The sequence below is a fragment of the Macaca nemestrina genome, chromosome 12 (genome assembly GCF_043159975.1).
Source record: "Macaca nemestrina isolate mMacNem1 chromosome 12, mMacNem.hap1, whole genome shotgun sequence".
In the NCBI taxonomy this organism is placed as follows: domain Eukaryota; kingdom Metazoa; phylum Chordata; class Mammalia; order Primates; family Cercopithecidae; genus Macaca; species Macaca nemestrina.
The window spans coordinates 50,774,273-50,846,361 of record NC_092136.1 but is presented as its reverse complement, the minus strand read 5'-3'; the positions used below and the strand labels follow the sequence as shown (position 1 = coordinate 50,846,361).

At 40.0% G+C, this 72,089-nt stretch overlaps 1 protein-coding gene and 2 pseudogenes across 2 annotated transcripts; all 3 read right to left on the bottom strand.

Moving 5' to 3' along the window:
* Nucleotides 1-19,080: 19,080 nt before the first annotated feature.
* LOC105486932 (calcitonin) lies at nt 19,081-24,179 on the bottom strand. Of its 2 annotated transcripts, XM_011750076.3 has the most exons (5): nt 22,825-24,179; nt 22,530-22,608; nt 21,704-21,798; nt 20,532-20,669; nt 19,081-19,579 (listed from the first exon to the last, which is right to left on the bottom strand). In XM_011750076.3, exons 3-5 carry the CDS (start codon nt 21,787-21,789, stop codon nt 19,381-19,383), a joined length of 423 nt encoding a protein of 140 aa, XP_011748378.2. In that variant the 5' UTR covers nt 21,790-21,798; nt 22,530-22,608; nt 22,825-24,179; the 3' UTR covers nt 19,081-19,380. The 2 variants fall into 2 exon arrangements, with proteins under 2 accessions (XP_011748378.2, XP_011748377.2); XM_011750075.3 differs by lacking the exon at nt 22,530-22,608 and having other exon boundaries at nt 22,825-23,960.
* Nucleotides 24,180-42,702: 18,523 nt separating this feature from the next.
* Nucleotides 42,703-43,687, bottom strand: LOC105486931 (olfactory receptor 7E24-like; annotated as a pseudogene).
* A 5,357-nt stretch (nt 43,688-49,044) lies between these two features.
* Nucleotides 49,045-53,245, bottom strand: LOC105487035 (olfactory receptor 7E24-like; annotated as a pseudogene).
* Between the last annotated feature and the right edge of the window lie 18,844 nt (nt 53,246-72,089).

The window sequence follows — 72,089 nt, the reverse complement described above, 5'->3', positions numbered from 1 at the left end:
TAGAGGCTGGGAAGTTCAAGGCCAAGATGGCAGCTGTTTTCGTTCTTGATGAGGGCTCTCTTCCTGACTTGCAGGTGGCTGCCTTCTCACTGTGTCCTCATATGGAGGAGAGAAAGAGCTCTTGTGTCTTTTCCTCTTCTTATGAGGGCATTAGGCCTCTTAGATTAGGGCCCTGCCCTATGACTTCGTTTAACTTTTATCATCTCCTCACAGACCTTATATCCAAATACAATTACATTGAGAGCTTAGAGCTTCAACATGTGAATTTTGGGGGACATAAACATTTACTTTATAACACAAGTATAACTAAAAATAAAGTGTCTATAAAAATTCTTAGATTGATTTGAAAAACAAACCAAATAAAATTTTTAGAAGCCAAATAAAAACTAAAAATTTAAAAATCAACAGGTAGGTTAAATAGAATATTAAAGCTAAGGACAGAATTAGTAATTTGGAAGACAGATTTAAAGAAATTCCTTTGATCCAGTTGTGAAACAAGAAAATAGAGACCAGGTGCAGTGGCTTACGTCTGTAATCCCAGTACTCTGAGAAGCCAAGGCAGGCGGATCACCTGAGGTCAGGAGTTCGAGGCCAGCTTGGCCAACATGGTGCAACCCCATCTCTACTAAAAATACAAAAAATTAGCATGGCATGATGGCATGTATCTGTAATCTCAGCTACTCAGGAGGCCGAGTCATGAAAGTCGCTTGAACCCAGGAGGTGGAATTGCAGTGAGCTGAGATCACACCACTGCACTCCAGCCTGGGTGACAGAGTGAGACTCTGTCTCAAAAAAAAAAAAAAAAAAAAAAAAAGAGAGAGAGTAGAAAATATGATATTAAAGTTTAAAACCTTGGTGGATGGTATGAAGTCTAATGTCAACAAATCAAGTACCAGAAGGAGACGACAGAGAGAACGGATGAGAGGAAATATTGGAAAGGTAATGGATGTGAGTTTTCCAGAAATAACAGAAGTTGACGATTTTTTAAATTCAACAAGCTCTACAAATCTCAAAGATAATTAATACAAAGAGATTCATAGTTAGACACAAGTATATGAAATGACAGCAATGTCTAAATGACAAAGAAAAGACCTTAAAAGTAACTAGGACAAAAAGACGGATCATCTGCAATAAATATCAATTAAACTGACAACTGATTTCTCAACAGCAACAGTGAAAGCCAGAAGATTGTAGAATAACATCTTTAAAGTACGGAAAGAAAATAAAATATCAACCCACCTATATGTGTGTGTGTTCAGATAAAAGGGGCAAAATAAAAATATTTCAAAGAAACAGAAATTAAGAGTATTTGCCATAAACAGAACCACTATAAAGAATATTCTAAATCAGAGTTTTTCTGTCTTTTCCTTTTTACTGACAGTATTGAAATGATCCTATATGCTTGCATATTCAATATGACACTGTTCTAGAAGTGGTAATTATTAGATCAACAGATATGCCTCTGCATTTTAAATTTTGGTGGATACTACTAAGCTTTTCTTAAAAACAACAGCACTAGAGCTCATCAATCTTTTAACTTCTTTTCAGACTCAGGCTACACCAAGTGCTGGACTCAGTCAGGACCATATGTGTATGTATTCCACGTCCCCGCTCAGATGTGAGGAAACTCTTTTGCGACTGCTTGTCCTGATGCTTTTGTCTTTTGCATTGACTTTAGGTAATGGAGACCCGTAAGTCCCCTACTCCCACCCTTCTGTCCACTGCTCCTCAGTGGGAATCTTCATTACAGCCGCCCCTGTCACCACTCAAGTTCATAGCCATGAGCAAAACTTCCATAACTTGTGATGATAATGGAGGTAATTAGTCACAAACCAAGCCACATAGGGATTCTAAGTTATTCTGTTCCTCAGATATACATTTCTGTCTTATGTAAGAACCCTCCTCAGGCAGCTTTTTCTGATTCTTCTTCTGAGAAGCTCTGAGATCAGCCCAATATCTTACTTACATTGGTCAGGTCAAGAAGGGAGACAGTGTGGCCCTGTGTTCACAGTCAATCAATCAATAAAACATGAAAAGCTTCTGTTGTATAACACACTAGAAAGAGACACACAAATGCAAAATTAAAAGAAAATGTAGTAACTCTTAACATGAATTCAAACAAAATACTGCATCTGATTCTGCATGACCTTGGACAATCATACTCCTTATCCGGACCTCTAATTTCCCAAGACCTCCAATGGCCCTTATTCCAGTAGTATGCTGGTCAATGTTCAATGGTTGACTTTCTGAAAAAATGCATGTCTATAAATTTTACTGATATAAAAGATGTGTAGCATACAATTTACAACAATAAAATGTGCTGTAATATTTATTGTAAATTAGGTAGCCAACTGATCCTTACAGAATGCTTTTATTGATTTTTGCTGAACTCTTGTATCATAGACAACCTACACTTGTAACTAATGACAGAGAATAGCTCTGGCCTGAGCGTTGGTCAGTACTTTTTGTTTTCATATGTAAGACAAAAATGAAATAATAAATACATATGTTGGAACTTTACTCATTCATCAGTGACATGACTAGCTTCTTTGTGAAACTGGATAATAGTGATAAAATACTGAAAGGCTGTTTCCTCAATTTTCTGTTAGTCACAATGTACCAGCTATAGACATGGTACACTTTTAAGCTTAATTGCCATTTAAAAAATTTTCTCTATTATTTCTGGAGTCTAGGCAATCAAGAAAACAGCAAATAAAGCTCTGATTGGTAGTATTTGTAATTTCTGGGATGTAAGTATTCCTACCATGATCAAGTTCAAGCTACCAAATATGCATCACTGAATGAAGGTTGGGAAGAGATGTGACTAGCACACCATTATGTAATGTTTCTACCATACATACACAATAGGTGTAAATAACCTTAACAGCACATATAAAAGTGACGTGTAGTACAATAAATAGGAAGTGACAAGTTTGGCACATTTATTACCTTCTTTTTACATTTAATTCAATTGTAAGTTTGTATAATTTAATTTTATTAATGGCTCAATGGTGCTTAGTAAAATGGCTGAACATTTCTAAAAATTTAACAATCAGCTCTCAAAAGCCAGTGTGAGCCAGTTCCATAACACTACTGCCTACTGCTCTTAAGATAATGTTCTATAATCCAGTAACCTCCATAAGCTTCTGGAAGAACATTTCATAACCAGATAGCATGGCAGCTGGCACCAAAATTTTTCTCTTTGGCTATCCCTGCCCAGAAGATAATTATTTATAAATGACAGGATCTGGAGGGGTGGGACTAGGTTTAGTTTTTACTTAGCCCAAAAATTCATGGGATAAAGCACAGTCTTGAAGGAAAACAAAAAGAAAATAAAAGCATCATCTTTGAACATAGTGAAAGGAATGTGATTCTCCATTCACTCCACCACCTTCTGCTTCCCTCATGCATTTATTTATACACAAACACTAACTTTTGTTTATAGCTCTCAAAGCTCACCTTCGGCCCATGGTAATAATCAGCCCCTTGAGTCAATGCCTTCAATTTTTTGCTGGCTGGAGAAGCAAAGTTACTCTCTAGTGGTCTTTCCTACCAGGCCTACCACTCCTACCCGAAGTGGTGAGTCAGTGAGAGAACCGAAAGAACTCAGATCTTATGCTGTTTGCCCCACGTTGTGTACATACACACATACATGTATGTACACAAACATGCACAGCCACACACATATATACACTCATTCATACTCACAGAAGCTTGTCTGTTGTCTGGCTTCCAGCAGCTTTGTTTCTCCTTCACAGTTGAGCTGTGGGCCCAACTAAGGCCACTAAGTGAAGATGAAGTTCCTTCAGCTGTAACTGTGGCTCTGCAGGTGAGTGGGGCTTGTGAGTGGGGAAATGCTGGAAGGCTTGTGAGTGGGGAAATGTTGTCTCAGACTGAGGCCTCAGCTCTATGCCTCCCCACTTTGAGGTCGAGAAATATCCAAAGCTTAGACTTCCACTGCCGTTTGTCCTTCTAGTTTCCCAGGGGAGGGTCAATCAACTCTAGGGGATAGGGAGAAGAAGGATCTGTATGGGACCTGGGGAGACTTCCACCTCCCCTAGAAAGTGAGGGAATCACTGAAAAACTAACCACTTAAAGAATGAGAGAAAGACAGAGGTAATTCTCATTCATAACAACTAAGTTTCCAATATAATCCCAGGTTTTGAATGGTCTTCTCTTGAAAGCTCCCTAAGGAAAGAAACCTTGCAATTCCTCTAAGCAGCTTGTTCTTTCTTTGTCTGACCTCATTCTTTTCAGCTTCAGAGTTAGCTCTGCTATCTCTTGATGGACCTTTTGGGGGTCCTGTGATGGCACCCTCTGTTTTGATATACCTCCAAGATTAGGACAGCATCATCTTTTCCATCGGTACCTGCACAGAGAACATTATCAAAGTGACAGGATAGTATAAAAATAGCTGATGACCAGACAAGACCCAGACCTGTGATGGAGATAACACATCAGAAGGTCATGATGATAGTAGCTGACATGTCCAAAAATATGAGAGATGGGCAAATATCCAGATACCACAAGTTTTATTCCATATCCTGCCACCATCCCTACAGAATATGAGCTAGAGAGGAGCTTGACGAACATATGGTTCCAATTTCTCCATTTTATAGAAAAGAATGCTGAGACCTAGTGAGGACTGGCCTAGCTAAGGCCACACAGGGAGGCCAAAGCAGAGAGAAAGAATAAAAAGTCAGGGTCCTGGGCTCCTGACTCTCACTCTAGGCCCATTTTCTTTTCCCTGTATTATACTGTTACATATTCTGGTGGTGTTGTCTGCTTGAGAATCAATGGCTGCTCAGCTTAGGGAAGAAAGGCCATCAGTGCTCAGGCATGATCAGTGTGGGCTGTGGCTGGTCACACCTGCCTATCCAACCTCTTCAGTCCCATCTCCTGGGGACTTCAGAAATCTGAGCAAAGACTGGGTATGCTAGCCAAGATGAAAGCACCTGTGACAAGTTCTATTTCCAAAGGCAACATGGTCTCAGCAGAGACACAGGAAGAGGCCAATTGCTTCAGTCTGGTTTTGGTGCCTTATTGAGTTAGTAACTCAGCAGCTAGCACCAGCCTCTTTGCTGGGCTAGCTTGTGGGGGGACAATAGTGTCCAGATTTCAGCTAAAGTGGTTCTCAGGAGTTTGCTCTGGCAAGGATGCCAACATTTCTCCAAAAGGAAACTTCTCGTTCTGGTTCCAGAATTGACTTTGGGGGATCCCAGGATCTCATGTTTCCTCTCTAGGGAGTTAACATCTGCCTGCTGGTTTGGGCCTCTAAGACACTTCTTGATTTTGATTTTTTTTCTGGACCTTCATTCAGCATATTGGCCTAAGACCCCTTTTTCTGTCCCCTGTCACTTTTTGATCCCTGACTTCCTCTCTTTCCAAGCTCAGTACACAATTCCCTAAGTTTTCCTCACTGTACAGTCTCAAACAGGCCCACTTAAGTTGACTTGTATAAGGGATATGTGCATTTTTTATGTAAAACACAGCTATTAAGTTATTAGCATCCCCAAGTGCTGAGTACTGTGTGAGGTATCCTGGAGACCACAAGGAGAAAAACCAACAATCCCTGCCTTTAAAATACCTAGAATATATAAGGGGAGACAGAGAGGCTGACTAATTATAATATCATGTATTCAGGGCTATAATCAAAGTGATCTATAATCAAAGTGCTGTAAACCTTGTTACTCAAAGTTTGGTCTTCAAACCGGTAGCATTGGCATCATGGGGGACTTTGTAGGAGTTGCAATCTCTGACCTCAACCCAAACCTACTGAATAGAATCAGCATTTTAACATAATTTGTGCATGAATCACATGGGGGTGCTAATGCTGCTGGTGCCTGGGTCTCACTTTGAGAAATGAGGTTGTAGATCACAAAGGAAGGGACAATTCTGCCTAGCTGAGGGAAGGCCTAAGGGTGACATTGAAAGAACCATAGAAGAGGTGACATGTACACTGGGTAAGGAAGAATGGATAAGACTTTTCTTAGCAAATACGGGGAGAAGACAAGTGGATGGGCATTCTAGGCAGAGGAAATAACACAAATGAAGGCAGAGGAGCATGAACAGTATATCTGGGGAATGATAAGTTGTAGTCATATTGGACAAATAGATGAAGATGAAGTTGAAAATATAGACTGGGACCATATTGTGAAAAATCTTTTATGCTATGTCAAAGAGTGTAAGCAATAGGAATTCCAGAAGTTCTTTGAGTAGAGGAGAAGCAAGATTATATCTCTCTCACTTAAATGAAGAGGGCAGACTAAATGAGAGAAAGTCAAACAACATCAAGAAGCCTGGAGGAGTTGATTGCAATAAACTAGGCATGAAATGAATAAGGGTTAGAACTAAGGAAATGGCTGTGGAATGGATGTTATTTTAAGCTGCTATATTTGTGGTAATTTGTTATGCAGCAACAGATAACTAACACAGATTTCAGTACTTGGAAGTGGGGTGATGCTGTAACAAATACCTAAAAATATAGGAGAAGTTGTGTAACCAGAGATTAGGCAGTAGCTGGAAGAATTTTGAAAAGCATGTATGAGAAAGTTTAAATTACCTTGAACATATTTTTAGTAAAAATCTGAATGTTAATGGCACAGCTGGGGATTAACATGGAAGGTTTAGGTAAAGGAAATGGATGAGGCTGGATTATTTGATCACTTTTGGGAATCGGATGAGCTCAGCACCACCTAAGCTAAAGCCACACTTGTCCAAACTCCTCAGTCCCACTCTCCTGAGGACCTCAGAAATCTGAGCAAAGACTGGGTTGCAAAAGATAAATCCATTTTTTTTGTTTTTAACAAAAACACTAATATGAAAGCACTACCCCAATAGTCCAATTTTAGTCTCATCTGTTTCTACTTTATCTTTCATTCTCTGTCCTCTGACGTTAGTGTATTCTGTTTCTTAAACATGATTTGCAGCTATGTGTGGTAACTATTTAACAACTGATGACTCTCTGGAAAGAAAAGTCCTGATTTGTAGTATTTTCTCATTTCCATTGTGTAAGTACTCCCAACATCACTGATTTCAAGCTACCAATAAGATATCACTGAACACAGAGTTGGGAAGAGATGTTAACAATTGGCTTTCATGAGCTGATATGAGCAAGCTCCGTCATGCCATTGATACTATGACTGTGTCTCTGGTTGCTAGGTCTGCATGCTCTGCACTTTCCCTGAAGACCCTTCTCTTTGGCCACTTCCCTTCAATGTTCAGATCTCCAATTAAAGATTATTTCCTAACATGACCTTGGAGTTCATACAAATGGTTAAAGTTCTAAGTTCTAAGTGGAAACAAAGAACAGAATTCTGAGTAACTAGGACTCATGAAAGGAGAACATGAACAGTTATGTGGGCCACAGATTGGGGATTAGCACGGAAGGTTTAGGTAAAGGAAATGGATGGGGCACATTTATTGTTGTAAACTGTGTGCTACACAACTGTCCTACAGGCAAGCTCAGCGGTCTTTAACAGCTCCCAGATCTGGTGTGTGTAGCATTGCCTTCTGGTTTCTGTAGGGTTCTGTGGAGTTGCCTTTGCATTCCTGAGTCTTACCCTGGGCTGAGCCTTCAAGAGACCAAAGGACAAAAAACCTGAGTAATCTTGCCCTGACTTGGTATTATTGCATCTAGTTTTGAAATCCTCAGCCCTGGCAGCTGCATATTCTACCATCTCCAGAAACCCAGTCATCGGTGATCAAGGAGGCAGCTCTCTAGCAAAGCTGGTCTTCCTCATGAAGCTCTGAGAGGGATCTGGTTATCTCACAGGAACTGTGTGGCATTCAACTGTGACCTTACAAGCTTGTTTCTTATCCAGTTTTAAAGTTCCCCATTCATCATAGGACTTTCAGTAACTTCCTGTTTCAGGATAGAAGGACAAGTAGTTCTCATCTGCAGACGGGAGAAAATGGAAATGACTTCCATTCAATAACTGATCAGCTCATTCAGGCCCTTGTTACCTCTTACTTCCCCAGTTGCTTTGTTCACTTGGCAGAATCCTATGCATTTTTAGATATTCAATATGATATTATTTTCCTAGGAAATCTTTTCTATCTGGGTCAGGTTAGACTTCAACTTCTTGTGCCTACTGCAAGGATAGCATTTATCACATTGGGTTCTAATTGCCTCCTTTTTTCATGCCACAAATACTTCTTGAGCACCTATACTTGATACTACATTAAGTGCTTTGATAGAGAGCAACAGGAATGCAGTCCTGTGTGAATGTCTGAGAATAGACGTTAATCAAATAATTGCACTAATAAATGCATAAGCTAAAACTGAAACAGTAAGCTGAAAGGGAGATACTTCTGCCATTTGAAATCAAATAAGAAAGGAATAAAACCTAGACTGAGGGGTTGTAATCTGGGAAGACTTCTCTAAGGAAGTAATAATTAGCTGAGATCTGAAAGATAAGAGATACCTGGGAATAGAGAAGATAAGATGACTTCACAGCAGAGAAATGCCACATTGAAAGGCCCTATGGCAGCAAGAACAGGCTGAATGTGACTTATTAAAAGAATGCCAGAGTAATTGGACTTCAGAGTGGGAGGAAGAGCATGGTGAGAATGAGGGTGGAGCAGTAGTCAGGTATCATATTATACAGAACTTGGGGACTATCTTAAAGGTTTTATACAGAACCTGGCACATTGTTGGCTACTTTTATGAAGGCAAGGAAGCATTCCTGCAAATGTCCAAGATCTACAGATAAGCCAAGCTCTCCAGGAAGCCTCTAAAGCAACCCTCTTTGTGGAAATAATTAATCTTATCATTGTCCTGGCAAGTCTGAATAGGAGAGATGAGGCCCAAATTTATAGTGCTTGGCTCAGGACCCTACCAGAGACAAGGGCAAGACATTTGTCCATGGTACTCATCACTTACATGCAGCAGTGGCTATAGGAATAGCCAGAAATTTTTGCCAAGAGAAGAACTATCTGAGGATCCAAATAATTAAAGAGACTTATCCCCCAGCATCAGACAAATTATTGAGGATAAGTAACCATCTAGGATGGATTTAGCTAATGAGATGGCTCATACAAACCTCAGTGCAGCTAGGGACTTCATAGTGAAAAAAAAAGTGATTTCCTTTAAATCTCTGGCAATTAATACCAAATCCTTGCTTGAGCTGTCTGGTCTTAGTCACAGTCAATTCTCGATGAAGGGTCTGCCCAAGAGTGAATCTTGGGAACCAAATGGAGCAAGAGAGCAGAGAAAGTGAATTCCACTCATGATTAGAGGACTTTTCTGAGAGTCAGAGTGATCCAAAGATAGAATGAGATATCAGGAGAGTTACCTCAAGATTTCAAAAATAAGCCAGAAGACTATGTGGGAGATAGAGAGAAGATTCAACCATGTGGATGGTATACATGGCCTTAAGGGTTTCTTCCCACCATGAGAATCTCAGAGGCAGAAAGGATGACATGAAATAGTAGATACAGAACAGAGAGAAATGAGACATCAGAGAGGGAAGGAGGGTGCTGTTAAAATGCACTCAATGACGAAGAACAGAAGAACTTAATTTTGTTTGAAGTGGAAGCAGCTTATGCTATTGCACCTAATCTGATCTGGGCCTGGGAACCAGGAGAATGAGATCTGATGACAAAGCCTCCTTTCTGGGAACTGTGGCCTTCAGTGTGATCTCAGGTCAGCACCTCCAGCCAACCCCAAAGGCCGTGCTTTCCAGATTTCAGGGGTTGAGCTGGAGTTATCATAGTTCGATAGGTATTTGATATCTATTACTATGTAGCAAGTTACCTCAAAATTTGGCAGCTCACAACTGCAAATACTTATTATCTCACAGTTTCTGAGAACCAGGAATCTGGAAGAGGCTCAGCAAGATGGTTCTGGCTCAGGGTTTCTCATGAGGCTGCAGTCAAACTTTCAACTGGGGCTGTGGTGATCTCAAGGCTCGACTGGGCTTGAAGTATCCACTTCTGAGCTCACACACTTGGCTATTAGCAGGCTGTCATTTCTCACTGGCCACTGGCCAGAGACCTCTATCTCTTTGGACACGGGCCTCTCCACAGCCTACTTGAGTGGCCTCATGACATGGCATCTGACTTCTCACAGAAGAAGTGACCCAAGAGGTAGAGAAAAGTGAACAAGTGGGTGAAGCAATGCCCAAAGAGGAAGCAGAGTTGGTATGCAGAATATACATAGAGCTCCTACAACTCAATAGTAATAAAAAAAGCTGTCCAATTAAAAGTGGGCAAAATATTTAAACAGAAACTTTGCAAAAGAAGATAAACAAATGGCCATAAGAAGATACTCAATTTTCAGTAGTCATTAGGGAAAGTTTTTTTTTTTTCTTTGAGATAGGGTCTCACTTTGTCACCCAGACAGGAGTGCAGTGGTGTGATCATGGTTCACAGCAGCCTCGACCTCCCCAGGCTCAAGCAGTCCTCCCACCTCAGCCTCCCGAGTAGCTGCGACTACGGGCAAATGCCATCATGCTTGGCTAATTTTTATAAAAAAGGTCTTGTGGAGACCAGGTCTCACTATGTTGCCCAGGCTGGTCTCAAACTCCTGGGTTCAAGCGATCCACCTGCCTCAGCCTCCTAGATTGTTGGGATTGCAGGCATGAGCCACCATGCTCATCTGGGAAATAAAAATTAAAACCCACAATCAGATACTGTTACAGAATCAAAACAGTGGCTGAAATTAAAAAGAATTGAAAACGCCAAGCATTTGCAAGGGTGTGTGGAGCAAGATAAATGATCACACAGTTCTGCTGGGAGTGTAAAATGGCATAGCCATTTGAAAACAGTTTAGTTACATGCACATTTACTATACTACTTCTAGATATTTATCCAAGAGAACTCAACTGTTCACAGAAAGACTAGTACATAAATGGTCATAAGAGTATCATTCATGATAAAACCTAGGAACATTTAAGTATTCATGCAATAAATTCATCCAACAAACCTAGGAACATTTTAAGTATTCATCCAACAGTGAAATACTACTTAACCTTCTTCCTCCCCCAAATCCTTGAGAATTAGTACCTGATTAATCCCCCAAGTAATTATATAATGACACATGCAACAATATAAATAAATCTCTTGAACATTATGTGACTGAAAGAGCTAGATATAAGAGAATGCATTCTATCTGTCTATCTATCTATCTATCTATCTATCTATCTATCTATCTATCTATCTATCAGTCATCTACCTATCTAATCTATCTTTCTATCTATCTATCTAAAAGTTACTCCACAGTAATAGAAATCAGGTCAGTGATTTCATGGAACAGGGGTTTAGGAGACACTGACTTCACAGTGGCATGAGGAATATTCTTGAACAATGGAAACATTTGATACTTTTCTTGTGGTGGCAATTACATGGATTAGATGGTACATATTTGCAAAACTCATTGAAATACAACTTAAAAAATATAATTTTATATATTACATATTATATAGCCCCAATCCTAAATATAACAAAGGTAGCACAAAATCCTAAATAAATCACAAATTAAATTCAGTAGTATATTTTAACATATCCTCGACCGAGTAGAGTTTATCAAGATGTACAGTGATTTAAGAGAGAAAACTCTAGATAAGAGAGCCTGGGATTAGGTTTACATCTTGAGATGAATCTAAAAGCTGTATGGCTTTGATCAATCTATTTAATCTCTGTGTGTCTTAGTATCTTCATCCACAAAATAGGGCTTATGATAGTATGTACTTTATACAGCTGTTGTAAAGATTAAAAGAGTTGGTATCTAAAAAGTACTTATTACGGTGTTTAGCATGTAGTCAGAATTTGAAAATCTCAACTGCAATGATTAGTTTCTACATTTGAAAATATATTATTAATATTACTAAATCAAAGAAGGAAAGCCATAAGATAATCTTGTTAGATACCTTGTTTTGATAAAATTTAATATCCATCTATGATTTAAAAATATTTCTTAGTACTTTCTTAAGATGATAAAAAATCTCCCTCTGAATTCAACAGCTTTCATCTTCAAGGATGCCTGCTATTACCATTTCTACTTCAACATTGTTCAAGAAGCTCTAGTTGATGCACTATGAGCAAAACTATGAAATAAGATTTATTGTTTTTCATAGATAATATAATTATCTACCTGGGAAACCCAATCCCAGTCAAAATACAAATAGTATTTTTAAAAATTGAAAATTATTCTACCTTCCGGAAGTGTAAATGTGTGAAAATTGTCAAGAGCGTTTTGAAAAAGATGGGTATGGGGGTTTTTTCCTTTCCTAGCTACTAAGCTGTGATACTAATACACAGATATATCAATGCAAGAGAAAAACAAGAAGGCCAGAAGATGATCAGTATATGATACATTTGATATTTCAAATAAATTAAGGACAATCTGATTTATTTAATAAATAATATTAGGACAGAAGATATAATCTGATACTTAATAAAATCTTTCACCTCTTTGTGAGTGTAACCACTGTATGATTTTTGAGATCTGTCATATTTTCAGGTGGTATTTGCCAAGCCAACTTGGAACCACACATAAGGGAGGTGATTCTAGAATCCTATTGCTTTTTGAGAAGGGTGCATTAATTCTCTATCAATAATTTTTCAGTAATTACATAATTTGAGGCTGTATTGTTGAGTGCATGTTTTCATGATAAATATATCTTCTTGCTCTACTCTTCTTTTTCTATATGGCATATTTCTTATTCCGCAAACCATTTTTTTTGCCTTGAATTCTATTTTGACCATATATTAAGAAGTTGTCACAACTCGTTTTTTATATTTGTCTTATGTATCTTTCATTACCTTTTGATTTTAATCCATTTGAATCTTTTTGTTCTAAAAGTTTCCTTTGTGGAATAAACATTGCTGGATCCTTTAAAAGTGCAACCTAATAGCCTTGGTGTTTAAATTGTTGAGTTTAACTAATTTGAAATTATTTTAAAGCCATCTAAGTGTTTATTATTGCCGTCATTTTTCACATGGTGCATCCACTATACATTCCCTGGGGTGTTTTGTTTTTCTACTTTGCATTGAATAGAATAGATTTTCTTTGGCTAATTTAAAAGTTATTTATTATTTAAAATTTTTATGATGGTTGCCTTAACTTAAAAAAGGCCCATACTTGTGTTTGTTTATTCCTATTAAACATGAATTATATATGCCATCCACCTATACCAATTACCCAGCTTAGAAAATAAAACCTTAGGAAAGAAAAACCTTGATAGAAGCTGTCTGTGTACTCCTCTTCATGACATTTCCTTTCCATCCCCACACAGTTAATCACTCTTTTGGATATGATATTTATAATCCATATACATGACTTTGTATTTTTACTGTATGTGTATATATCCTTAACTTATGTATAATATTGTTACATATGCTTTAATCTCAAAATAAATGGCATCACCTGATATGCATCCTTTGCAACTTACCTTATTTTACACTTATCATTATGTTTGAAATTTATCCAAAGTTGATACATATATTTATATTCAGTGCTGTGTAATGTATTGTGCATGTCCATTATACAAATAAACCACAATTAGTTTATCTAAGGTATATGTTATTCAGTTTCAGCAACAGGAGGCTGGAACAGAGATGAGACAAACATCCTTTAAGATGATTTTGAGAAGACAGAGTGAAAATGGTTAGCAAAATAAATTAGTAAAAAGAAGTTAACAAACCTGCATGTTGTGCACATGTACCCTAGAACTTAAAGTATAATAATAATAATAATAATAATAATAATAGAAATAAGTAAATTTGTCAAGTTGGACGATCATCAAATTTACCTAGAACTCAACAAGAGGAAAAGCAAACTGTGGCAACAAAAATGATTTTATCCACTAATGCCCCTGAATTAATCTGCTCAGGCTGCCATAAGAGAATGCCACAGACTGACTGGCTTAACAAAAGAAGTTTATTTTCTCATAGTTTTGGAGGCTGGAAGCTCAAAATCAAGGTGCCATTAAGATTGGTGTCTAGGGTGGCCTCTCTTTCTGGCTTGTAGATGGCTGCCTTCTCACTGTGTCTTCACCTGGCCTTCTGCTCTGTGTGCACATGCATGAAGAGAGAAAGAAGGCTCTCTTGTGTCTCTTTCTCCTCTTATAAGGACACCAGTCTTATCAGATTAGGGCCCTACCCTTATGAGCTTTATAATCTTAATTGCATCCTTAAAGGCCCTATCTCCAAATGCCATTAGGTCTTGAGTTAGGTCTTCAACGTATAAATTTGGGAGGACATTGGGAGTTAAGTCTTCAACATATAAATTTTGGGAGGACACAACTTAATCCATAACATCCCCAAATACTATGAATCACTTGATTATTGCCACAATACTGCATAAAAGCAAACTTAATTTCAGTGGCTTATAATAACAAATACTTGTTTTTCTTGCTTATGGGTTTGTGGGTTGATTTGGATGAGGTTGATCTCAGCTAGTGGGGTATGGAACCAGACTGTAGGCCAGGTTTAGGTCCACGTGTCTTGTCTTGGAGTCCAGGAATACACATGATGGGACTGGTGGCTTTATGAGAAGATGAAGAGAGACCTGAGCTGGCAAACACTCTTGCCCTCTTACCATGTGATGCCCTCCACCATATTATTACATAGCAAAATGGCCCTCACCAGATGCTTGCAGGCACCATTCTCTTGACTTCCTAGCCTGTAGAACTATGAAAAATAATTTTTTTCTTTATAAATTACCGTCTGTTGTATTTTATAAAGCAATGCGAAATGGACTAAGATAGATATCTAGGGCATGTTCTTTTCATGGTGATGGCAGAAGCACAAAAGCCCAAAAGCCAACCACATAAACATATTTCAAGCCTCTGCTTGCACCATGTCTACTATAGCCCATTTGCCAAAACAAACCACATGGACAAGCCCAGAGTCATGAGGCAGAGAAGTCAACTTCTCTCCCTGTGGCAACTTCTACCCATGGCGAACCAATTATGAGATCATGGCAATAACAAGGGTTTATAATACTACGATAGTATAGTGAAGAACTGGGAGCAATAATTCAGTCAGTCACAGCATATATACTGAGGCTCTGATTGTTTGGGATGAGCCTTAAGTGGTATTAAAAGACGTTCTTTCTCTGTAGTGTCCTATGGGGTTATGAGCAGTAAAGACTGATGATGCATCCACACCAAAAGTCATCGTTTCTTCATTTTGTGCTTTGATTGTCTTATGCACTTCTTACATATTTTCTTAGGTTCCTGATCCAGTGACCTCTGTGTTTTATTTGAGGATTAAAATTAGCCACCCCCTTTTACTCTATGAACTCTGGGTCATTTGAGAAATATCCATAAGGTCTTTGTGTGAATTCAATATAGTATTAACTTCATTCTTGGTGAAGGTGTTCTGGACCAAAGACTGAAATAGTATTCTTGCTATTTCTCCTCTTGATTGTGAAGTTACCTATCCACTTGTAGGTATCAAACACCCTCCTGCTTTGTTCACTGCATGGGAAGAAGAAAAGCTGGTAAGAATTAATCACATGGAGGAGGAATATGGGGTTAAAAGTGTGTCCAAACAAAAGAAATAGTCTGTATAAAAGTCTTGAGGCAGGAAACAGAGTTACTGACTAACTGATGGCCACTGCAGTCTTCAGGCTGTTGAACAATTTACTATCCAGACGTGATTGTTAAAGCTTAAGGCCCTTGGAGAGTTTGGTATGAAGAAAAATAGGTCCAAAAAAGAGCTGACCACAAAAGTAAATGAGTAGAAGACTTTAGTTCATTCATTCATTCTTTCATTCAATAAGCATTTGTAGAGTGCTACCTTGTGCCAGGCACACTGTTCAGCATTTGGGGATATGGCAATTAACAAAATAACCATATCCCTGACCATGTGAATCTTATACTTATGTCTGGAAAGGATATAAATAACAAACAAAATAAATAAACAAAACATATAATATGGTAGAAGGTAATAAACAGTAAGGAGAAAAAAATTAAACAAAGAAGAGGGCTAGGGTATGTTGTTAGTGGGAGTGGGGTGTAATTTCAGAAAGAATGGTCAGGATAGGTGACATCTGAGACATAATTGGAGGAGATGAGGGCCGTGGTTGAAGAGTGTTCTTTACAGGGTACGAGTGCTGGTTGAGTGCTGGGAGATAGAAGTTGAGGAATAGTAAGAGGACCAGTGTGTGGGAGAGTAGGAGATGAGGTCAGGCAGGTAATGGGAGTGGTGGTGAGAGGAGAGAAAGGGAAGATCAATTTGGCCTGCAATGCTTCAGGTGTTTGCTTATGAGATGGGGAGTCACTGGGATGCTTTGAGCATAGGAGAGACACGGTGTGATCTACCTTTTACAGTCAAAGTGGGTTACTGTGTTGAGTACAGACTGGAGGAGAGAAGGGGGCATAATTCTATATGGTCCTGAGAGAATAGAGTCAGTGGGTAGAAGGGGCTGACTTTTCTAACCACTAGCTAACTAGCTAACTAACTAACTAATAACTAACCTTAGTTAGCTGACTACCACCAGTGAAACTGGCTGCCAACTCACCTTGGGAGTTACACTCAGCAATTTGTCACTCGTGGTCCCAAAGGATGCTATGGTTGTTGATACTGGGTAATTCCTACCTTGAATAAGGAAGGCATCAGACTCTATGACATTCTGGATTCCTTCCAATACTGAGAGTCCTTGATTCTATAGCATGTACCACCTCAATCTCCCCCACTAGAATGTAAGCCCATAAGCACAGGGAGTTTTGTCTGTTCTGTTCAGTTCATTGCTCTACTCCCAGTGCCTAGAATAGTGCCTAGCATATAGCAGGCACTCAATAAGTATTTGTGAAGTGTATGAATGTCTCTGTTAAACCTATGGCTGGACCTTGAGCAAGACGTTTCTCTGAACCTCACAGAATAAAAAAGTTGGGTTGAATGGCATTGATGACCTTTCTAGGCTGGCCAGTCTGTGCTCCCCATTTTAGGGTCTGAGTCATTGTTTCTAAGGCAAGCTAAGGGGTGCATGAAGAGGTTCTTATATGGAGGAAAGACAGGGATGGATAAAGGCAAACCTGCATGAAGGAGGAGCACATGGGTAACTTCTGAGGCTGGAGACCAGGGCACCCTCTGAAAATAAATATGAATTGTTCTCTTTGACATGCACAGGGCTTTAATTCCAATAGGGGATGCTTCACTAGAAACTGAGGGTACAAGACACTAGGGATCCATCCCGGGCATGTTGTCTTTGTGCTAAGTGAGTCAGCTTGGTCAACAGAGTGCTCATAGGCCCCGAAACTCTCCTGGGAAAAATAGCATAAATAGCAGCAGAGATTCCATTGAAGGGTATAGAAAGTACATTTTTAATTTTGATAGAGTTCACAAATTACAGCATTGACATTTCTTTAAACAAATACTTCTGTCAAAGCACAGCATTACCATGTGTCCCCAGATGCCCAAGAGGCAGTGATTTCATGTCCCCCTGAGGTTTAGCAGAGCCACCAATGTCAACAGGATGGCTGACGGGGCCTAGATTTGCTACCAGATAAGCCAGTGAGACATGCTGTCAGATTTATGGTTACATAATCAAGTATTTAAAAAGATGCACAATAGGTAACTGCAATGAGCTTGTTCTGCATTTAGCAATAGTTCCTTTCAAACAAAGAAGATAGTTTTCAGTATCAAGAAGGATGCCTGTATGTATGTCTTCCATGGAGCCTTTCCTACAAATTGCTTTCATTACACAATAAAGAGTTCAGCTTCACTGTGACCTAGGAGGAAGAAAATAACAGCCAGAATTTAGTTACTGGTAAATTGTCAGACTCAACGTCTATTATCTCACTTACTCTTTATAGTAATGCTTGGAGGTAGATACTATTGTAGTCCTCAATTTACAGATGGAGAAACTGAGGCTTGGAGAGAGTTAAGTAACCAGTTCATGGTCATATAGCTGGTAAAGGGCAGATACAGTTCTTGAACTCAAGTCTGTGCACTTAATTTGGAGGTACACGATATAGTAATGTATACTCTAAAATGATAGTGCCATTATCTTTCAAACTCAAATTCTAGAATTGTCAAAATTATAAGTGTCAAAGAGCAGTGTTTTAAATAAACAGGATCTATATTTCTTGGTCTGATGATCTCAGGGTTACAAGGAGAGACTGAAAAAACAGAGATTAATCAAAATTCTAGGGTTTTAGCTATTGGAACTCAGACACTGGTGTGGGTACCTTCCCTTACGGATTTTTTTAAACCACATGGTCTCAGGGAGGCTCAGAGGGTGAAATATACCCCTGTAAAAGCCAGTCATTCATCTTCCCATCCCATCATACAAGGGCAGTCACCTTCTTGAGTCATTCAGCTGCCCAGTCTTGAAGGTCCCTGCGGCGCCTGCCGAAGGCTTTGGAACCCACATTGGTGGGCACAAAGTTGTTCTTCACCATACCCCCTGATCTGCTCAGCAAGCCTGCCAGCCGATGAGTCACACAGGTGGCAGTGTCACAGGCTCTCTTCTGGGCAGTGATTCTGATTTGCAGGATGGAGAAAGAAGAGAAGATCTGTGAGTGAGAGGCTGGGAGAGAGGTCAGCCTCATGGGACCTTCACAGTAAAGTTCCTGTGCTGAAAGGCACCAATTAACTTTAAGTGTTTCTCCCAAACACAATTATCAGAGCAGAAAATCACAAGGCCATTAGGGAAAATGCCATGATCACGCCCCATAGATATTCCCAGGGGTGTCAGAAAACCCGAAGGTGACTCTGGATGACTGGCTATGGAATATGGAGCAGTAACAACCAATCTTTCCTGTATAAACTAACTAAAAATTAAAGCGGAGGTTTATGACACTGGAGTGAATTATGGCCCTACACCCAGCCCCATTCACAAAGGACTATAAAATCTATACCCCACTCACGGGCACCAAATACCCCTTCTTAGGAAAATAAAAAATTCCTCAGTCTTACCTGGAAGATGAGTGGAGTTTGCAGCATCAAATCCTAGAGGTACTTACCTGCTCCTTAGGACTCCTGTTCTTGCTGCTTGAGCTTGGTCAGAGGGACCACCCACCATATCCTCTGTCCAGCTAGCCTAGGGTTAAGGCTATTTCTAAGCATAGGTCTTACACACTATGAAGCCTGGGACATAGATCAGAGCAATGACCAGCACAGCTCAGATCTTTGGGGAAAATTAGTTTTATTCCTCAAATGATCAGTACATTCAGAAGCAGGACAGAGGAGCTCTCATGACATCTCTGGGGGACTCAAAGCAGCCCTTACTTTGTGGTATTTTCCCGGGTGATTCTCTTCCAGCCTGTGAGTCCTGCTCTTTTTCCTCCCGTCTGAAGCTTGAGACATCCTCTGCCACAAGGAAAGCCACCAATACCAGCCCAAAGAGCCACAACAGAGGAACTAAACCACATGCATCAAGTTATAGGAAGGACGCAAGAAGGGAAATTAGGAAGGAGAGGGAGGAGTTTAGTTGGCATCCTGGGGCATGCTAACATAACGGCGATGGTTTCTCTCCAAGTCGCTGGACATATCCCTTTTCTTTCCAGGTGCTCCAACCCCAATTGCAGTTTGGGGGAACGTGTGAAACTTGTTGAAGTCCTGCGTGTATGTGCCCAGCATGCAAGTACTCAGATTACCGCACCGCTTAGATCTGGGGCTGTCCAGGCTGCAGGGAAAAGACATGCCAGACAGTACCATGCACCAGAATCTGTCCCCATGGGCAGTCACTTAGAAGGTTAGACCAGGCAGGGGACCCTCTGAGTGGGAGCAGGAGGGGCAGGCAGGAGAGCAGCTCACTTATCCTTCCTTAGGACAGCTCAGATGTGCAGTGGGCCAGGGCAGTGCAGGGAAGGGCTGGATGGGGAAGGATGATCTTTTCTGGCATTCCACATGCTGTTCAGTCCTTCATGCTTGACAGAGGGGTTCTCAGGGCAGATGCAGGAGCAATACATGCCTCTGCCTGAGCAGTGCTGGGGCCAGGCCAGGGGATGGTCTCTGCTCAGGCTCAGGGTACACAGGGATGTGTGTACACAGGATCTGGGGACGGGTGCTCTCCTTGGCTTCCTGATAACATGCACATCTCCACAGATGCCACACATTTAAAGGCTTGACCTACCTCAGACACTGCTCTATCTGTCCCCATCCCCTGCAAGGGCCTTACCTTCACCTTGCAAATGTGAAATGAAGGCTCCTTATAGGTGTGAAAGAATGTCATATGCAGATTAACAAGATGGATCCAAATTTCTAGAATTTCCTGAGATATATTATGTCTATCCCTGACTTCACCCTTACTAGTGTTAACTCAACCAGTGCTGGGAGGTCTCCCAGTACTGCAAGAACAATTACCACAGTGAGCGATTCCACACCTCTCCATTTCATTTCCTAAGAACTTTCAGAAACGGAGCCTTTTATTGTGTCTAACCGCAGTTCAGTTCCTCCAGCCGCACTGGCACCTCTGTCTCCCTTGGAGCCTGAGAACGGCCGGGCCCCAGGTCCCGGTGAACAACACAGCCTGTTGGATTCCTGGCCAGTGTGTTCTCTCCTACCTTCTGGGATCCACCTTCCTGGGTATGCTGCAGGGAGAGGAGGCCCTGTACTGGACGCTTGGGGAGCCTCACCTGGAGCCCTCGGTCTCCTGCTCCTGCTCCAGTTCACTGGCCTTCATCTGCACATAGTCCTGCACCAGTGCAGCCAGCAGGAGGCGCGCTTCCTCCTCACTGAGTGTGGCTGGGTCTGGGCTGCTCTCTAGGGCAGACCTGTGAAGGGGAAGCTGACTCAATGCAGGCTGTCAGCCCCTGCCTGCCCCTCCCCAGGATAAGCAGCCAGGCTTCCTGGTCTTTGCTTCTTCCCCTGAGAATGTGGCCAGTGGGAGTATTAGGGGACAGGGCACAAGGCCAGTGTCGTTCCCAGGACCCAGGCACTGGTGTGTGCCTCCAAGCAGTGGTGTGCTAGAGCCAGTTTGTATAGGCTTGTGAAAGCTGATGGTTAAATTTTCAAGAATTTTGCAAGCTGAGTGCAACCATTATTAAAAATTAAATGCTAAAACTTACAGTTAGTGCTGACCTGAAAATAGTTTCAGTTTAATAGATTTATATGTGGGTGAGAAATAGATCAACAGGTAAAATACCAGATTTAACAATAACAAATTTAGTGGCAAACTATTTAACACAATAGGATGCAATTCATTTATCAAATCATGGCGGAATAGGATAAATAGGATGACGAAACATACGAAAGTTTGACTAAAAGCAACAAAAGCATTTTGTGAGACTCAATGGGCCATATAAAATGTATAATAGGCTGGGTGCGGTGGCTCATGGCTATAATCCCAGCACTTTGGGAGGCCAAGGCAGGCAGATCACCTGAGGTCAGGAGTTTGAGACCAGCCTGGCCAACATGGTGAAACCCTACCTCTACTAAAAATATAAAAATTAGGCGGGCAGGGTGGTGGGCGTCTGTAATCCCAGCTACTCGGGAGGCTGAGGCAGGAGAATTGCTTGAACACAGGAGATGGAAGTTGCAGTGAGCCGACACGGTGCCATTGCACTCCAGCATGGGTGACAGAGTGAGACTCCATCTCAAAAAAAATTATAATAAAGAATATTGTCTAAATATTTATCACTACTTATAAATTATGTACTACACATCTTTATATCAGAAAAAATTATATATGTGCACGAGTACATACATTACCCCTGCCCCCAGTCAGTTTTTAAGCATTCAGCACACCACACTTAAGAGGCATGGAATTGTCTGATACCTGTGCGGTTCTGGCTTCAGGCTGTCTTACCTGAATGGTGCTGCATGGAGGCTGCCTGCCTGCAACAGGACCAAGATGCTGAGAGCCAGGAAGGGGGAGAACTTCTGGAAGCCCATGACACCTCTCTGCAAGGGAAGAATGAGGTAAACTACCTGTGCCAGTTCAAAGTTCTAGGAGCCCACAAACCTTGGCTCCTATCCTGCTTTCTGTCTTGCTTCTAACGCCCTGACTTTCTGGCTTCAGACTGGTCATTATATTTCTCTTCTTCTTTGTTTCCTCATCAGCACAGTGGACTCTTCCTGGGAGATTCAGCAGGCCTCTAGCATGCACAGTTTGACAAAGCTGGAGAAGCAATCCTAGCGGGAGAGCTGAGTGGGGGAGGCCTCAGGCCTACCCTTCTCCCCAAAGTTGCACACATGCATATAAACCTGATAGCCAGGTCCCTGCGGAGGACATGCTCCCAGGCCCCTGTCACAGAAGCTGCTCCCATAAGGAAACTCAGAGCTGTCCTCCTCTTGTGGGGCTTTTGCATACACCGTGGTGGGGGCGGGGGCGGGGGGAGAGATCTGTCCAGAGGGATTGTCTCTACGATTGGAATCTGAGAAATAAAATAATCAATTTTAGTCCTCAGCCGCTCCACCGCTGACACCTCAGTCCCCTGCAGGAGCGAAATTTTACTCTTAAATTGGGACCCAAGACTTTCTGTCTTTGCTCCCAGAACCTGTGACTGGGGCTTGCAGTTTAGGGCTGCTTGTCCCTCAGTCGTGGGGCCTGTCTGCCACCCATCCACTCTGTTCCAGGTTCTGAACCAATTTCCCTGGGACTGCTAGGCACAAGACGCCATCCCTGATCGCACCGTCTGCGGAAAGTTACTCTTGCCTCAGTCTCTGTGCGCGGTCCCTGGGGAGCCTGAGTGTCCCGAGCCTGGCCCAAGCCTGTGTGCAGAGAGAATAAGACTGGAGTCCGCAGCCGAGCAGGAAGAGCGAGCCTGGGAACTGAGACTGTCTGATCCAACCTAGGGCAGGAGCCGGTATAAATCGCCGACTAACAGAAGCTATCTGATGAAGAGACTAATGGAGAGAGAGGGAGAGGAGGAAAGGGGGAGAGAAACTGACTAATGGAGGGAGAGGGAGAGGGAGAGAGAGACATACCTGAGCCAGAATCTCGGGGCTCGCCTGGCAGAAGGTGGCTTGGATCAGAGGCGGTGGCAGCGGCGGCGGCAGCGTACAGCCAGAGCCCTGTGGAAGCGGCGGCGACACTTGGGCTGGGTAGCGTCTCTGATGCCTCCCAGCGCCAGCGACTGCTCTTATTCCCGCCGTTGTGGGTCGGAAAAGTTCAGCCAGTGCACAGCAACCAATGGGCGGAGGGGTCCTTCGCCCCAGCTGGGTTGCGTCACCCTCATGCTTCCAGAACCTGGAGGATCCAGCAGGACGGTCCCACTTGTATTTGCATTGAAGTCATTGATGGAAATGGGCGGGGGGATGGTAGGGCACCAAAAGAAACGCCCTTAAAGTAAGCGGGAATTTGAGGGCAGTTTGACGTCATGGTGAATTTCACCTCTCAGTCCGGCCTGGTTTTGAACCCGCGCCCCACTCCACCCCTGGTTTCGGGATTTGGCGGAAAGGGTCCAGGACTGTAGGGACTCTTCCAACTCTGACCCCAGACCCCTGCCCAAGTGAGATTTTAAAGGCTAATGCCCCTAAGGGTGGGTTCTGGGCCCAAGAAGGCTGACTCCAGTAGCTAGTATTACCCACAGAGGGGCAGGGCTCGTGGGAAACAAGAGAGGGAGCTGGGAGCAAGAACTTTGTTAGGCAGGAGTTCAATTACAGTTGACCCAGTTCCGAGTTGTGTGATCATGGGCAAGTAACTTCCCAGAGCTTCAATATACTCATCTTTGAAATGGGGACCACAGTCTTATCTTGAAAGAATGTTGTGAGAAATAGCCCAGTGCCTGGGCTCCAGATAGGCAGGGATCTAAAAGAGTTTCCTGGTCCGCATAGGGGATTCCGTCAGATCTCCATGGATACCTTCAGAATCCCCATCTCCCCGGACTGTCCTGGGGTACTCTTCAGATCCATTACATGTGTGAGGACGGGGCCGATGACCTGCTGGGCCTGAGGGGTGAGTTGCAAGGTACAGATGTGGAAGCCTCCATCCAGGCCTCTGGCCCTCTCCCTTCCTACCCTGCCATCCATCACCTGCCTGAGCCGTTTGCACAGCTGCCCCTTGGTTTCCGGCTGCTGTTTGCCAAGACTTCCCAGACACATTCTCTTCCGGTCCCGCACCCCCACCCCCACACTTCAGTCCTCTCCTAAAGAGTAGGCAGGCCTGACAGTGCTGTGTGGTCCCTGCCTAGACCGAAGCTCACACTCACTTCCGGTCACACTCATTTACACACACACAAACCCATTACTGTCTCCCAACATGTGCCCACGCTGAATCACAGACACTAAAAAACAGATACTGGCGCAGAAGAGTATCCTGAGGGGTTCACTCAAACGTGTCCCAAGCCTGCCTCCGAGTCTCTCGGGCGGTCGCATCCACACGCCCGCACGACGATGACCTGCTTGCATCAAACCTGCACACATCACAAACAGGCCCCCTCCATCACACCCAATTACACGTAACCTCGACAACTCTCACATCCCGCAGAACCGGGTTTCAATTTCACTGTGCCTGAGCATTCAGCTCCAGGCGCGCCCAGAACAGTAGAGGTCGGGACTAAGGTACTTGCCGCCCACAGCGTCCAGAGTGGCGAGCAATAAGCTTTTCAGCGTCCCCACCACCTCCCGGTGTGAGCGCGCAGCGCGCGATCTGCAGCAGCCGGTCCGGGCGCTGCCTGTGCGGTGAGCGCAGCAGCAGCATCCCGGGGCTGTTGGGAGAGGCAAGGACTCTGACTTGAGGTTCTTTGAGGCGGAGCAGAAATTAGCCACTAGGTGTGCCGTCCGTGGCGCGAGTCACGGACCTCCAGGTACTCTGGGGTCGTGTTAGCACCCTTGTCCTCAGTCCCCAGAAGCGTCTACATTTCTTAGGATAACACCCCTGCCCCGCGCTGCATCTCTTCCCCCTCGGGGGTTGGTGGCCTCCGTGCTCAAGGTGGCAGCAGGAACGCCTGACTTCCGAGATGCCCTTAATTGACTCTCCTCCTTCTTAACTACAGCGAGGGAATAACAACTCGGGGCTGGGGACTAGGTATCTGAGACCAGGTATCGCTCCCCGCAGGGCCCGCCGGTAGGGCGGTCACAGGACCCGGGATTGGAACTGGACCGCGAGGACAATGGCGCGCGTCAGGCGCAGAGCGTGGAACAGGCAAGTTTCGCGCGGAGCCGGACTTGGATGGCGGATCTTGGGCACAATGAGCCGCGGATCCTGAAGGAAGACAACCCCTGCTAAGACCCTGTCCCGAGCCTTGGAGCTTTTTAGCAGTTTAGACTCCGATCGCGGCCTGGGTTTTTGGTGCAGAGCTGCTTGAAGAGTTGCGAAGGCTGCAGTGCCGGCACTAAGTGGAGCGTAGTGTTTGCGCCTCTGCCACCTGGGCTGTAGCAGAAGAGCATTTGCACTCAGCTACCACATACTTCAGCGGAAATGACTTTTTCCAAGACTAGAGGTTTCTAACATAAGAACCTCTTGAAACCGTTTGTAAGTGTGTCTGTGATTCCTAAAGAGAGAGCTCATAGCTTTCGCCCGTGCCACAGTGACCACAAAATGAACGACTGTAGAAGCAGATTTTGTGGCCATGTCACTTTGCGGGGTCGGAATTCTACTCCTGACTGTCGTGTGTGTCTTCAGCCTTCAGAATCCACACGCACTCCGCACTATCAAATCTTTGGCGGCTACAAATCAAAGAAAGGCTGGTGCTGTGGAGCGCTAACCAGAGCCTGCGTCCAGAGGGCGCTAGTGTAGCCCCGAGCAGTTTCAAGGCAGACTTTAAAAGTCCGTCTCTTTAGGACAGGAGGGGTGGTCATTAACTCACCTCTCAAGCACTCCTTGAGTTTGTAGGAAGTGCCTGGCGCCTTGCTGGGGGCTGAAAGTTTTTTTCGTTTTTGTTTTAAAGTCATTTTCTCCAGCAATTAGCACCATGCCAGGCACCCTAGTAGATGATCCGCCAAAGTTAAATGAATGAAAATTCATTCTGGCAAATTCACCAGTTTCATAAGGTAGCTCGCAGAAAATTCGGACCTGGTGGGAGCGGCATTTCGCTTTGCTTTCCGAAATTCACAAACTTTTCAGCCAGACTCCTCCCATTTTATTTGTCACAGCAAGTCGGTTCCCAGGCAGAAGTTTTCAGGAATGAGGCAGGGAAATAAGGATTTCGTCTAGTGTTCTCTCTAAAGCCTGAGATCTTCTGGTGCGAAATGCGAAGTCATTCTCTGAGCCCATCCCTGATTTACTGAGCGAGCCAAAGGAAGCTTAGAGCTTCCCGTGCTCGGATCGCATAGATTTCATCACGCTATTCCTGGAACTTCTCTGAGTTTCAGTACTAAACGGAGCATGGTCTAAAGAAAGTTGGTAAGGAAAATGCTGATTTTTAAAAAATAGTCGCTTGACTATTTGACCCTTGATTTTTACTGTCTTATTTCCTAACTTTAAAATCTGGAAATCAGGGTCAGTTTTGAAACAATCTGATTTTGGAAAACAGTGTTTTTACAACACCCCAATAAAATCTAACTGCAATGTTTGTTCCCATTCGTTTAGACCAGAATCCTGTACACTTTGCTTTAGAAATAAAAATAAAGATGCAATCTGGTTGAAAATTCTTATGTGAATTTCCATGTGATTAAAAAAGTCACACCTAAAGGCTTGAGTTCAGAACTCAGGTTAAATTTATTGCTGCTCTACAATTTCTTCATAATATAGACTCAACCACAAAATCTCAGCAGTAGCAACAGCACCACCAGCAACAATAATACAACAGCCAACAACACACACATTTTCTTCAGCCTGGCAGAAACGTGGAGCTATCAAATTAACTGGAAAATCCCAACTGAAAATCGATTGTACTGTTTAAAGGAGGGCAGAAATCAAAGCTTTCCATCATCATGTTTACTGAAGAACATGCCAAGAGAAGTACTTGCTTCTGAATCATTTTCCTAAGACACTTTTAGAGTGCAGTAAAGCTGCTTCTGGGGGAGGGGGTACAGAAATGACTGCCAAAGAGACAGCAAGATTCACAAGAACCAAGATACAGAAACAGCCTAAGTGTCCATTGATGTTTGAATTCTTAAAGAAAATGTGGTGTGTGTTTATCACACACACACACAATGGAATATCAGTTAGCAATATTATTCAGAAGAAGGAAATATTGTCATTTGTGTCAACATGGCTGAACTTGAGGGATATTATGCCACACCAAATAAGTGAGGCACAGAAAGACACATAATACATGATCTCACTTATATGTAGAATCTCAAAAAACAAGTTGAACTCAGTATCAAAGGGTAGAATGGTGATTATTTGGGGCTGCAGTTGGGGGTAAAAGAGAGAAATTAGTTAAAGGATACAACCTTTCAGTTATAAGGCGAGTAAGTCCTGGAGACCTAATATACAGGCTGGTGACTATAGTTAACATATGCTTGAAATTTGCTAAAAGAGTAGATCTCAAGAGCTCTAAGCACACACACACACACACACACATACATGCACACACACGGGAAACTGTGAGGTAATATGTTCATTAACTTGATGCAATCATTTCATAAAGTATACAAGTATCAAAATATCATATTTTATACCTTAAAAATAAAAACCTTTAATATGGAAATAAAAGTGAAAAAAAAAAAAGAGAGTGGGAGACAGCTGAAATTCCCCAGTGGGAATTTTGCTGAAGGCTTTACAAGAGGTGCCTCTGTGTAAACGCTGGAGAGGATATCAATGTTTTATTAATAACCTAGATATAGAATTATCTAAAAGATGTTGCATGTGCGGTAAGTATGAAAAGTCACATAAATCATATTAAATTGAAACAAAGAAAACATATTATAAATATTGTAACTACCATCAACTAAGTTCCTTCCATCCATGTGCCAGGCACTGTGTATATATTATCTTTCTTATTAAACTGTTTAATAAGATAGATATTTTTATCTTCGTTGTATATGCAAGGGAATAGTAAGAGTATTTGGCTTGAATTAATTACATTTTCCAGTCTCCTTTTGAGGACCTGAAAATAGCTTATCTGTCTGCCATATCAGTTAAGAGGTGTGGTACCCTGGATCCAGAGGGAGATATAGGCATGTCTGCCTGCTTCAGGGCTAATGTGATTTGCAGTGAGAGACTCAATGAGCAGGCATAAATCATTTATAATTCCTGGACCAACATTTGGGAACATTGACAGTTTTGCAGCAGGAAAATAAATGTTGGTGCCACCACTTAAGTAAATTGCCAAAGAATACAACCCAAATCAGATTTATAATAATATTTATAAGATAAAATTGTAAAACACTTGAGTTCACACAAACAAAAATCCAAATGACTTGACTTCTTATATTTAGTATCATGCATTACTTCATCTTGTCTGAAATTGTGGTTGATTTTATAGAGTGTTCTATTTTGCCAATGGATGTGGGGGGTTGAGATGGGATGGGATAGGAGTTAGTGGAAACAGTGCTGGGAGTCAGAAGTTAGGGTTCTAATTCTCACCCCTAAGGGTATGACTTTGAGGACATCATTTGGACCTCTGTTTCCACATCTGATATATGAACTTTTATGGGATCGAGGGATTCCTAAATTCCTTTTTAATTCTGACATTCTATCAGTATGCTGTGAATTTTAAGCTGTTTTTACAGTACTTTTCTATAAGACCAGGCCACCTACTATTTGGCTTCCTCCACTTGCCCTGACAGTTACCACTGTCTTCTAAAAGAACAGCTGAGGAGTTCACCATGAAGGAGGAAGGATATGTCATTCTTTGCAGTGACACAATCAGAAAAGGTACTGCTTCCTCACCTAAATATGAGGGATAAATGATTTTGAGAAGAGACAGGAGAAGAAGGGAACAAATGTCCTCGTCCTTGTCTCATTATCAACAAACGATGTACTGGTATCCTTTAAAAGGTGACAGAGAGGATGCCAGCAGAACTGGGAGCACTAAGTTCTCTGCTTTGTGAAAATGAATCTGCAATGAATTCCTGGTCTGGATGCCCATCTTTCTGCAAGTCGTCAGCAGAAGCTTTGCAATGTGGCTACTTGGTGAGTTCACATACAGCCCAACCCATAGTTCTGATGGAGCCTGAAAATCAGCTCTGAAAAGTTCTCCTCAGAAGATGCCTCTGAAGTGAGAGGCATGAAAAAAGAGACTAACCTTCAGGTAGGTCCAGCCAATATTTTAACAAATATTCAATGAATAATTTGGTTGGAAGGTAAATCAATTGAATATGCATAGAGAAATGTATTATGTTAAGTAGTACATACAATAAATACATAAAATGCATTTGTTTAGAGGGGTTATAAAATTATAATTATATGGCTATACATGTTTGAAAATATTCTGTATTAGTAGAAATAGAATGAACCAAGTAAGTACATTTATTAAAATATACGAGGAGCAGGTGAAAGAAAGAAGTGTAGGACTATTTGTATCTTTGTTACCAAAGAGCAAAGAAAAAGTATGGCTAGTTAACTGGAGTTAATGAAGAGACCCCCACCAACTTTTCTAACTAGGCTCTCTTCCAGTGTTAATGACGTTGTGCCCACAAATGCTGTGTGCAAATGAAGCAATCATGTAGAGCCATCCTTGATCTTCAGATCATCTTGGGTGAGTTTGGAGTGCATTTTGAGTAGAGGACAAAGACTGAGATCATATGGATAAGGACTTATATTGCAAATAAAGGACATATGCTGAGTTTTTGTGTTCAAGACCATCTTGGGCCTACCTGTTGGTCTCCTGCTGGTATAACCTTAGAAATGTGAGTAAATCCAGGTTGCCTCACCTTCTATGTTTGCTGTCATCACTTTATGTAAGGATCCCTGGACTAGGGAATAGTAGAGTTTGTTCTCTTGGTGGCTGTTGAGAGCTAAGTTAGGTTGCTAGTAATTGGGTGGCCTGATGCCTCATTTGTTTCTTCCTGAACCTATTGCTGTCAGAGGGTCAGCATTCTCTAGAGGAAGTGAGATAATGAAGTTAACAGGATTGAGGGTTCACCATATGCAGGTGGAAATGAATAAGACCAATTTACTAAAAGCACTATGTGATCTCTCAGGGAGACAAGACCCACACATCTGAAATAGTGAAAGAGGAATACAAGATAGTGAACAAGTATACTAGCTTCCCATTGCTGCTGTAACAAATTACCACAAATTTAGTGGTTTAAAACAACACACATTTATTATATTACATTTTTGTAGGTTAGAAGTTCAACATCCAACATGGGTCTCACTGGTCTAAAATGTTTGCAGGACTGTTTTTCTTTCTATAGGTTCTAGGGGAGCATCCATTTCCTTTCAATTTCCAGCTTTTAGAGGGCTCCCAAGTTCCTTGGCTCATAGCCCCCTTCCTCTATCTTCAAACCCAAAGTGAAATACATCTCACATCACATCACTCTGACCTCCTCTTCTGCTTCCCTCTTTTACTTGACAGGATCCTTTTGATTACCTTAGGTCCAACTCCTGGAGAATCCTGGATAATCTATCTCAGGGTCCTCTATTTAATCACATCTGCAAAGTCCTTTTTGTTCTGTTCTCAGGGATTAGGGTGCAGACATTTTGGGGGAGGTCATTCTTCTGTCTGCCATAATAAGTAAAGGCTGGGTTAATTGGCAAGGAATGTAAATGATGGAGGTTGGAGAAAGAGGCTGCAAGCACTTTTAGGAAGCCTCCCAGAGATGGTGGGGCCAAAACCAGAAAGTGGCTAAATGGGGGAAATTACAGAGTCTCTGTTGAATAATCCATCTACTGGGTTGGGGAAGAGGATGAGGAGACAAAACAAGCCCTCTTTATATCAGGTGCCATCCTCTTCGCCTCTTTTGCTGGGAAGGGAGACCTCCTGAATATGTACTTTACTCTTGTTGGCATTCAATCTTTAGGTGGACTATGTCTAGAAATCATGAAATCTCATGTATCAGAAGTTTCTCTTTTATCAACTTCCAATTTATTATGTGTCCCTTTGATATTCATGTTTAGATATGCTATAAACAAAGGGGAGATATTGAGCCAACTGGTGTCAGGTTTGGTTCAGGCATCTCTGGGGTGAAATTCCAGTGGGGGTGGGAAATGGAACCTTTGCCACCACATTAGTCTGTGTCTTAGCATATTATGATGGTGTTATTAAATCTTAAAGTTGGAGCTTAGCCTTTGAACCCATGGCTCAGATATCTTGCTAGACTCCTGTGACAAATAACCGAAGAGCAGGTTTCTAATAAATTGATCACCAAATTAAAACGCATTTGAAAAAAATCCACTGAAAAAAATTTGTGGCTTCACAGAGGTTGGGCAGGCAATAGGGAATTGCTAAAATGTGTGGGGTGTGTAGGTGAGCCTCAGGACTTTCCAGCACCCAGTGTGGGGAAGATTTCTAATGTCTCCCTACTCCCATGAGAGAAGTTGCTAATTATTCATACTCAGGCATTGGGGCTTGTGAAGATTTTACGTGTAACTCCCCCCTACCATGGGACATATTAACTGCCATTAGAGCTTAGAACAAGGAACACCGAGTCAGTACATTTTAGGTTAGATCAGAAATTTGAAAAACATTCACGGCAGAAAGAAAGAAAGGGATTTTATTTCTATGGCGGTTTTCCTGGCCTCTCATTCTTGGAAAATGAGAGGGCTTAACTGGCATTTTTGTGGAGTGGAGCTGACTGTTGCCCAGGGAGCAATTCTTCCCAACCTCAGTGGTACTTTATTTACTGTAGGCACCAGGACCGGTTCCTTCCAAGGTCCAGAAGCTATTTTTAGAGTGACTTCAGCTGCCAGGGAAAGAGCTGAGTATAGTGGACAAGGGCCAGGCTGGTCACTGAGAGGTGGATGGACTTAGTGGGTGACGTCAAGGAATTACTCAGGATGGGTTCCTTTAACATGATTAAAATTCTCCCTTGGCTCAGACTAGCCAGATCCAGAATGGCTCTTCTCTCCCTGGCTAGGAACATTGTTCCGTGGAAAAAGAGAGATAGGGATAGGAACCTTCCCGTGGTACCAGAAAGCTCATTACAGAGATGACTCCTTTATGGGTATTGCCAGGGAATAATACATTACATATAAGGGATTTCTTTTTTTTTTAAATTATTATTATACTTTAAGTTCTAGGGTGGGATTTCTTATATAAATAGACTTTGACTGAGATTATGAAGAGTGGGGCTTTGAGGTCTTATGCAACTGGATTTGAGTCTTGACTCTACCATTCACTTATTGTTCTTAGGCAGATAATAATCTCCCTAAACTACAGTTTCTCAACATGTAAAATGAGGATAATAAGAACTACCTAGGAGAGTTAAAGCCATTTTATGCTAGAACACCTGACGCATTGCTTGGCATGGAGCAAATTCTTAAGAGTGGTGGCCATTATTATTAAAACAAGAGCTTATTCCTTCAAGTGCCAAATGACATCAGCTTAATACAGTAAATTAAATAAAATCGTTACACATTCCTCTGTCTTCTTAAGAGGACAATCTATAAGCCTTTAATTCTCAGAATAAAACTAATTGCCAAGGCCACAACAGAATGGCTCTGCCTTTCTCAACCCTCTCAGATTCATGTCTGGCTGTGTTGCAGCCTCATTGCCCAGCAGGATTAAGTACCTGGCATATTGCCAGCATATGTAGAGTAGGTACTGTAGAGTGATGGCTATTATTGTCTTTATGACAAAAGCTTACCCCTTCAAGTGCCAAACTATATCCATTTAGTTTGAAAACATAGAAAAAGGGATTTCACACACCTCTACCTTCTTATAAAGAATAAACCAAATATAGTTTCAATTCTTTCTTGACAATTCATTGTCATCATCATAAGAATATCACTTAATGTGTTGGCCTGTATGTTGGACCAATAGCCTCAAGCAAGACCATACCACACTGTCTTTCTTTTTGAGGTGTGATATATATGTAATTTTATGATTATTCTGTTTTTTTTTTTCTTCAGTTTGTCACCTATCGCTTATTACTGGTTTCAAGTAATGTAGCAGTGGTAGAAGATGGCTGAATAGGAACAGCTCCAGTCTCCAACTCCCAGCATGAGCGACACAGAAGACCGGTGATTTCTGCATTTTCAACTGAGGTACTGGGTTCATCTCACTAGGGAGTGCCGGACAATCGGTGCTGGTCAGCTGCTGCAGCCTGACCAGCGAGAGCTGAAGCAGGGCGAGGCATTGCCTCACCTGGGAAGTGCAAGGGGAAAGGGAATCCCTTTTCCTAGCCAGGGGAACTGAGACACACAACACCTGGAAAATTGGGTAACTCCCACCCCAATATTGCGCTTTAAGCAAACAGGCACACCAGGAGATTATATCCCACACCTGGCCAGGAGGGTCCCATGCCCACGGAGCCTCCCTCATTGCTAGCACAGCAGTCTGCAATCTCCGGCAAGGCAGCAGCGAGGCTGGGGGAGGGGCGCCCGTCTTTGCAGAGGCTTAAGTAGGTAAACAAAGCCGCTGGGAAGCTCGAACTGGGTGGAGCTCACAGCAGCTCAAGGAAACCTGCCTGTCTCTGTAGACTCCACCTCTGGGGACAGGGCACAGTAAACAACAACAAAAGCAGCAGAAACCTCTGCAGACGCAAATGACTCTGTCTGACAGCTTTGAAGAGAGCAGTGGTTCTCCCAACACGGAGGTTGAGATCTGAGAAGGGACAGACTGCCTGTTCAAGTGGGTCCCTGACCCCTGAGTAGCCTAACTGGGAGACATCACCCACTAGGGGCAGTCTGACACCCCACACCTCACAGGGTGGAGTACACCCCTGAGAGGAAGCCTCCAAAGCAAGAATCAGACAGGGACACTCGCTGTTCAGAAATATTCTATCTTCTGCAGCCTCTGCTGCTGACACCCAGGCAAACAGGGTCTGGAGTGGACCTCAAGCAATCTCCAACAGACCTACAGCTGAGGGTCCTGACTGTTAGAAGGAAAACTATCAAACAGGAAGGACACCTATACCAAAACCCCATCAGTACGTCACCATCATCATCAAAGACCAGAGGCAGATAAAACCACAAAGATGGGGAAAAAGCAGGGCAGAAAAGCTGGAAATTCAAAAAATAAGAGCGCATCTCCCCCGGCAAAGGAGCGCAGCTCATCGCCAGCAACGGATCAAAGCTGGACGGAGAATGACTTTGACGAGATGAGAGAAGAAGGCTTCAGTCCATCAAACTTCTCAGAGCTAAAGGAGGAATTACGTACCCAGCGCAAAGAAACTAAAAATCTTGAAAAAAAAGTGGAAGAATTGATGGCTAGAGTAATTAATGCAGAGAAGGTCATAAACGAAATGAAAGAGAAGAAAACCATGACACGAGAAATACGTGACAAATGCACAAGCTTCAGTAACCAACTCGATCAATTGGAAGAAAGAGTATCAGAGACTGAGGATCAAATGAACGAAATGAAGCGAGAAGAGAAACCAAATGAAAAAAGAAGAAAAAGAAATGAACAAAGCCTGCAAGAAGTATGGGATTATGTAAAAAGACCAAATCTGCGTCTGATTGGGGTGCCTGAAAGTGAGGGGGAAAATGGAACCAAGTTGGGAAACACTCTTCAGGATATCATCCAGGAGAACTTCCCCAACCTAGTAGGGCAGGCCAACATTCAAATCCAGGAAATACAGAGAACGCCACAAAGATACTCCTCGAGAAGAGCAACTCCAAGACACATAATTGCCAGATTCACCAAAGTTGAAATGAAGGAAAAAATCTTAAGGGCAGCCAGAGAGAAAGGTCGGGTTACCCACAAAGGGAAGCCCATCAGACTCACAGCAGATCTCTCAGCAGAAACTCTATAAGCCAGAAGAGAGTGGGGGCCAATATTCAACATTCTTAAAGAAAAGAATTTTAAACCCAGAATTTCATATCCAGCCAAACTAAGTTTCATAAGTGAAGGAGAAATAAAATCCTTTACAGATAAGCAAATGCTTAGAGATTTTGTCACCACTAGGCCTGCCTTACAAGAGACCCTGAAGGAAGCACTAAACATGGAAAGGAACAACCGGTACCAGCCATTGCAAAAACATGCCAAAATGTAAAGACCATTGAGGCTAGGAAGAAACTGCATCAACTAACGAGCAAAATAACCAGTTAATATCGTAATGGCAGGATCAAATTCACACATAACAATATTAACCTTAAATGTAAATGGACTAAATGCTCCAATTAAAAGACACAGACTGGCAAACTGGATAAAGAGTCAAGACCCATCAGTCTGCTGTATTCAGGAGACCCATCTCACACGCAGAGACATACATAGGCTCAAAATAAAGGGATGGAGGAAGATTTACCAAGCAAATGGAGAACAAAAAAAGCAGGGGTTGCAATACTAGTCTCTGATAAAACAGACTTTAAACCATCAAAGATCAAAAGAGACAAAGAAGGCCATTACATAATGGTAAAAGGATCAATTCAACAGGAAGAGCTAACTATCCTAAATATATATGCACCCAATACAGGAGCACCCAGATTCATAAAGCAAGTCCTTAGAGACTTACAAAGAGACTTAGACTCCCATACAATAATAATGGGAGACGTCAACACTCCACTGTCACAGCAAGCAGACCTAATAGACATCTATAGAACTCTCCACCCCAAATCAACAGAATATACATTCTTCTCAGCACCACATCGCACTTATTCCAAAATTGACCACATAATTGGAAGCAAAGCACTCCTCAGCAAATGTACAAGAACAGAAATTGTAACAAACTGTCTCTCAGACCACAGTGCAATCAAACTAGAACCCAGGACTAAGAAACTCAATCAAAACCACTCAACTACATGGAAACTGAACAACATGCTCCTGAATGACTACTGGGTACATAACGAAATGAAGGCAGAAATAAAGATGTTCTTTGAAACCAATGAGAACAAAGATACAACATACCAGAATCTCTGGGACACATTTAAAGCAGTGTGGAGGGAAATTTATAGCACTAAATGCCCACAAGAGAAAGCAAGAAAGATCTAAAATTGACACTCTAACATCACAATTAAAAGAACTAGAGAAGCAATAGCAAACGCATTCAAAAGCTAGCAGAAGGCAAGAAATAACTAAGATCAGAGCAGAACTGAAGGAGATAGAGACACAAAAAACCCTCCAAAAAATCAATGAATCCAGGAGTTGGTTTTTTGAAAAGATCAACAAAATTGACAGACCGCTAGCAAGACTAATAAAGAAGAAAAGAGAGAAGAATCAAATAGACGCAATAAAAAAATGATAAAGGGGATATCACCACCGACCCCACAGAAATACAAACTACCATCAGAGAATACTATAAACACCTCTACGCAAATAAACTGGAAAATCTAGAAGAAATGGATAATTTCCTGGACACTTACACTCTTCCAAGACTAAACCAGGAAGAAGTTGAATCCCTGAATAGACCAATAGCAGGCTCTGAAATTGAGGCAATAATTAATAGCCTACCAACCAAAAAAAGTCCGGGACCAGATGGATTCACAGCTGAATTCTACCAGAGGTACAAGGAGGAGCTGGTACCATTCCTTCTGAAACTATTCCAATCAATAGAAAAAGAGGGAATCCTCCCTAACTCATTTTATGAGGCCAACATCATCCTGATACCAAAGCCTGGCAGAGACACAACAAAAAAAGAGAATTTTAGACCAATATCCCTGATGAACATCGATGCAAAAATCCTCAATAAAATACTGGCAAACCGGATTCAGCAGCACATCAAAAAGCTTATCCACCATGATCAAGTGGGCTTCATCCCTGGGATGCAAGGCTGGTTCAACATTCGCAAATCAATAAGCATAATCCAGCATATAAACAGAACCAAAGACAAGAACCACATGATTATCTCAATAGATGCAGAAAAGGCTTTTGACAAAATTCAACAGCCCTTCATGCTAAAAACGCTCAATAAATTCGGTATTGATGGAATGTACGTCAAAATAATAAGAGCTATTTATGACAAACCCACAGCCAATATCATACTGAATGGGCAAAAACTGGAAAAATTCCCTTTGAAAAATGGCACAAGACAGGGATGCCCTCTCTCACCACTCCTATTCAACATAGTGTTGGAAGTTCTGGCTAGGGCAATCAGGCAAGAGAAAGAAATCAAGGGTATTCAGTTAGGAAAAGAAGAAGTCAAATTGTCCCTCTTTGCAGATGACATGATTGTATATTTAGAAAATCCCATTGTCTCAGCCCAAAATCTCCTTAAGCTGATAAGCAACTTCAGCAAAGTCTCAGGACACAAAATTAATGTGCAAAAATCACAAGCATTCGTATACACCAGTAACAGACAAACAGAGAGCCAAATCATGAATGAACTTCCATTCACAATTGCTTCAAAGAGAATAAAATACCTAGGAATCCAACTTACAAGGGATGTAAAGGACCTCTTCAAGGAGAACTACAAACCACTGCTCAGTGAAATAAAAGAGGACACAAACAAATGGAAGAACATACCATGCTCATGGATAGGAAGAATCAATATCGTGAAAATGGCCATACTGCCCAAGGTAATTTATAGATTCAATGCCATCCCCATCAAGCTACCAACGAGTTTCTTCACAGAATTGGAAAAAACTGCTTTAAAGTTCATATGGAACCAAAAAAGAGCCCGCATCTCCAAGACAATCCTAAGTCAAAAGAACAAAGCTGGAGGCATCGTGCTACCTGACTTCAAACTATACTACAAGGCTACAGTAACCAAAACAGCATGGTACTGGTACCAAAACAGAGATATAGACCAATGGAACAGAACAGAGTCCTCAGAAATAATACCACACATCTATAGCCATCTGATCTTTGACAAACCTGAGAGAAACAAGAAATGGGGAAAGGATTCCCTATTTAATAAATGGTGCTGGAAAAATTGGCTAGCCATAAGTAGAAAGCTAAAACTGGATCCTTTCCTTACTCCTTATACGAGAATTAATTCAAGATCGATCAGAGACTTAAATGTTAGACCTAATACCATAAAAATCCTAGAGGAAAACCTAGGTAGTACCATTTAGGACATAGGCATGGGCAAAGACTTCATGTCTAAAACACCAAAAGCAACGGCAGCAAAAGCCAAAATTGACAAATGGGATCTCATTAAACTAAAGAGCTTCTGCACAGCAAAAGAAACTACCATCAGAGTGAACAGGCAACCTACAGAATGGGAGAAAATTTTTGCAATCTACTCATCTGACAAAGGGCTAATATCCAGAACCTACAAAGAACTCAAACAAATTTACAAGAAAAAAACAAACAACCCCATCAAAAAGTGGGCAAAGGATATGAACAGACATTTCTCAAAAGAAGACATTCATACAGCCAGCAGACACATGAAAAAAATGCTCATCATCACTGGCCATCAGAGAAATGCAAATCAAAACCACAATGAGATACCATCTCACACCAGTTAGAATGGCGATCATTAAAAAGTCAGGAAACAACAGGTGTTGGAGAGGATGTGGAGAAATAGGAACACTTTTACACCGTTGGTGGGATTGTAAACTAGTTCAACCATTATGGAAAACAGTATGGCGATTCCTCAAGGATCTAGAACTAGATGTACCATATGACCCAGCCATCCCATTACTGGGTATATACCCAAAGGATTATAAATCATGCTGCTATAAAGACACATGCACACGTATGTTTATTGCGGCACTATTCACAATAGCAAAGACTTGGAATCAACCCAAATATCCATCAGTGACAGACTGGATTAAGAAAATGTGACACATATACACCATGGAATACTATGCAGCCATAAAAAAGGATGAGTTTGTGTCCTTTGTAGGGACGTGGATGCAGCTGGAAACCATCATTCTTAGCAAACTATCACAAGAACAGAAAACCAAACACCGCATGTTCTCACTCATAGGTGGGAACTGAACAGTGAGATCACTTGGACTCGGGAAGGGGAACATCACACACCGGCGCCTATCATGGGGAGGGGGTGGGAGGAGGGATTGCATTGGGAGTTATACCTGATGTAAATGACAAGTTGATGGGTGCTGACGAGTTGATGGGTGCAGCACAGCACAAGTATACATATGTAACAAACCTGCACGTTATGCACATGTACCCTAGAACTTAAAGTATAATAATAATAAAAAATTTAAAAAAAAAGTAATGTAGCAGTAATTTATCTACTGCCATTTTCATTTGATACACAGCAAAACAAACAACAAAACACCAACAAAAACAAAAATCAAGCTTAGTAGAATAATGTGGGAACAAAGAACTTACAGTCATGGAGTATGGACCTGTAAATACTGGTCAAGAACTATAGAAAGGGGACTTTTTGGACATCTGCTCAACTAATTTGTACTAAAAAGAACAGAAGCAAAGCTTGTCAGAATTATGTTTAGGCACAGAGCAGATACTGAGTGTGCTCTTATGGTCTTTTGGTCAGGAACTTCATGGTCTCTTGCAACAACGGCTTCAACTGACTTGTGCTTAGGGAAATCAAACAGAACAAGGAAACATGATAGAGCTGTGTGTGCATGAAGAGCCTGTAGACCTTGAGTGAGAACTTCATAATGGTCATGATGGCAGTAATGCATCACTGTGACACCATTATAATTATTCACATACGGGTTTTTTTGGTCTTTTTTTCTCAACTTTGTCTGGTTTAAGGGAGGTTGCCAGGCCAGTGACACCTGATGAATGGGTGTTTTGCAGTTTCTTTCAGGAGGTAGAAGTCCATGATGTGGGGAGGTGTCTTAGTCCGCTATCTGTTAGTTTTAACACAATCCTTAAAACTGGGTAATTGATAAAGAAAAGGGATTTATTTCTTATAGTTATGGAGGTTGAGAAGTACAAGGTTGAGGGGCCACATCTTGTGAGGGCCTTATTGCTGGTGGGGTCTCCCTGCAAAATCCTGAGGTGGCACAGGGTAGCACATGGAGAAGGGTTTGTGTGTACTTGTTCCTCTCCTTATAAAGCCATTAGTACTATTCCCATGACAACCCATTAATCCATTAACCATTTCATTAATCCATCAGTAGATTAATTCATCCATGAGGGCAGAGCTTTCATAATCCAATCATGTCCTAATGGCCCCCACCTCTCAATGCTGCCTCATAGAGGATTAAGTTTCCATATGAGTTTTGGAGGGGACATTAAAACCATAGACAAGGGTTCAATGATCCAGGCTGCAGTTTTATGAGGATTATGTCTCTAATTAATAGGGTTCTGAGGATATGAGTAGAAATGGTATCTTTATTTCCAGGCAAATATCTAATTGGTCCTTGGAGCTGAGGAAAGATCAATCAATTTTCAGGTTTTCAGATCTTATATTGATTTCTGTACTGCAAAGTTATTCTTTGGAATCAAAAACCCTAGAGGATCTTAAAAGGCCCTTTCAAAACCCCTTAGACCTGGCACCAGTTATCTTAGGCATACTTTTAAGCAGTAGTGAAACATGCTTAAGCAATCGATGCCTAATTTCTCTTCTGCACCAACAAGTATTATTTACAGATAACCTCCAGTTAAATGAGAATGTGGTGAGCAGGCTGCCTGAGGAGTCCAAGGACTGAGCAAAGACCACAGGTTAGCGAATGATTCTTCCTTTTTCCCTCCTTTGCCTTATGGTAAGCCTGGCAATGACTTGATCCTTTTGTCTTTGTCTCAGAATTTCAAGATTTATTGCCCAAAAGACTGCTAAGAAATCCTTTTTCCTTTCTGTAGGAAGATAGAGATTCCAGATTCCTGCAGGTCATAAAGCAGGATAAGGAGAGGCTGTAGAGAAAGCTTATTTTTACTTCTGTCATGTATATTTAACAGGAAATATCTCCACAAGCCCTCTGGCTTTTATGCTCCTTCTCTGAGGTCCTACTATGTATGGGGTAAAGTTAGATCATATGCAGTTGCTAGATCATATAGAGATCATGTTAGGAAAGTTGTTCTAGTGATTTGACCTCGGTTTATATGTTTTACAAATAATTACATGTAATTAAAATGGCTGTGAGGCCCATTCCAGTCTTATACTTTTAGTTTATTTAAATGCAGAGGGAGTGAGGGAGGCGAATATAGAATAATAGAGAACAAAGGAAGGACATTTTGTGACAGCAATTAGATTTACTAGGGTGTTAGTTGAGAAGTACTAGTGATGATTATTTTATTATATTTTGGTGGTAAATGTCTGCTCGAATTCCTGATAAGCAGTTTTAGAAGAAGCAGTGTTCAAGAAAGCTTCTTTCAGGGGGTTCTTGTTCAAGATGGCTGACAGAAGCAGCTAGTGTGTGCACCGCTTTCACTGAGGGGAAACAAAATGGTAAGTAAATACTAGCTCTTTAACTAGGTTGTCCAGGAGATCACACTAGGATTTACCAAGAAAGCAACTGGACCCACGGAGAACAGCAAATGTGTTCCACCTTGGGTACATACAGTTGGGTGTTGGCTGCGGTGGTGTCAGCTGGTTGGGTTAACCTGACCTCAGTCCGTGGGGGAAGTGGTCAGGTGCCAGCAGAATTTGTAATATACTAGGAAGATATTACTGTTAATATCACTGTGGGTGTACACCCTATGATATTAGAAGAAATATTCTAGAGAGATATTACTCCTAATGTCACAGTAAGTGTACACCCTGTGATATTATTCATCATATCCTAGGGGAATGTTTTACAACTAATGTCACAGGTGGTATACATCCTGTGATATTATTTGTAATACCCTAGGGAATATTACTCCCAGTGTCACAGGGGGTGGTCACGCTGAAATATTATTGATAGTATCCTAGGGGTATGTTACTCCTACTATCACAGGGGGTGTACACCCTGTGATATTATTCATAATATTTTAGGAGGATGTTATTTCTAACGTCACAAGTGGTGTACACCTGTGATATCATTCGTAATATCCTAGGGGGGTATTAATCCTAATGTCACTGGGGGTGTACACCCAGTGGGTGATATTATTCATAATATTCTAGGAAAATGTTATTCCTAATGTCAAAATGGGTGCACACTCTGTGATATTATTCATGATATCCTAAAGAGATGTTACTCCTAATTTTACAGGGTATGTACACACTGTGATATTATTCTTAATATCCTAGGGAGATTTTACGCACAATGTCACACAGGGAGTACACCCTGTAAAATCCTACGGAGATGTTACTCCTAATGTCACGGGGGGGGTATAGCCTGTGATATTATTCATAATATCCTAGGGGGATGTTACTCCTAATGACACAGGAAATGTACACCCTGTGATATTATTTGTAATATCTTAAAAGGATGTTACTTTTAATGTCATAGATAGTATACGCCCTGTGATATTATTGATAATATTCTAGTGGGAAGTTACTCCTAATGTCACAGGTGTGTACATCCTGTGATATTATTCACAATATACTAGCAGGATATTACTACTAATGTCACAATGTGTGTACGCATTGTGATATGATTCATAATATCATGGGGGATGTATTCCTAATGTCACAGGAGGTGCACACAGTGTGTTCAAGAAAGCCATGTGTACCATGTGTGTACATTGTCTGTGACATTATTCGTAATATCCTAGGGGGATGTTTCTTTTAATGTCACAAAGGGTGTACAAAATGTCACAGAAGGTGTACACCTTGTGATGTTATTCATAATATACTAGAAGGATGTTACTCCTAATGTCATGGGATGTACACTCTTTGTTATTATTTGTAATCTCCTAGGGAGATATTGTTTCAAATATCACAGTGAGTGTACACACCTGGTGTGATATTATTCGTAATATCCTAGGGAGATACAATTCCTAATATGACAGTGTGTGTTCCCCATGTGTGTACACTCTGTGATAGTATTTTTTTATATCCTAGGGAGGAGATATTACTCTTAATATCACAGTGTGTGTTAACCCTGTGATATTATTCATATTTCACCTTGCTGCCTTTTTTAACCCACATTACAAAAGGAATGGAACAGATAACAAGATACTGAGATTAGACTGTTCTGCCTCGCGGCCACCGCAGGACACTTTTAATATCCCTGTTTCTCAGGCTGTAGAAGGGGTTTAGCATGGGGGTGACCACTGTGTATATCACTGAGGCCACTGCACCCTTTCTGGGGGAAGATGACACATCTGAATTGAGATACCCTCCAATGCCTGTTCCATAAAATAAGCACACAACTGACAGGTGAGACCCACAGGTGGAGAAGGCTTTATAGTTCCCACCTGATAATGAAACCCTCAGAATGGAGGAAACAATTTTATAGTAAGATAAAAGGATCCCCAAGGTGGGAAGAAAACCAAATACAGCAGCAGGGAAATACATGACTATGTTATTAGTGAACGTGTCACAACATGCAAGGTGGGGGAACTGAGAAGGGTCACAGAAGAAATCAGGAATTTCCACATCCTTGAAGCAGGTAATTTGTAAGGCAACCAAATTGTACAGCTGGGAGTCTAAAAGACTGAGAAAAAAGACAACAGAACTAGGAAGCCACAGAAACACTGGTTCATGATGACTGAATAATATAGAGGGTGACACATGGCTACAAACCAGTCTTACAGCCATCACACTCAGGAGCATGTCTTTCTTCCATGCCTCCAAAAACGGCAAAAAGAGACATCTGGGTCAGGGAGCCGGCATAGGAGATGACTCTGCTGTGAGGTTGGATGTTCACAAACATCTTGGGGACTGTGGTGGAGGTGAAACTGATGTCAGGCAAGGACAGGTTGGAGAGGAAGAAGTACATGGGGGTTTAGAGGTGGGAGTCAGGGCTGACAGCCAGGATGATGAGCAGGTTCCCCAGCACCGTGATGAGGCACATGGACAGAACAGCCCAGCGAGGACTGGCTGCAGTTCTGGATCCTCTGAGAGTTCTAGGAGGAGGACTACTGAGACATCTGTTAGATTCTGTGGGTCTGTATAGTTTGGACACCTTTTGCGTAGAAAAGAGAGTTGAAAAATCAGAAACAAGTAAACCAACACCCAGCACTGTGTCTGCATTTTGGATATAAGCAATTCACAAGTAATGTTTCCAGATTTCAGAGCAATCCACAATCAGCAATATTTTGCAGTTGTGACAAACTCAATTGCCTTATAATGCGTTCATGATTGATTTTTGTGTTATTCACTTCTTGCTGTACACACCTGCCTTAGAAACACTAGATTCAAGAATGTTCCGAGAACCAGATCATCATATACAACAAATTCGTAATTGCTAGAAAATACAGCCTATCTTTTCAGAAGAAAAATATGTAATAAAAACATTCTCTTCACTTTAAGAAAAAGTTTATCCTAATTAAAGGAAATTAAGAACTCAAATATTTTATTTTATTCTAATAGATTGCCACAAATTCCCTTGATTTAGAACATTTATAAACACTGTATAACAGCTAAGACCATGCCATCTGGAAATGAAATTAAAGTTGACAGTTCATAATCAGAAAATATTTCCATATGCCAGTTATGTTCTAGTGATTTCAACATTATGTTTTCTGACTTTTCTCCCTCAAGGGAGTAATTGCTTACTCAAATAGGTGGGGCTTGTTTTAAAATTCATGTAAGACATAACTCCTGTCCTTAGCTTAGGTGTCTGGACTTAGACTGCCTGGTTCAAATGGGACTTCACCCTTTTCGACTTCATGATCTGGTACAAGTTATATGAAAATGCATTGCTTCTTTTCTAGTCTGTAAAATAATAATGAAATGTGCACTAATAACTGGGAGAAGACTACAAGGATGAAATGAAAGAAGCTGCATAGACCACAGAGCTCAGAGCCTGGTATTTAGGAAGCCTTCAGTAAGGGTTCATGATGCCATGGTGTCTGTCATCATCCTCTTTATCCTCATCATCACCTTCATAATCTTTATGTTGTGCTTAAGGAATAGTTTAGAGGGACTCATTTGCTGCTATCATGGGTGAGATGTCCATGAAAGGGACAACCAGTGTGGGAGGAAACCAAAATTTTGAATAAGATTTCTGAGACCCCCACCACAACCAAAAACAGAAACCCCACAGTCCGCTGAGCTGACAGTTTGCACACTGGTCTCTTCCCATCTGCCCACCGCACTCCTCTGTTTGTCCTGAGGACGAGGAAACAAAACAAGGCTCCCCAGCGTCCCTCAGCACTCACTGAACTGCGCTTCCCCTCTGCCGGGCCACGACCACGGAGAACCGGTCCACTGTCTTCCCTGCGTGGTGCACGATGGAGGCTCAGACTCCGTCCTCAAGCCGGGCAAGAAGACAAGGTCAGACATGAGCCTCCTGATGCAGGTGACAGGTGTGGAGCCCACCTGACTGGAACCTCACACTGCAGGGCTGGAGGTACAGACTGAGTATTTATTATTCCATGGCCTCGGGGGCTCAAGGCACAGAGCTCTTCATTAGCCAAATTCACCGAAGTTCGCCCATCTCTAACGATTTCCTCATAATAATGCAGCAAGAAGAGGAGAAAAATGAGCGTCCATTTTTGGGCTCTTCCTCTAATCAGCAGAAATCCTGTGTGTATTATTCGCCTCTTTCTTTTCTTTTTAAAGATTCAATTGCTTTAATTTTCATATTTTATTATGGTAAAACATACCACATTGAAATATTAAAAATTATAAATATATATTATTTCATGTAGAATGGCCAGTATAAACATTTACAATTTCCACTATTTTTAAGTTTACAGTTTAATGACATTAAGTACATTCACATTGTTTAGCAACCATCACCTCCCTCATCTCCAGAACATTTTTATCTTTCAAAATGGAAATTGTACCCATATTATAAACTCTCCATTCCTCTCTCTCACCCCCCCCGGGGGCCACCATTCTATTTTGCAATTCTATGAGTTTAACTACTCTAGAGTCTTGATGTAAGTGGAATCATACCATGTTTAATTTTTTTTTTTTTTTTTTTTTTGAGACAAAGCCCAGGTTGGAGTATAGTGGCACGATCTCGGCTCACTGCAACTTCCACATCCTGGGTTCAAACAATTCTTGTGTCTCAGTCTACTGAGTAGCTGGGATTAGAAACGTGTGCCACCATGCCCAACTAATTCTATCATTTTTAGTAGAGATGAGCTTTCGCCGTTTTGGCCAGGCTGGTTTCATACTCCTGACCTCAGGTGATCCGCCCACCTTGGCCTCCCAAGATGCTGGGATTACAGGCGTGAGCCACCGCACTGGCCAGAAGTGCCTGCCTTTTTAAGGCTGAATTCCATTGTATGAATGAGCTGCAGTGTGCTTTTTCATTCATCTGTCCATGGACCATTGGGTTGCTTCCACATTTTGGCTACTGTGAAAAACGCTGCTATGAATATGGGTGTACAAATATCTCTTCCACTCCTGGCTTCTAATTCTTTTTGGTAGGTACCCACAAATGCAACTGCAGGATCATCTGATAATTCTGTTTCTAATTTTTCAAGTACACTCCATACTATTTTCCCTGTTCCTGCAGTTTTACATTCCCTCTGATCATGTTGGAGCATTCCTACTTCCCTCTAATTTTCACCATTGCTTGTTTGTTTATCATATTCATCCTAATGTGTGCTATCACATTTTTGATTTGATTTGCCCTTCCCTATGATTAGTGATTTTGAATATCATTTTATATGGTTATTTGCCATTGGTATATCTTTCCTAGGGAGATGTCTACTCAAGTCTTCTGATCATTGTTAATGGGATGCCTTGGGTTTCTTGTTGTTTAGTTCTAGCGGTTCTTTGCATATTATGGATATCAGCCTCTTTTCAAATATATGATTTGCAAATATTTTTCCTAATCCATGGGTTATTTTTTCACTCAGTTCATAGCATTTTTTGATGCACAAAAGTGTTTCTCATTTAGCTGTAATCCAAGGAATCTAATTTTCTTTTGTTGCCTATGCTTTTGGTGTCATATCCCAGAAAGCATTGCCCACTCTGATGTCATAAAGGTTTTGCCAGCATTTTCTTTTAGGCATATTATAGTTTTAGCTCTTGGGGTTAGGTCTTTTATCCGGTTTGTGTTAGTTTTTGCATCTGGTGTGACATATGGTCCATCTTCATTTCTCTGCATGTGGAAATCAAGCTTCTCCAACACCATTTGTTGAAAAGGCTGCATTTCCACCAATGAACTTTCTTGGCACTCATGTTAAAAACCATTTGAACATATATGTGAGAAGTAATTTCTGGGATCAAGAACAAACAAACAACAACAGACAACAGGTAAAGATGTAGCACGGGTTGGGTGTGGGTGCTCACGCCTGTAATCCTAACATTTTGGGAGGCTGAGGTGGGCGGGTCACCTGAGGTTGGGAGTTCAAGACCAGCCTGACCAACAGGGAGAAACCCCGTCTCTACTAAAAATAAAAGTTAGGTGGGCGTGGTGGTGTGTAATCTCAGCTACTAGGGAGGCTGAGGCAGGAGCATTGCTTGAACCCAGGAGGCGGAGTTTTTGGTGAGCCAAGATCATGCCATTGCACTCCAACCTGGGCAACAAGAATGAAACTCCTTCTCAATAAATAAATAAATAAATAAATAAATAAATAAATAAATAAAAATACAGGATGATTTCAAGAGCTCCAATCTAGCCTAAAAAAGAAGAGTATAGAAGGGTGTAATTGGAGGAGAAAGAGAATAACTTAAAAACCATCACAATGAGAAAGTTAGGAAGCTTCTTTCTAAGCCATCTGGAAATACGCAAGAGGTTTTTGTGAATTAAAATTTCCATACTGTACTATCAAACACTAGAACTCATTTGTTCCATCTTTCTGTGTTTTGTACCCAATTATCAACTTCTCTTCATTCCCTATCCCACCCTTTTTCTTTCTAGCCTCTGCTAACCACCTTTATAATCTCCACCTTCATGAGACTCCTTTTGTGTGTATGTGGTTGTTGGAGTCTCGTTCTGTTGCCCGGGTTGGAGTATAGAGGCAAGATCTTGGCTCACTGCAACCTCTGCCTTTTAGATTCAAGCAATTCTCCAGCCTCAGCCTCCCAAGTAGCTGGGACTACAGGCATGCACAACCATGCCCAGGTAATTTTTGTATTTTTAGTAGAGATGTGGTTTCACCATGTTTGCCAGGCTGGTCTCAAACTTGTGGCCTCAAGTGATCCATCTGACTTGGCTTCCCAAAGTGCTGGGATTACAGGCATGAGCCACTACACCTGGTCAAGGTTTTCTTTTTTGTTCCTACATATAAGTGAGGACATGTAACATTTGTCATTCTGCTCCTGGCTTATTTCGTTTAATATACTGACCTGCAATCTCATCCATTTTTGCGGCAGTGGAGAGGATTTTATTCCTTTTAGTTTGAATAATACTTTATTGTGTGTGTATACCATAGTTTCTTAATTGAAACAAACTTATTAAAGACAAAGATTTTAAAAATGTTTCAGAATGAGAAACTTTAGGGATACTGTGACCATTTTATTCTTTTCTATTTCCCATTTTATATATGTACAAGTGTGAAATAAAGCAGCAATCAATGTGTGTATAAATCTGTAACTTCAACAAATGTAAAATGAAAATGCTAAGTGGTAAGAAAAACAGCATAATAAAAATTTTTTATAGTGTTGAAGTACAATGCATTTGAAGATAACATTTGAAGAAATTATATTACAATTAAGTTTTATTCTTACTCATCAGAGCTTGATCCCCCCAGGAACTTCATCATTGGAACCATCTCTTTTGCTTAAAAAAAAAAAAAAAATCTGCATACCCACACAGGTGCAAGTAAATCAGAATCTTAAATAATGAGACTCAGGCCTCCTCATTTGCAAGCTACCCAGGTGATTTCAGTCAAAGCTAAGATTGAGGAGCGGTGACATGGATCTCTACACATAACCTGCCTAAATAGATTCCCTAGAAGCAGTTTATAAAGGAATTCCACACGAACTGTGGGAAAGGATGTGAATTTGATGTACACGGTATTCCTTACTTAACATTTTTGATAGTCTCTTGAAAACTGCACGTTTAAGCAAAATTATGTAGAGTGAAGCCAATGTATTCCTCATCAACATTAGAACTAGACAACTTTGAACAAACCAATGGTATTGGAGGACCTGCTGTACATTGTTTCCAGAAAGTCAATTTTCAGGGAATTACAAAATGAAGTGAGGACTTCCTGTATATAAAAAGATGGTTGTTATTCCACCTGGACAACAGGGTTATTGCTCAGAAACTAAAGGAGGCCACCTAGGTATAGAGGATTCAGTCATGAGGTTTATGCTAAACAAAGGATCCCAGAATACTCACCCATTCCAGTTAAAGGCATAACAAAGAAAGCAATATTCACATAGGAAATGTGGAAAGGAATAAAAGCCATCAAGCAACAAAAATAATGTGAGGAAGGGGGCAGGATTTGCAGATGTAGAGACTTAATGTGGTTGCCCTTTCTAACCCACACAAGAAAAAGGACAGAACAGATCATGAGATTAGACTGTTCTGCTCCGCAGCCTCCACAGGGCACTTTGAATGCCCCTGTTTCTCAGTCTGCAGATGAAGGGGTTCAGCATGGGGGTGACCACAGTGTACAACACTGATGCTATCACACCATTCCTGGGGGATAGTGACACAGCTGAAGTCAGGTACACGCCAGTGCCTGTTCCATAAAATAAGCAAACAATTGCCAGGTGAGAGCCACAGGTGGAGAAGGCTTTATACTTCCCGTCTGACGATGGAATTCTTAGAGTGGAGGGGACAATTTTATAGTAAGACAAAAGGATCCCTGAAATGAGAAGAAAACCAAATATAGTACTATCTAAATGTATGAATATGTTATTGATGACACAGTCAGAACAGGCAAGGTTGAGAAGTTGAGATCGGTCACAGAAAAAATCAGAGGTTTCCACATTCTTGAAGCAGGTGAATCGTAACAATCCAACTGTGCAGCTGGGAATCCAACACGCTGACGAAAAAGACACCAAAACTAAGAAGACACAGAAGTGAGGATTCATGATGACTGGGTAGTGCAGGGGGTGACAGATGGCCACAAATCAGTTATAGGCTATCACAGTCAGGAGCATGTCATCTATACATGCAAAAAGGACAAAGAAAGACATCTGTGCCAGGCAGTCCGTGTGGGAGATGACTCTGCTATGCGATTGCATGTCCACAATCATCTTGGGGACCATGGCCAAGGTGAAACTGATGTCAGGCAAGGACAAGTTGGAGAGGAAGAAGTACATGGGGGTGTGGAGGTGGGAGTCAGGGCTGACCGCCAGGATGATGAACAGGTTCCCCAGCACCGCGACCAGGCACATGGACAGGAACAGCCCAGTGAGGACTGGATGCAGTTCTGGATCCTCTGAGAGTCCCAGGAGAAGGAATTCTGAGACACCTGTAAGATTCTGTGGTTCTGTGTGACTTGGACACCTTGAGAAGAAAAAAGGATTGGAAAAACAAAAGATAAAAACCAGCACTTAATGCCGTGTGTATATTTTGGATACAAGCAATTCACGAGGAACATTTTCACACTTGAGGATCATACACCCTCAGCAATATTTCTCAGTTGTGACAAACCCAAAAATCTCAGAATTACATGATTTACTTTTTTGCTATTCAAGTCTTTCTGTGCATACATACTTTAGAGAAAATCCACTGGAGAATGTTAGAAGACCAAAACATAATATGTAACAAATCCAAGATCTCAGTAAAATCTCAGTAAAATATGGCCTACTCTTCTCAGAAAAAAAAAAAAAAAGTTCTTCTCTCTCTAAGAAAACAAACTCAGTCTAATTTAAAAATTAAGAAGCAGTGAAATACACTTGATTTTATTCTGACACTGCTACAAATTCCTTTGATGTAGAATTCCTTTGATGTAGAATATTTATAAGCACTATACAAGAGCTAGGATCACATTATCTAAAAATGAAATTGAACCTTATAGTTCTTAATCAAAAGACCTTTTTACATGCCAGTTACTTTTCATATTTATTATCATCCTTAGGTTTTCTGACATAATTTCTTCATAAAAGTAAATGCATACTCAAATATGGGAGCCATGTTTCCAAATTTATTTAATATATAACTCTTTGCCGAGCACATTTGCTCACACCTGTAATCCCAGCACTTTGGAAGGCCGAGGCTGGTGGATCACCTGAGGTCAACAGTTTCAGACCAGCCTGACCAGCACTGTGATATCCCATCTCTACTGAAAATACAAAATTAGCCAGGCGTGGTGGTGGGCACCTGTAATCCCAGCCACTCAGGAGGCAGAAGCAGGAGAATCCTTTAGAACCCGGGATGCAGAGGTTGTACACCCTGTGATATTATTTTTGATATCCTAGGGAGATATTGCTTCTAATGTCATAGTGGGCATACACCCTGTGATATTATTTGTAATATCCTACAAAGATATTACTCCTAATATCACAGTGGGTGTACATCCTGTGATATTATTCCTAATATTTTACGGAGATATTACTCCTGATATTACAGTGAGTGTACACCATGTTTGTACACTCTGTGATATTATTCATAATAACCTAAAAAAATTACTGTTAATATCACAGTGGGTGTACACCCTGTGATATTATTTGTAATATCCTAGGTAGATATTACTCCTAATATCACAGTAGATATATACCACGTGTGCACATCCTTTGAAATTATCTGTAATATCCTAGGAAGATATTGCTCCTAATATCACAGTGGGTGTACATCCTGTGATATTATTCATAATAACCTAGGGAATTATTACTCCTAATATCACAGTGGGCGTACACTCCGTGATATTATTTGTAACATCCTAGAGAAATATTGCTCCCAATATCACAGTGGATGTACACCCTTTTATATGAAAAGTAATATCCTAGGAAGACATTACTTCTAATATCACAGTGGGTGTACACCCTGTGATATTATTTGTAATATCCTGGAGAGATATTACTCCTAATATCACAGTGGGTGTGCACCATGAATGAACACCTTGTGATGTTATTCATAATATTCTAGGGAGAAATTACTCCTAATATCACAGTGGTGTACACCATGTGTGTATACCCTTTGGTGTTATTCGTAATATCCAAGGGAGATATTATGCCTAATGTCACGGTGGGTGTAAACCATGTGTGTACATTCTGTGATGTTATGCGTAATGTCTTAGAAAGTTATTGTTCCTAATGCCACAGAGGGTGTATACCATGTGTGTACACTCTGTGATGTTATTCATAATATCCTAGGGAGATATTTCTCCTAATATCACAGTGGGTGTACACCTTGTGTGTATGCCCTGTACTATTATTTGTTATATCCTGTGCAGGTATTACTCCTAATATCACAGTGGGTGCACACCATGGGTGTAAAATCTGTGATGTTATTCGTAATATCCTAGGGAGATATTACTCCTAATGTCATAGTGGGTGTACAGCCTGTGACATTATTTGTAATATCCTAGGGAGGTATTATTCCTATTATCACAGTGGGTGTACACCTTGTGATATTATTCATAATATCCTAGGGAGATATTACTTCTAATATCAGAGTGGGTGTACACCCTGTGATATTATTTGTAATATTCTGAGATATTACTGTATACACTGTGATATTTTTGTATTATTTTATGGAGATATTTCTTCTAAAGTCACAGTGGGTGTATACCTGGTGATAGTCTTCCTAATATCACAGTGGGTGTACACCATGTGTATTTGTAATATTCTAGGGAGATATTACTCCTAATATTACTGAGAGTGTACACCCTGCGATATTAGTTGTAACATTTTTGGGAGATATTACTTGTAAAGTCACAATGGGTGTATGATATTCTTCCTAATATTTTAAGGAGATGTTACTTCTAATATCACAGTGGGTGTACACCCTGTGATATTCATCATAATATCATATGGATGTATTACTCCTAATATATCACTTAGTAGTGATATTGTTCATAATGTCCAGGAAGGGAGAGAATGGTATTACACCCCAATATTGCAGGGGGTGGGGAAGAATGATATTACACACAATATCACATGGGGTGTACACCTCCCCTGTGATATTGTTTCTCATATCCATGGGACGAGAGGATGATATTACTCCAAATATCGCGGGTGGTGTATACCCTACCTATGATATAGTTCCTAATATCCAAAGGGGGAGAGGAGAATATTACTTTCAATGCCACAGGGATTGTACACACTCCCCTTATATGGTTCCTAATATCCCGTGGTAGAGAGGATATTACTACTTTCAATATCACAGGGCGTGTACATCCCCCCTATGATATTGTTCTTAATATCCGTGGGGAGGAGGATGATATTACTTCTAATATCACAGGAGGTGTACAACCCCCCATAATATTGTTCCTAATATCCAGGGGGGAGAGGATGATATTATTCCCAATATCGTGGGAGGTGTCCACCCCCTGTGATATGGTTTGTAATATCCTGTAAGGGAGAAGGGGGTGATATTATTCCCCGCATCTCAGAGGGTGTCCACCCCCCTGTGATATGTCATAATATCCAGGGCGGGAGAGGGGGGTGATATTACTCCCATATCGCAAAGGGTGTCCACCTCTCTGTGATACCATTCGTAATATCCAGGGCGAGAGAGGGGAGTGATACTACTTCCCATATCGCAAGAAGTTTACACCACCCCCTGTGATATTGCTCCTAATATATAGGGAAGGAGAGGATTATATTACTCCCAATATCAGAGGGTGTATGCACCCCCCTGTGATGTAGTTTATAATATCCAGGCAATGAGAGGATGATGTTACTCCCGAAATCGCAGCAGGTGTACTCTACCCCTGTGATGTTGTTCCTAAAATCCTTGGGGAAATGGATGATACTACTTTCAATATTGCAGGGGTTGTACACCCCCCTGGAATATTGTTCGTAATAAAAAGGGAGGGAGAGGATGACATTACATTCAATATCGAGAGGGGTGTACGCCCCGCCCATGTTATTGTTCCTAATATCCAGGTGGGGAGAGGAAGATATTACTCCCAATATTGCACTGGTGTACATTTCCCCTGTGTTATATTTTCTAAAATACAGGGAGGGAGAGGAGAGTATAACCTCCAATTTGGTAGGTAATTTACACCTCCCTTGTAATATTGTTCCTAATATCGAAGGGGGAGATAACATTATCCTAAATATTGCAGAGGGTCTACACCACCTCTGTGATATTATTCCTAATTTCCAGGGGGAGATAGTATGATATTACTCCCAATGTCGTAAAAGTGTCCCCCCGCAGCTGTGATGTTGTTCCTAACTTCCAGGGGGTGGGGCAAGTATGATATTATTCCCAATATGGCAGTGGGTGTACATTCCCCCTGTGTTATTGTTTCTAATATACGGGAGAGAGAGGATAGTATTTTTCCCAATTTGGCAGGTACTTTACACCACCCTTGTAATATTGTTCCTAATATTGAGGGGAGGAGAGGATAATATTTTCCTAAATATCTCAGGGGATTACACCACCCCTGTGATATTGTTCCTAATTTCCAGGGGGAGAAAGGATGATATTACTCCCAATATCGTAAAAGTGTACAACCCCCTATGGTATTGTTTCAAATATCTAGGGAGGGCAAGTATGATCTTCCTTCCAATCTTGAAGGGGAATACATCCCCCTGTAATATGGTTCCTAATATCCAGTGGGGGAGAGGATGACATTACTCCCAATATCGCAGGAGGTGTACACCCCTCTGTCATATTGTTCATAATGTTCAAAAGGAAAGATAATATTACTCAAAATATCGTTAATGCCTTGTGTCTGCATCCCCCTGTTATATGGTTTGTAATATCCAGCAGGGAAGAGTGGGGTGATATTGCTCCCCATATTGTGGGGGGTGTCCACCCTTCATGATATGGTTGGTAATATTGGGAGTGGGAGAGGGGGGTAATATTACTCCCTACATCACATCATGGGGGGTGTCCACCCCCGTGTGACATGGTTCCTAACATTTAGGGGGAGGAGGGGGGTGAAATTACTCCCCCTATCATGGGGATTGTTTACCCCCCTGTGACACGGCTTGTAATATCCAGGGGGTGGGAGAGTGGGGTGATATTACTCCCCCTATTGTGGGGGATGTTTACCCCCCTGTGACATGGTTCATAACATCCAGGGGGTGAGAGTGGGGTGACATTACTCCCCATATCATGGGGGATTTTTCCCCCACTGTGACACGGTTCATAATATCCAGTTAGGGGAGAGGTGATATTACTCCCCATATGGCAAAGGGTGTCCACCCCCCATGACAAGGTTCATAATATCCAGGGGGGGAGAGGGGTGTGATATTACTCCCCATATCATGGAGGTGTTTACCCCCCTGTGACATGGTTCATAATATCCAGTGGGGGGAAAGGGGGGTGATGTTACTCCCCATATCACCGGGGGGTGTCCAACCCCCATGACATGTTTTGTAATATCCAGGGTGGGGAGAGGGGTGTGATATTACTCCCCATATCGTGGGGGGCGTCCACCTCCCTATAACATGGTTTGTAATATCCAGGGGGAGATAACTGAATTGATCAAGCAGAAGCAAGGATATCAGAGATTGAAGATCAACTTAATGAAATAAAGCGAGAAGACAAGATTAGAGAAAAAAGAATAAAAAGGAACAAACAAAACCTCCAAGAAATATGGGACTATGTGACAAGACCAAATCTACGTTTGATTACCTGAAAGTGACAGGGAGAATGGAACCAAGCTGAAAAACACTCTTCAGGATATTATCCAGGAGAACTTCCCCAACCTAGCAAGACAGGCCAACATTCAAATTCAGGAAATACAGAGAACACCACAAAGATACTCCTCGAGAAGAGCAACCCCAAGACACATAATCGTCAGATTCACCAAGGTTGAAATGAAGGAAAAAATGTTAAGGGCAGCCAGAGAGAAAGGTCAGGTTATCCACAAAGGGAAGCCCATAAGACTAACAGCGAGTCTCTCAGCAGAAAACCTACAAGCCAGAAGACAGCAGGGGCCAATATTCAACATTCTCAAAGAAAAGAATTTCCAATTCCAAATTTCATATCCAGCCAAACTAAGCTTCATAAGTGAAGGAGAAATAAAGTCTTTTACAGATAAGCAAATGCTGAAAGATTTTGTCACCAACGGGCCTGCCTTACAAGAGCTCCTGAAGGAAGCACAAAATACGGAAAGGAACAACCAGTTCCAGCCACTAGAAAAACATACCAAATTGTAAAGTCCATCGACACTTTAAAGAAACTGCATCACTAATGCGCAAAATAACCTGCTAGCATCATAATGACAGGATCAAATTCACACGTAACAATATTAATCTTAAATGTAAATGGGTTAAATGCCCCAATTAAAAGACACAGACTGGCAAATTGGATAAAGAGTTAAGACTAATCAGTGTGCTGTATTCAGGAGACCCATCTCACCTGCAAAGACACACTTAGGCTCAAAATAAAGGGATGAAGGAATATTTACCAAGCAAATGGAAAACCAAAAAAAAAAAAAAGCAAGAGTTGCCATCCTAATCTCTGATAAAACAGACTTTAGACCAACAGAACTCAAAAGAGACAAAGAAGGGCATTACATAATGGTAAAGGGATCAATGCATCAAGAACTAACTATCCTAAATATATATGTGCCCAATACAGGAGGACTCAGACTCAAAAAGCAAGTACTTAGAGTCCTATAAAGAGACTTAGACTCCCACACAATAATAGTGGGAGACTTTGACATCCCACTGTCAATATTAGACAGATCAATGAGGCAGAAAAATAACAAGGATATTGAGGACTTGAACTCAGCTCTGGACCAAGCAGACCTAATAGACATCTACAGAACTCTCCACCCCAAATCAACAGAGTATACATTCTTCTCAGCACCTCATCGCACTTATTCCGAACTTGACCACATAATTGGAATCAAAATACTCCTCAGCAAATGCAAAAGAACAGAAATCATAACCAACAGTCTCTCAGACCACAGTGCCATCAAATTGGAACAGGATTAAGAAACTCACTCAGAACCACACAACTATACAGAAACTGAACAACCTGCTCCTGAATGACTACTGGGTAAATAACAAAATGAAGGAAGAAATAAATATGTTTTTGGAATCAATGAGAACAAAGACACAATGTACCAGAATCTCTGGGACACATTTAAAACAGTGTGTAGAGGGAAATTTATAGTACTAAATGCCCACAAGAGAAAGCAGGAGATATCTAAAATCAACACCCTAACATCAAAATTAAAAGAACTAGAGAAGAAAGAGCAAACAAACCCAAAAGCTAGCAGAAAACAAGAGATAACTAAGATTAGAGCAGAACTGAAGGAGATAGAGCCATGAAAAACCCTTCAAAAAATCAATGAATCCGGGAGCCGGTTTTTTCAAAAGATCCACAAAATAGATAGACCACTAGCCAGACTAGTAAAGAAGAAAAGAGAGAAGAATCAAATAGACGTGATAAAATATCATAAAGAGGATATCACCACTGATCCCACAGAAATACAAACTACCGTCAGAGAATACTATAAACACCTCTCTGCAAATAAACTAGAAAATCTAGAAGAAATGGATAAATTCCTGGACACGTACACCCACACCCTCCCAAGTCTAAACCAGGAAGAAGTCAAATCCCTGAATAGGTCCATAACAAAGTCTGAAATTGATGCAGTAATTAATAGCCTACCAACCAAAATAAGTCCAGGACCAGACGGATTCACAGCCAAATTCTACCAGAGGTACAAAGAGGAGCTGGTACCATTCCTTCTGAAATTATTCCAAACAATAGAAAAAGAGGGAATCCTCCCAAACTCATTTTGTGAGGCCAGCATCATCCTGACACCAAAATCTTGCAGAGACACAACATAAAAAGAAAATTTCAGGCCAATATCCCTGATGAACATCGATGCAAAAATCCTCAATAAAATACTGGCAAACCGAATTGAACCCCACATCAAAAAGCTTATCCACCACAATCAAGTTGGCTTCATCCCTGGGATGCAAGGCTGGTTTAACATATGCAAATAAATAAATGTAATCCATTACATAAACAGAATCAGTGACAAAAACCACGTGATTATCTCAATAGTTGCAGAAAAGGCCTTTGACAAAATTCAACACCCCTTCATGCTAAAATCTCTCAATAAGCTAGGTATCAGTGGAATGAATCTCAAAATAATTAGAGATATTTATGACAAACCCACAGCCAATATCATACTGAATAGGCAAAAACTAGAAGCATTCTCTTTGAAAACTGGTACAAGACAAGAATGCCCTCTCTCACCACTCCTATTCAACATAGTATTGGAAGTTCTGGCTAGGGCAATCAGGCAAGAGAAAGAAATGAAGGGTATTTAAATAGGAAAAGAGGAAGTCAAATTGTCTCTGTCTGCAGATGACTTGATTGTATATTTAGAAAACCCCATCGTCTCAGCCCAAAACCTCCTTAAGCTGACAAACAACTTCAGCAAAATCTCAGGATACAAAAATCAATGTGCAAAAATCACAAGCATTCCTATACATCAATAACAGATAGAGAGCCAAATCATGAGTAAACTCCCATTCACAACTGCTACTAAGAAAATAAAATACCTATGAATACAACTTACAAGGGATGTGAAGGACCTCTTCGAGGAGAACTACAAACCACTGCTCAAGGAAGTAAGAGAGGACACAGACAAATGGAAAAATCTTCCATGCTCCTGGATAGGAAGAATCAATATTGTGAAAATGGCCATACTGCCCAAAGAAATTTATTGATTCAATGTTATCCCCTTTAAGCTCCCACTGACTTTCTTCACAAAATTGGAAAAAACTACTTTAAACTTCACATGGAACCAGAAAAGAGCCTGCATAGCCAAGACAATCCTAAGCAAAAAGAACAAAGCTGGAGGCATTGCGCTACCTGACTTCAAACTATACTACAAAGCTACAGTAACCAAAACAGCATGGTACTTGTACCAACACAGATATATAGACCAATGGAACAGAATAGAAGCCTCAGAAATAACACCACACATCTACAACCATCTGATCTTTGACAAACCTCACACAAACAAGCAATAGGGAAAGCATTCTCTATTTAATAAATGGTGTTGGAAAAACTGGCTAGCTATATGCAGAAAATTGAAACTGGACTCCTTCCTTACATCTTATACAAAAATTAACTGAAGATGGATTAAAGACTTAAACGTAAGACCTAAAACCATAAAAATCCTAGAAGAAAACCTAGGCAATACCATTCAGCACATAAGCATGAGCAAAGACTTCATGTCTAAAATACCAAAAGCAATAGCAACAAAATTGACAAATGGGATCTAATTAAACTAAAGAGCTTCTGTGCAGCTAAAGAAACTATCACTGGAGTGAAAATGCAACCTACAGAATGGGAGAAAATTTTTGTACTCTATCCATCTGACAAAGGGCTAATATCCAGAATCTACAAAAAAACTTAAACAAATTTACAAGAAAAAAACCAAACAACCCCATCAAAAAGTGGACAAAGGATATTAATATACACTTCTCAAAAGAAGACATTTATGCAGCCAACAAACATACGAAATAAGACTCATCATCACTGGTCATTAGAGAAATGCAAATCAAAACCACAATGAGATACCATCTCATGCCAGTTAGAATGGTGATCATTAAAAAGTCAGGAAACAACAAATGCTGGAGAGGATGTGAAGAAATAGGAACACTTTTACACTGTTGGTGGGAGTGTAAATTAGTTCATCCACTGTGGAAGACAGTGTGGCAATTCCTCAAGAATTTAGAACTAGAAATACCATTTGACCCAGCAATCCCATTACTGGGTATACACCCAGAGGATTATAAATCATTCTACTATAAAGATACATGCACATGTATGTTTATCATGGCACTATTCACAATAGCAAATACTTGGATCCAATACAAATGTCCATCAATGATAGACTGGATAAAGAAAATGTGGCACATATACACCATGGAATACTGTGCAACCATAAAAAAGGATGGGTTCATGTCCTTTGTAGGGATATGGATGAAGCTGGAAACTCATTCTCAGCAAATCAAAACAAGAACAGAAACCGAACACTGCATGTTGTCACTCATAAGTGGGAGCTGAACAATGAGAACACATGGACACAGGGAGGGGAGCATCACACACCAGGGCTTGTTGGCAGGTGAAGGGCTAGGGGAAGGATAGCATTGGGAGAAATACCTAATGTAGTTGACGGGTTGATGGGTGCGGCAAACCACCATGTCACGTGTATACCTATGTAACAAAACTGCATGTTCTGCACATGTACCCCAGAACTTAAAGTGTAATAAAAAAAGAAAGATTCCAAACATACATTTATGTGTACAAAATCAGACAAAAATCTCTGATACGTAGGTGGTAGGCAAGTAGATAAATAGGAATAGTTTTATAATTAAGTTTCATACTATACATGCCTTTTAAATGTACTTCATTAATTATATTTGAATTCACTAGAATAAAATAGGCTTCAGGAATTGCTGAATTGTAGGTAAATATTTAATAACAGGATCATACAATTTATCATGAATTGAAGCTGTACTTTGCATTTTTAGTGCATATGTCCTCTTTAGACAATAAGAGTATACTCCCTGCTATAAAAACTTTCTCATACCTTCTCATTTTTTTAGTCATAAAATTATTTTATTTTGTCAGAGCAAATACTATTTTTTACAGTAGGAATGAATTAACATAAAATTTGAATACAACTTAAAACAAAGCCTTGCATAAAATGTACCACATTATTTCAGGAGTATGATTCTGGGAATCAGATATTATATGTCACCTTGCAAATTTTTCCAAGTTACAATTTATATAGTATCAGATACACCCATTTTAAGAGCACTCACAGTTTGATTAATTTTGACTAATGTATACACACATATAATCACCACCATATTTAAGATGTAGAATATTTCTATCACCCCAAAAGTTTCCCTTCTTCCCCTTCCCAGTCAATCACCCTTTCTTCACGCATACTTCCACTGATCTGCTATGATTGTAGATTAGATTAGTTTTCTAGAGTTTCCAATAATCGTAACTATACATTATATACTCTTTTATCTGCGTTCTTTTTGGAACCTATCCATGTTGTGTATATCAATAGTTTGTTTCTTTTTACTTCTGAGTAATAGTTCATTGTATGAATATGTTTATACATTGTGTTTATTTACTTGATGGACATTTTGGCTGTTTGCAGTTTTTGTCTTTCATAAAAAAAAAATCTGTGAATAACCTTGTACATATCATTTTGTGGAAATATGTTTTCATTTTTCTTGGGTAAATACCTAGAAGTGTCATTGCTATATTACATGATTAGTATATGTTTAATTTTGTAAGAAGCTGCCAAACCATTTCTCAAAATGATTGTAACAATTTACATTCCCGTCAATTATTTATGACAATTCCACTTGTTCCACATTCTCCTCAACACCTGGCATTGTCAGCTTTTAAAATTTTTGGTCATTCTACTAGTGGTGTGTTTGTATCTCACTGTGGTTTTGATTTGTTGTTTCCTGAGACTAATAATCTTAGCATCTTTTGATGTATTGACCATTTGTATATCTTTTCTTGTGAAATGTGTTTGTCGAAACCTTCTGCCTGTTTTTTTAACTGAGTGGATGTCTTCTAACATTGAGTCATAAGAGTTCTTATAAATTGTAAGATTTATATACATCTGATATATACTTAGATATCAGTTTTTGTCAGATATATGTATTATGAATATTTTCTCCCAGCCTGTGGCATTTCTTTAAAAAGCAGGAGGTTTTAGTTTTAAGAAGTCCAATGTTTCATGCTTTTTGTTTCCTGTCTAAAGAAATCCTTACCAACTCCAAGGTCACAAGGATTTTCTCCTGCACTTTCTTCTGTAAGTTTTATAGTTTTAGCTTTTATGTTTAGGTCTATGGTCCTTTTCAAGTTAATGTTTTGGTATGGTGTGGGATCAAGATTTCTTTTTTTTTAATCCTACATGAGTATTCAGTTGTTCCAGTACCATTTGTTAAAAAGATTATCCCCTTCTCACTGAATTGGCTTGGAACTTTTGTCAAAATCAGTTGACCACATGCATATGTTTCTATTTTTGAACTATTCTGTTGCATTGATCTGTATGCTTATCCTTATTCCACTGCCACACTGTCTTAATTACTGTAGTTTACATTAAATCTTGAAAACAAGTAGTGTGAGTTCTCCTAATTTATTCTTTTTCAAAATGGTTTTGGCTATTCTAGATCCTTTACATTTTGACTTAAATTGTAAAAAAAACTTGTCAATTTTGAAAAATGTCCCCTGATGTTTTGATTGGCGTTGCATTGAATTTATATATCCACTTAGAGATAATTGGAATTTTAGTGATACTATTCCAATCCATGAACTTGGTAAATTTCTCCATTTATTTGGGTCTTCTGTAGGCCTTTCAGAAGTGTGTTGTAGCTTTCACTATAAATTTCTTCCTTTTTATTTTATGTTTGTTAATGTTTTTGTAAATGATTTCTATTTGTTAATTATTTGAACATAGAAACAACTGCTTTACTTATTGAACTTGTATCCTGTGACCTTGTTTAACTCACTATTTCTCACAGGTTTTTTTTTGTAGATTTCTCCAAATTTGGTACTTACATTGTATCATCATCTGTGAATGAAAGCAATTTTATATCTTTCTCTCCAATATGTATAACTTGTGTTTATTTTTCTTATCTTATTGCATTGACTTTGACATCCAATACAATGTTGAATAAACATGATGGTTGTAAACATTTTTACTTTGTTTACAATCTTTGGGGGAAAGCCTTCATTTATTCACAAGTAAATGTGATGTTAACTTCAGGGTATTTATAGATGGTTTTGATCAAATTCCTTCTATTCTATAAAAACTGAGAATTTTTACCATATATTTGACTTTGTCAAATGCATTTTCTGCACCTATTAAGACGTTCTATTTTTATTTTTTTAATGTTATTTTGTTGAATTGCGTTGATTGATTTGAAATATTAAACAAACTTTGCATTTCTGGGACAAATTCCACTTGTTCAAGATACATAATACTTTGTACATATTATTTGATGCAATTCGTTACTATCACAGTGTTAAGGATTTATTTTGTCTGTGTAGATGATGGATATTAAATTAATCTGTAGTTTCTTTTTCCTAAAATGTTTTCATTTTTTTTTTTTTAAATCAGGGTAATGCTAGCTTCAGAAAATGAGTCGGGATGGGTATCTCATTCTTAATCTTCTAATTGAATTTGTATAATTTTCGCTTCAGATACTTCATTTTTCTTCTCTTGCAGTTCCACTCAGTTTCATTCTTTAAATCTTCCATTTTTCTCCTCATTACATTTATGTTTTTCTTTAAATTCTTAAGCATATTAAACACATTTTTAAAGTGATTATTTTATCATTCTTGCTACTAATTCTACCTTATCATTTCTGTATCTGTTTCTATGGAATTATTTTTTTCTTTGGATACATTTTCTTCTATTTTTGCATGTCTATCAATTTTTGATTGAATGTTAAACATCATAAACATTTTATTGTTAAGGGCTGGATTTTGTTGTATTTCTTTAAAGGAAATTAATTTCATTCTGGCAAGAAATTAAACTACTTGTGATTCAGTTTGATATTTTCTAGGCTTGTTTTAAAACTTTTTATGCTTTTTGAGGGTATGTTTAAAGTCACTGTTCCTGTAGTACCAGTTTAGCTCCAGATAGGCTTCTTCTGGTGTCTCTAGTAAATTTCATATGCATTTAATAAAATCATCCTGCCCTGGCTGGAAGGAACTTGAATAATTCTGGTTCTGAATAAGCTATAGATATTGTTCGGCTTCTATTTCTTGGTAATTTTTCTTTTTCTACATGTTGTTATTTGTATAGTCTTGTTAAATTTTATCCTATGCATGGTCAGGTTATTATTGAGTCAAAGACTCAAAGCGACTTCTATTCAATTACCCAGAGCTCTTTTCTCTGAATAGTCATCCTCTCTGCGATATTCTACCTTCTAAAATCTAGTTGCCTGGGCCACCCTGAACTCTAATCTCTGTCTCCTCAACTCAGGGAAAACTCCTCATACTTTGATCAGCTTCCCTATATCTGCACTGATGGGCCATAAATTGTCTATAGGCTAAAAGTGGAAGCTATTGTAGGATTCACCTATTTCCCTTCTGTCAGGGATCACAACCCTTTACTGAATTTGTCCAATGTCCAAACACTTTTATTTTATGTATATTTGGCCAGATTTCTAACTGTTCCTGGTTAGAGAGTACATCCACGTTCATGGCCGGGCGCGGTGGCTCAAGCCTGTAATCCCAGCACTTTGGGAGGCCGAGACGGGCGGATCACAAGGTCAGGAGATCGAGACCAGCCTGGCTAATACGGTGAAACCCCGTCTCTACTAAAAAATACAAAAAACTAGCCGGGCGAGGTGGCGGGCGCCTGTAGTCCCAGCTACTCGGGAGGCTGAGGCAGGAGAATGGCGTAGACCCGGGAGGCGGAGCTTGCAGTGAGCTGAGATGCGGCCACTGCACTCCAGCCTGGGCGACAGAGCGAGACTCCGTCTCAAAAAAAAAAAAAAAAAAAAAAAAAAAAAAAGAGAGTACATCCACGTTCTTTTACTCCCTCATGACTGTAGGCAAAAACTACAGTATTAAATAATAATCAGGATCTGTCAATGATGTTTCTCTGTACATTTTTTGGGGGGCATGTGGTGTACCATTTTAATCTGATGATTTTGATGTACAGATTTTATTATTTCAAGGAGTTTTTTTCTGGGTTCTATTTCTAAACAATTTTGGGGGGCATTCTATTCGTTGGCTTCACTATTTTTGGGACATCAAACATCCTCAATGTGAGATTTTCTTTCTCTGATTTCTATGTCTATTTTTACACCATTTGTTTTACTTTTTTTTCTATTAATTTGTTATTATTGGATTAAACCTTCCAGTTGTTTTTATTTGAGTATTGGCTTTGTATATCCTGTTCAGGTAATTTTTCGTTTATAGACAATGTTATTTTGACTTGTTTTTATTTCCTCAACTTTACAATTTCTATTTTTCTTTCCATTGTTACTTTGTTTTCCATTTAGAATTTAAGCTCTTGATTTACTGATTTCATATTTACTAAGTAGATCTATAAAGCTTAGCACTTGAAGGCAATTTGTTTTCATATTCCATGTTACATTATTATTCAGACTGGGTTATTTGACAGTTCTTGCTGACTTTCTGGATTATTTGCTTCCTGGGAATGAATTCTGTTTGATATCTTTCTCACTTTGAGAATTGTTTTTCTTTTCTGATTGGAGGTCTAGATATTTATTTCCATTCACTTTTCTGAAGCCGGTTTATACCTTGGGTCTTGACCTAAATAGTTACTTAGAGAGGCTTTCTCTTATTCTCTTATCTAAATTAGGATTCCACTGTTATTCTCCATCTCTGAACCCTGATCTTTTCCTTTATAGCATTTATTACAATGTGTGATTTTGATAACAATTTGAGAAAGAAAATTCCTCCTATCTTTGATGTAATTTTTGCTCACACCCCAAAAGGTCTACCAGTGCCATCAAGGGGTTTCTTTTTTTTTAATTTTTAGCATTAGAAACTTCAACATTGTAACTTGCTATCTGGTGAATAAAAAACAATTACTGTGAAACTTTCAGAGAATTTTAAAGAAAAATAACTCGTTTATAAACAGCACAGATAATATAGCTTGCTTGGGGCATGAATAAAAGTCTAAATGTCATTGGAAGATATTGATTTTCACAGCTAGTTTGTTTGATCCTTTCTGTTAAAGTCCTTACCCAGTGCTAAGTGATCAATACCACTTAAGAGTGTTCTCAGACCATCACAAAAAAAAGATGATCAAAAGGACAAAAATGTATGGATAAAACAAAAATCTGATGCTCTCTTTTGGCCCTGTCTGAAAATGATATTTTACTCTATGCCCCAAATCTACCCCATGCACATTCTGAAAATTTCTGACTTCATCTTTTCAGACTTTTTATTCTCTCTCTCGTGTATAGACAGCTATGTAACTACTTATTTTTTTTGTGCAGACTGTCATTAGCATAACTTAAGAGCTGTGGCCAGACAAAACATGAGAGGAATTTACATACTTGAAACCAAAACATTGTGTGATATATCTAGAGCCAACTGAAAAGAATTTGAAAAAAACACCACAAAATTTAATTGGGCAGAAAAGTGGTTAAATCCAACGTGGGTGTTTCAAAATACCATTTGTCCCAATGAACTCACTATAAAAGAGCCCAGCATGTTCTATTCCAAAGTAGAATCGTTTTGGAAGCGAAGAATGTCTTTTGTTAACAATGGTGCATTCCTCTTAGAGTATAAAAGCCTCTGGGATGCCAAAATGGTTTATTTGGAACTTTTGTTGCTGGTATTGAGAAAGTAAATCCTAAAGATTTTGTTAAAATCTTTGGCAAGTCAAAAGGTTTCTAACTATTTGTTTTCAACAAAACTGAAAAAGATTCAAATCAAGATATCTTGTACATCGTTAAAAATTATTTTTAAAGTAGATCAGCAGGTGCTTTCTGGCATTTAACTCAGAAGTAGTTCAAAGATTTGTGATACTGCAATGACAAAACTTCTTCCATTTCCATTCTCATGGTTTTTTTTTTTTTTTTTTTTGAGATGGAGTTTTGCTCTGTCTCCCAGGCTGTAGTGCAGTGGCGCAATCTCAGCTTACTGAAAGCTCTGCCTCCCGGGTTCACGCCATTCTCCTGCCTCAGCATCCCAAGGAGCTGGGACCACAGGCGCCCGCCATCACGCCTGGATAATTTTTTGTATTTTTTAGTAGAGACGGGGTTTCACTGTGTTAGCCAGGATGGTCTCAGTCTCCTGACCTCGTGATCTGCCTGCCTCAGCCTCCCAAAGTGCTGGGATTACAGGCGTGAGCCACTGAGCCCGGCTCCATTCTCATATTTTATGTGAATGAAGTTTCTCAACTCTTACATCCATTAAAACACCAACTACAAGATAGTGTGAGAATTGCTGCTGAGCGTTTTTTTATTTTAGTAATAGGTAAGAATTGTCCATGGATGATGGAACTGATTAAAAAATATCTTATCCATCTTGTTAAGAGATGCATTTCTAGTAAAAATTGACTGTCTATATTTTATAATTAATGCAAATGTAATACATTTATGTTTAATCAATTCTATTATAAATATTCATAATAATTCATTTTAGAAGAAAATTTTATAAAGTATTATAGATATGAGAAATGAAAATATATATTCATCTATTTTTTCAAGAAGAATAAAATGAATGAGTAAAAAACTCTCAACAATATAATGTAATGCATTATGATGAAATTCAAGGGAAATAGAAGTATGTAAAATTTTTGACAGTTAAAGAAGAGCCTACTCCTTTATTTCTGAAATGGATGATATCATTATCAAATTGCTATGGTATTTAGATTCCAAAGGCTGTATTTAAAAGAGCAAGACATTGGGAGGCCAAGGCAAGTAGATCACTTGAGTTCAAGACCAGCTTGGCCAACATGGTGAAACCCCATCTCTACTAGAAATACAAAAATTAACCAGATGTAGTGGTGTGCTCCTGTAATCCCAGCTACTTGGGAGGCTGAGGCAGGAGAATCACTTGAACCTGGGAAGCAGAGGTTGCAGTGAACTTAGATCGTGCCACTGCACTCCAGCCTGGGCAACAGACTGAAGTGCAGACTCCATCTGGAAAAAGAAAAAAAGAGCAATGCAATAGCTTAAAATGTCAATATTTATAATATATTGGAAAATTTATATTTATAACTATTTAAATTTATGAAAAACATTTTAAGTGTCACTTAAAAAAAGTTAGTGAGCAAAATTGTTTGAAGATCACTGTACTAAGCTATGCAGACTTGTAATAATCTCAATTACCTTAACTTTTATAATCTGAAAAAGTAGATATAAGTACTGTGAGAGTTAAACGAAATAATAAGTGCGTAAACATCCTAGCAATAAAAAAGGTCTCAATGAATGTTAAGTTCATTTTCAAGTGAAGTCTCCAAGTTGAACTGACCTTTCTAAGAAAGATGGTGTGAGGCCTGCCCCAGCTCCAGTGAGAGAGGTTATGGAAGCCACACCTTTGGTTAGCAGCCCTGGGTAAGGTGTAGGGACAGGCCAAAAATTCCAGAGAAATGAAGAGACATATCTGGGTACTACTAAATCGGGGCAGGACCAGAACAGGAAACCAATTACCCGCTTCTCCACATACAAAACATTTCTTATGTGTCTGGTGCAGTGTGTCAAACCTATTTCAATCATTATATAATTTAATCCCATAAACAAACTAAAACAAAGGTTTTCCAATGAGATTTTCTCTGACCCACTACAAGTTCATCCCCATTTCCTGCTTAATTTTTCCATAATACACAACATCTGGCATTTCATATATTTTGTTTTGTATGTATCTGTCCCCCACTAGAATGTAGTAGGGTAGAAATCATGAGTTTTGTTTACCATACTATATCCACCACCTGGAATAGTGTTGGGCATGTAGTAGATGTTTACTGAATTCAATGTATCAATAAATATAAAAAAACTTAAAGGAACAATATTTAAGGGGACAATGTTTATGAACCAAGTGAAAACTTGTGGGATGAATGCAAGAACAAAAATGTGGACAAATAATTGTTGAAGGGGCCTGTCTGAAGGTTACTAATTAATAAACCAATTTAATTCTGGAAAAATCTTTCCAGTGCTTTCAAAACTCTGCTTTGTGCTTTGTTCAGGTAGAGTTAATTAGTGCTCCATGAATAAAGGTTCTGCAGTAAAATAAGCTTGAGAAATCTTTTTGGAAATTCATGACATTAAAAGACTGAAAGAAAAAACATAAATGAAAATGTAATCTTAAATTTTGTTTAAGGGAAAGTGAATTTATTTGTACAGAATACATTTTTCTTCCCTTACTTTTAAACATTTTCCATCGAATATTAGCTTATGAATTTCTGCTCTTTAGGCATACCTCCGTTCTATGTTCTTAGTGACATCTTGCTGAAAACACTGCTCTTAATACATGACATGAGGCTAGAGAAAGTCATAACTGAAGGGATAGACTAAGTGAATGGCAGTTTGGAGCACCAACCTATAAAGAGGCTAAGACATCTCTAGACAACTGGAAATACGCCGCCAGTTCTGTTTCCCATTACCAGATGGAAAATGGTGACATGCACATGGTTCTTACTTCTACTGAAGGAGATAGTGCCCTCTAGTGGAAATTAAAACAAAAAGACCCACCTTGCTGGCTTCAATTGCTATAGCTGTGCTCCTCACTAACCGCTACACGTGGCTATTTAAAATTTTATTTTCCTATGTTTTAAATTAAAATTTCTGTTTCTCAGCTCAGTTGTATTAGCCACACTTCAAGAGCTCAACATCCACATGTGGCTAGCAGTTACTGTACTGGATAGCACAGAAATAGAACATTCTCACCTTTGGACAAATTTTGTACAGGGTGTACCACTAACCCCAAGCCAACCAGCTGACATGCCTTAAGTCTATTGTCCTAGTCAACTAAAATTCCTAAACTATTAAAATGCCTGGTATTGTGCTTTTTACTAGGAATAAGTGATTCACTTTGTTGTTGAATTTTTCATTTCTTAAAAATACCTCTCAAGAAGTAATTTCAAAAAAAACCCCACAATTTCAAATATTTTAACTTTAAATAAACAAAAATGTTACATTAAACATAGCTTTTATAGCATAAAAAGGCATACTGTTTTTCATTTATGGAAAATTAGTTTTATTGTATCCCTACTAAATAATATTGAACAATTTTACAAAGAATTTTGGCTTAAAGCAGTGTCATATTTTTAGCTTATTTGTATTCTCTATCCTACCCTTTTCTTGGTGGGCTCTATCTTCCTCAACTTCAGTAAGGAATAATAAGAGTTACTAAAGTTTCAGGCTTGCGTTGTTTCTGGAAATCCAAAATATTCACGAAAGTTATTTGGAGAGCAAGTTTTGTCATAAACAATCCATGGCATTTATCCTACATGAAAGCTGGGTAGTAGCACAAGAAAACCAGTAAAGACTCACAAACATTTGGCTTATTTATTCTGGTCATGTCCATATGTGTGAAAGAGGCAACTGGCAGGCATCATGCCCAAGAAATTCTCATCAATTAAAATCTACTTTGGGAGGCTGAGGTGGGCAGATTATGAAGTCAGGAGTTCGAGACCAGCCTGGCCAACATAGATGGTGAAACCCCCCTCTACTAAAAATACAAAAATAAGCCAGGCATGGGGGCGCACGCCTGTAATCCCAGCTCCTTGGGAGACTGAGGCAGGAGAATTGCTTGAATCCAGTTGGCAGAGGTTGCAGGGAGCCAAAATCACACCACTGTACTCCAGCCTGGGTGGCAGAGCAAGACTCTGTCTCAAAAAAAAAAAAAATCTCTTTTGTTTATTACTGTAACCATTCTCTTAAAAATCTCAGTCAGTATCCTCTGTACACACTTCCTTCAAAATCTGTCTCATATGTAACATTCTTAGTGCTAGAAAAATATTAAAAGTGTCTCTTTCTTTTTGTTATGCCATTGACTTGAATTATCTTGCTGGCTGAGACATATTTTTGATGCTTATTAAGTTAAATTACCTCGTTCTACTGAGTCAATTCATTCTATCATAAAACATAGCATGCAAAATATTCCTGACAATGTATGATCTCATAATTATGTATTTTACTTAGAATCTTTTACAAAATGCTTTTCTCTATATATTCATTAGCTTGACAATTTGTTGTTATTTTAATGTAATATATTTCCTCTTATCAGCACATTGGGAACTGGGGTTTCTTGATCAGGCCTTGGGAAAAGTGCACATGAATAGAAGCTTGAGAGATTAGTTGTCACTAATAAATTAAACATAAGATGAGTAAGTGTAGCATCTTGCAACTATATCCCCAAAAGCTAACTATACATATATACAGAAACTTTGGGGGAGACATGGCTAAGCAGATATATTTGTGAAAAATATTTGGTGGTTTTAGTGATTCTTGATTTTGAGATATGTTGGCAAAAATGACAGTGTAGTGGATACTAATTGGGACAACTGTCTGACTATCCCCTCTTCTCTCTGAGAACAACAACAACACACAGGGTTAGGTCTCCATTGGTCATGTCTGATCTAAATTACCTGCAGTGAACTTGCCCAGGTGGCACGATAAAGACTGGACAGCCAACCTCTGTTCCCAAGGTTTGTCACTCAGAACTAAGGAGAGAGAGTTTGTTAATGACATGTGAGATATGGCACCTGTCAGTACTATATTTCCCAGCATGAGTGTGCTGGAAGAATTTACACCTTTCAAGTTCTAGTCAACTAACTGTCAGATAAGTTTCCCCATTCTGTGCAGTAAAGTAAGATATATCTATGTATGCCTAGTGTTCCACTATTGGAACACTAAGCTAGTGGGAGTTATTTATATCCTACTGCTCAAGGTCATCGCCAAGGTCTGATTTTTCACCAAAAAAATTGCAACTTCCAGCATAAATGGGTTAAAATCTCAGTTATCATCCCCTGTACAAACTTCTTCCAAAATTCTTTTCTTTACTCTTTATCCTTCAAAATCTCCTGTCTTTTCAGTGACTTTTTTTTGCCTAAGCTCATTTGAGTTGGCTTTCTATCACTTGCAGTCAAAGTTGAGAATACATATTGTTGTCAAAGTAGCTAATGTAATCTTAGTCTACAATACCGTAAGTAGTTAAGACAAGATGAGTGATACTCATATTTTATTTTAAACTGTTGCAATATAGTGATTCTGGATGTCAAATTTGATGGTGAAGAGATTCAAAGTTACATCATATAAAAGGAGTTTGAAGGAATTAGGAATTTAATTTAGAAAAGAGACTCCATTTGAATGGAGTCACACTGCTATGTGACTCTTAGATTTGTTTTATACTGATTTAAAGGCCCTTAAAAATTACCTGAAGTCCAACATGCTTTCAATGCCTAAATATCTTCTATTTACTGTCTAGTAGATAGCTGACTTATTCTTGATAAATACAGTGATTTAAAAATAATTCCGCTGATAGCTATTGAGTGCCCACTGTGTGCTATTGTACTAGAATGTGTTTTGGCAGTGAGGAGAGATATTGTCTCTGTCCTTGTGGCAACTACGGGCTCGCTAAGGAATTAACTACCACTTGACACATCCCATCTTTAGATAACTCAGAAAATTCTTCCTGGGACCAGTGGAAAAACGTTATAGAAATACATGATCTATTTGAATAGTTTGAAAATGGCTAAATCTAAATGAGACCAGATATGTAGACAGATTTGGATAACATCCAGTCTTAGATTGTATGAAAATAAGGACACCTTTTATACAAGTGGTTTCTAATTTTGGGACTGCAGAACACAAGGAATCCAAGGAGTTACTTAAAAAGGTTTAGGAATCCACATGTACTTTAGTAATAATTTCAGATTAATAAGCAATATTGCTACCACTATTATGTAAGTGGC

Coding starts and splice junctions, on each gene's coding strand:
- LOC105486932 (XM_011750076.3), bottom strand. CDS start 21,789: ATGGGCTTCCAGAAGTTCTCCCCCTTCCTGGCTCTCAGCATCTTGGTC. Junction 20,670..21,703: donor CTCCATGCAGCACCATTCAG/GTAAGACAGCCT, acceptor TCCCCTTCACAG/GTCTGCCCTAGAGAGCAGCC. Junction 19,580..20,531: donor CAGGAGACCGAGGGCTCCAG/GTGAGGCTCCCC, acceptor TTTTCCCTGCAG/CCTGGACAGCCCCAGATCTA.